Here is a 72,089-nt window from a genome sequence, read left to right as displayed (position 1 = left end):
ATTACCACCATCAAGCATGTGTCGCCAGTGCACCCGCATCAGCTCATAAATCCTACTGAGATATCGCCCTCAGGTAAGACAAACATTATTTGTACTGCAAGCGCCTTGCGAATGTTTTTAAACCATTTAGCTTAGGCGTCGCGAATAACGCTGTGCGAGTTGCGTTCGACTTCAACCCCAGCGGCCGTGGGGTAAGCGTCGGGTAGTTTCGTGACGTGGTTGTGGTTGCAGGAGGCCGGCATCACACGGCGCCGAACGGATTTAGCCGTACGCGTCAGTTCCAGAGCGGATAAATATAGCGCTGTAGCCGGAGATGCCGTGAAGCCAAGTGGCGTCGCGTCGATAACCACTGTTTACAGATCGGCGGCCGACCCTGCCGCCTCCCGCTCCGTTCACACCTATAGGTATGTCGAAACTTCACATGTGTTTAAAATTGCCCGTAACAATGAGTAGTGGCGTGAGTGTCCGTGCAGCGCCGAGTTGCGCCGTTCCACTGCTGAGGGTTCGTGTCGTAAAGAAGCAACACGATATTGTTTGACAACATGTGAACTGTTTGGTACTCCATGAACGTACTCGTTATACCAGGGCAAATGGAAATTTCTTAAAATCATGAGAAATCATTGAAATATTTTGTCTTGACGGTTTAACTGTTTACTTACATAACAAATGAATTATCATAAATAAATCTATACTTGTCATTTTTGTTTAATATAAATATTATGTTAGTTAAAGTAAATATTTTTATCTTTAGATTTAAAACTAAAAATATCATGTTATAAAAAACTATTTACTTACTTATTTCTTATTCAATAGGAGTTTGTTTTAATGTTTTTGGGTGTCCATTAATCCGCTTTTATCTTTTGTGCATCGAAGAATAACTAAACTGACCATCTGGTGACCAAGTGCGTGGAATCCCGTCAAAGAAAAAATGTATCGTCAAACATTTATACTTATTTCTGATTATTTTTTAAATATTTAACTAAAATTTCTAAGGAATAAGATGATCTTAAAAAAATACTTATGTCACATTCATTAGGGATTACCTAAACTATTACTATTAGCATTGTAGGTACCTAGATAAAGTACTTATGCAGACGTAAGTACGTTTTCATTTTAAGCCTAAGTTTCGATATACCTACCTATACTTAATGATATTAGTTTCTATTTAAATAAATTTAATGGTAGAAAAAGTACTCTATTTTTTTTTCATATGTCCCATTTTTAATACAATAAAAGAAAAACTTAATAAGTATTTTAAGTAATTTCTAAAGAAAAATACAGCCAAGCACTTAATTCAGATTCATACAAAAGATCTAAACACTCACGAAAGTGCGCTCTTTCCCTGAATTAAGCTTTATTTATTTTTTTATTTATTATATTTTTTATTTTATTAAAACAAATAATTTAACGTAGAGAGGTAACGAGAGACTTCGTTAGTCAATAGATTTATACCCAAACAATCTGATTATCATGTATATATCGGTAGTTGTAGTCACTCCATATACCTACCACCTACTGGGACTCATCCATTTGAATATAAAACCTATGAGGTAGTAGGTAATTTGTTATATACCTAAAGGTAATTGAAAATAAGGAGTTGAATACCTCACAAACCACCTAAATCAATTTAGATAATTAATTAGTAAATATTAAAACAATAGAACTAGTTTATTTACAAAAAAATGTATGCAGATGATTCCTATTTTTTTTTTTTTGTATTTCATAAGGATCTCACTAAATAATTGATATTCTTACTGATCGCAGAAACATTAAAACAAGCTCCACGCGCATTATCTGAACATTCGACGGTTAAACGTTAAACAATTTTGAATATATTATGTATTTTATGAAATAATTCATAAAACGTTGATTGATCAAACGATCACAAATTCATTTATTTATTATTATTGTCCCAGGTAGAACGGTTTGAAGACAGCGGGAGGCGAAGAGCAGGGAAGTGTTTGTAATGCCTATTGACGATAGGTAATAAGTGAAAACTAGTGAATTTCGAACACTAGTACGTATTATAAAAATTAGTCCTACCGTTTGTTTCAATATTATCACTAGATATACACACACTTAGAAAACTTAATATACTTAATATTAGGTATTAATGAATCGATAGTGCTATCATAGAACCTTATTAACTACGTGCTGTAATATTTTTTTATTACACACAATATTTAAATATCGTAATGTAATTTTGTTATAAATGTAATTATAAAGTTCAATGACAGCTCTGCCATTGCCCATCGAGTTAGTATTGATAACGATATTCTCATCGTGTATCTTATCCATTTGAGTGAAAGACTACATGAAATTAATTTTAAAATATTCATTATCTTCAATGTACATACGACTAAATATTGTTAAATACAATTAAGTTAGCGATATAGAACCTTATAGATGTAATTAAGAACTATCTTTTTCTAGTCTTTATGTTGGTAGTTAGTGGGTAATTACATTTTAAGGTAAGAATAATTACACTCGGATTACGATGTTCTTAAAGAAATTACTTTTAGTTTAAAGGAAGATCTTGAATGCTTGTAATGATTTTTTTTAACGAATTTTACTGCGACCTTCGAGGTGTATCAACACATGAAAAATGAAGGAAATTGTTTTATATACCGAATACAAACACATACTAACTTATATTATGTTAAACGTAATTACTCTGTACTCTAATTTAAAATGACGTTTATATATCGTTATTTAATAATAAAAAATAAAATGAATTCTTAACGTTTTCAGTATGATTTTTTTTGTCTCAATAACAGTACATCAAGATTTTGAAGAAATTGATAATTCACAAACGAAATAAGTTTAAGGTGATTGTGAATCTTAAACAATTTTAATAAAAGAAAAATCGCGCCGTAAAACTCTCTCGAATGACGTCTCGATGTAATAATTAATAAATAACGCATTAAGAATTTTACAATATATATTATATTCATGAAAATAATTTAAATTTATTATATTGACGTAGCTTTTTATAACAGTTACATTCCTGTTCCGTTCGTATAATTCGAAGCCAATATCGGCGGCAAATAATCTATGTAACATACATAAGTGCTATTAGCCTACTGCATCAGATCTAAAATTATCTTGAGGATGTTTTATGGCCAGTCATATTATTGTTTAAAACATCGATTCATAGACTTTGCGTAGAATATAAATGGTTAAGGACTTATACAACAGAAATAAATCGTAGTTATTTGTAATAAAATTATGAAGTAGTATTAGCTCGTATCGAAGTCGAAAACCACTTAGATTCAGAATTATATTTTTAATCCATTTTAAATGTTAAGATATATTACCTAATGCTTGTATAACGATCTCATATAAAAAAAATGCTGATATGAAAATATTTTACCTGATATATAAAGTGTTTCGCTATTATGATTCTGATAATTATGTTTTATTTATATTAAATAGAACATCTTTTATGACATAGCATTTTCTTTATTCACCTATAAATGATCTTAATGTACTTATTTCTTAATATTGCTTTGTGGTTTAGTATTTATTGATTTAGTAGACAAACATAAATAATATTATATTTACTTGTATGAAATCATAACATAAATTTATAATGTAGGTGTAATTATGTTATATTATATGACGATGATATGTTTCTCTATCAATTCTTGATTGTAAATCTAAAACAAGGTTCATGAATGTAATAATGATTTTATTATTTTCTCGAAAACATTTTGATAAGAGGCGACGAGTTGCAAAAAATCTACCCAGGAATTTAATAAATCTAATTATGTCTATTACTTTTACATAGTTTCGTAAATAACATTATATATTTATTTTCCAAATCTTTGTATACAAAAAGAAACTCAAGTTTCGTTTGTTTATATTAACTATGTATATATATACTTGCTTATAATGAAAATTTGCAGAAGATAATTTTATTTGACCTCATAGCAACATTAATTATATACAAAAACATAGTGTATAATTCATATCGATTTAATTTTACGATTCAAAACCTCTTATAAGACTTAAATTCCTTGTACGGTATATAAAATAAACGATATATAATTAAATCTTATCATAAGCTTATATGAGCTCAATTTTTCCAGTAACAATTTCTACCCAACAAACGTAAATGATAAAATTAAACTAAAAATAGTATTCATTCATATTCTATGTAAGTATGAATATATATATATATATATATATATATAGATTTTTAATTTAATTATTTCTTTTATTCTTCATTTTTAAATGAAGTTGCAATGGGATGCTTTCGAAACATCACGATGAACATAATTCCAGAAATCCGAAGCATAACACTATTCTTAAACAGTTATTTAATATATCTTACCGACTTACTTAAATTCTATACTGTACTTCTATTATAATTCTATACTGTAAGAAAATATTTAAAATGAATAAGTAGTGATGGAAATTTTAGATTATTTTAATTAATGACTTTGTGATAATTGTCTTAATTGTGTGTACATATGTATTTACATAATAAATGGTTATTTGTATTTAGCATAACCAGATGCTTTTTTATTTTCAATTAAAATACGTCCTTATTTTAAATCGAGTATTCGTTAAACAAAAAAACTCAAGTAGATGCTCTTGAGAGCTTTAACTGCAAATTGGTGAATCAATTTAAGAATTAACGATATTATCAACAGCTCATTAAAGTTAAAGTTTGTTTTTATTTTAGTATATTTTTTTTATTTAACCTTGTTTTGATAATAATACTATCATTCAAATCGAAAAAACTTTAAGGCTAGAGTTTTTTTTTTACTATTTATACTTACATCAGTAAATAATTAAAAATTTAATACCTAAATTAAACAAAACTAAATCTATTCTATTTAAGATAGTGACAATAATAAATTTTCAAAATGTAATTGAACTTAGTATTTATTATAGTTCGAATTTATGAGTGTAAAATATTTATATGTTTCTATTTTCAGATAGTTATCATCAAAATTCTTTGTGAGAGGATTACAAGGGTTGTGCAAATTATAAATAAAAGTAAGCGTATCATCATTAAAATATTAATTATAATGGAAAGAACTTTTACAATAATTCTTTGTTTCCATTAACTTCCAAAAAAAAATAAACTTAAGAAGGAGATAAAAACGCTGATTTATTTTAAGCGTACAAAAGAATTATTTATAATATAATGTCCGTCACGTCACTGCGAGGTAAAAAGTAAGCAATGTCATCATCGTAATCATTTCGATACATCGAGTACCAGTGGTACTTCAGCGTTGATTTAGACCTCGCATTCCGATGCTAACTAAAAAATACAAGTGGCGATTCAAGGAGCTGAGCTTCATCGCAACAATGCTGGGATACTTACCAATTTTTATGATCCCACAATCTGGCTTATTTGTACCATAACTCTATAGAGGTATAGGTCTCTTTAAACTGGTGGCCACGTTCGTCAAGGGGATCGTACTGTCATTTAGTGTTGGATTCTTCAGTTGACGTCCACCACCCACTATCATCAAAAGTAAAGAGTTTAAATAAAATCTCTATATTAATAGAAATTTATTTTACTGAATCTTAAAATAAAACGACAATACTGATTTTTTATGTACTTAACGAAAATTTTATCAAACAAAAAAGAGGTTACTGCAGTAATTAATTTCATTTAAGAATATTAAAATATTAAAATAAATATCAGTAAATTGGCGGAGATAAGCTACAATTATAATGCACGAAAATATAACCTATTCCTTCTTATTACAAAATGAGTATTAACGTTTATTTTAGGACAATTATTAATACTCGTGGGTCATCTGCGAAACTGCGCGTATTTCGAAAAGATTTTTAGGTATGTCGAAAATTATGACAGATTTTGTTTTATTCTTAATTTCTTTGTAAACTGCAAGTCACTCGCCCCCATTTGGCGCCAAACTTACGAAACCTTATTTAAATGAAATTTATAATATACTTGACAGTATGCATTAGTTCAATTAGAATCGGAGTTTGTCGATATCAATTTACTTTAACGTTTGTTACGTTTTCTATTTTTTTCCTTATACAGCAAATTCTTTATTAAATTGTAACAATATAATAAATTGCAGTCAAGAATCCTCACTAATTTTCTACACATCTACGGCTGGAGCTCTTCGAAATGAGTCCATAATCGATTTTTTTTATTATCGTCCTATAATCACTTCGACAAAAATCGTTTTACGCTATATAAGATAAAGATATTATTTAAAATCGTAATACATACAATTGTCAACCTTAAATAAGAATAATAACATATTAACGATATAGAAATTCACAATAATAATAAGGATTTTTTTTAAGAATATCTTTTGAAATTGAGAAATCAGTAAGCAGTTTTAATATAATCACCTATATGTTGTTATTGTGGAAGGTAAGGGGTGCTTACTTTGGCAGAGCGTGCTGCTGTATCGGTCAGTGAACCAGCTCCCTGTTTATTGTTTTTCTACAAAATCATGTTTACATTGGCATCCATATTATTTGTTTAAATGCTAAATTTCCGCCAGTTAGGTCGAATTACATCATTTTGGCAGAACTAGTCGCCTTTAAATATTAAATCGAATACTTTTTTAGTTCACTTATTTATTGCTTTGTTTTCTTTTTAAACGTTTTTTTTTTTAAATATGCGTTAACAATTAAATTTTATTTCGCATACTTTTTATGCCTTTTGATATAAAGACTAAAGTCACTAAAATAAAATATCACCTTGATATTTTAATATTAACAGGATTATAACGGACATGTTGTTGGAATCTCTTTGCAAACCATATCCATGCTATTGGGCTCGTTACCCACCTTTTATTATTGATGGTACTGTCAGAAGCCTTCTTGCAGATGTATAGAAAATGACTTATTATTCTTTTATCTGTGGAATCATTTTACGCTACGATTAAATGTTATTAAAGTTGAAAACATTTTTTTTTCTAAAATAGTCTTTAAAATTTTACGAAACTTCCGAATTTTACTTTCAAGAAAAATCGTAGGTTATAATTATAATTAATATAATCTATATAATTATATCAGACTAATAGTACTTAAATCAAAATAAATAATTAATTTTATGGTTTAAATTAATTTCATCCGTTAACACAAAATTAAACAATGACATTCGATATAATATTTGTATCATTAGTGTTATAAATATAATTTTTATAAGTGATATGAATAATAACATGAAAATATATTTACAATCTGGACTTAAACATACTTGACTCTATAAATTAACAAATCAAAATAAATAAGATATATTGTACTAATCATGATCTCTTGGAACAGAGGTGAGAATATTTCTAGAACAGCATTTCATTGTCGAACGATTGCCGATTGTCTGGACGAACAACCTTCTCGTCAACAGTTGGGTACCTAAGTATTATATGGCTCTATAAAAGCTCTATAAAAAAGGCTCTAGCTGGTACTATTTAACTATATCGTAAATTGGTATCGAATTTATTTCGTAAGGTCACTTTTTTCTTGTTTTACAATTAATAGTATGTACATACAAATATATAAATTAATGATTATTTATTTACATAAGATTTATTAACATTAAGTACTTAAATATGTACAAATATTAATTAAATTAATCAATTTTAGAAACCAATCCATCTAAACAAATTCGGTTAGTTTCTTAGCTGCATGTCTGCAAAATTCCTAGAAAAATAAATCAGTAAATGTTTGTATCAAATCCTCCGTAAACTTTAAAATTTGATGAACATTAAAGTATCGTAAAACGCTTTACTGATCGCGTGTACCGAGCCTAAAACCCACGCCATCTAACGCTCTGGTTTACGACAATGTTGATGATTATATTTTTCTCCGCTATAAACACGCCGTAAGTAGGTAACCACCGTAATTTATTGTAAAATACTAATTCAGTTTTATTTCCACTTTGTTTCTAAGCTCGAATAAACTTCAAAGTTCGTACGTTAATAAAATTGGGAGATAAAATTGAATTGTATATGAAATTGCTGTAAAAAGCTAAATCTAAACAGCGTGGATCATCACCGATATATTACAGTTTTACTATAATAAATAATTTGTGTAAACGTGACGAAATATGTAATATTTACCGTAGTATTTTAATGGTTTAACAGAATTCTAAACATCTTTTCAAAAAATATTATTTACAAAAAACATTATGTAATAAAATATCAGAATCTTAAAATTACTAAAACCAACAAAATTACGCAAAAAGACAACCAACATTCTATTCATTGTTTCAATGATGAGTTCCAAAACTAAGGGACCGAGGGAGATTGTGACAATTGTAAAGAAATTGCCTAAAACTAACCTCGAGTGAGTCAGACGGCTTTTCTTAGAGGATCGAAGGTCAATAACCACCTCATCTGTATGGATTATCTCCGTCTTAACGCGATAATTTAATCCTTTGTTTATCCAATGCCTCTAATAGTCCCGGCGCACCGGAATGGAAAGCATCTGAGCACAGTCATGTATCATACGTATAAGAAAATAATCCGCGGCGTGAATTACGACCGACAGTGCGGTGACGAGCTCCAATATTTAAGGTAAGTATCCTTTAATAAATAAATCATCGCTTTAAAAAAATAAAACTTTAAATTTACCAAATATTTTTTTTCGATATAAGCTCTCAAGATTTTATTGCAACTTCCATATCCAAGTATTAATGCATTATGGGTACATATGCTTTGATCAAAATATATATTTTTAAAAACAAATGTAATTGATTTGTTTTGACAATATATTTAGATATTCGATCATAATAAATATGATACATTACAATTAGGGAAGCCTCGTCAACATAACATCTACCAACATAATATAGTTTTTAGTATAATGTATACTACGGTTACGTTGTATGGTACGGGACTATGGTTATATATAAAAATTCATATTATTTATCTTATTAATAACATACTATATATATTACTAAAGAAGTCTGAAAAAGCTAGTATCGCTTAATTATATTTGTTCACATCCATGGCCCAGTGTATCGTGCGTGTTGAGCTTAACCGCAGGTCACGGGTTGCAAGTTTTGGTGTCTTTATTCTTAAATAAATATTTTTCTTCATTCAAATATACCAGGAAATTTATAAAAGCATTTGAATTTATTATATTGAGTATGTTAAAAAACTAGGAATTTTCCATGAAGATAATATCTAAAGCCGGGACCGACGGTATAATTCTATGCTCTCAAAAACGTCTGTTTAAATGTCTGTTTCTTTAGCCCTACATTAACCTAGGCTTAAGCGAATAAGAAAACTATAACCATCCATTTAAAGTTGATTCAACTATGAAAAGCATAATTATTGCTTTAATAACTGTTTAACTCCTTTTGAAGATTTGTTATCATATAAAACTTATTCCATCAATAAGCTCCGGAACTCCTCCTTACAGACATTAGAGAATTTCACCCGAAACATAACGGTTTCATCAGGATGTTTTTATTTAATGGCGAGCTCAATTTTTCGCACGTATACATTCGTTGGTGATTGCCCTCCCGGGTTTGCATTGGTACTTGCACTTCGATAACGATTTACATGTTCCAGTCATTGAATGAACTCGGCTAATACTTATGATAAATTGGTAACATTACATTTTTATTGAATTCTGTTTATCGTGTGTAGGTAATATTTAACAAAAATAACAATATAAATGCAATAAATAATATCTTAAAACGGTTTGTTTTAATTTACATAAAATGCTTTTGTATACATATTAAATTTGTTTAAGCGTCACACGCTAGTAAAGCCTCGTATTTTAGTAAATTTTCGCAAAACCTTAATGATACACCTAAACCATTTTTTTTACAAAAACTCTATAAAAATCTGAAAATCAGCTTGGCTTGAGTTTATCACGTTCAGACAGATAGACGGATAGACACACACGGCCGAGTTTTTCGTAATACTTTACTTACTTAATAATATGTAGGGATTGCGTCCCGATTATTCTAAATGTAATCTTATGCAAGACGATTACGGCACAACCATGCTGCTCACAGATGACGTCGTGTGTTATCCTCTTAACATAGACAATACGAAACAACAGCATATTTTAGTCAACTCGGCCAATTCTGTTCACAATTTGTAACTCTACATTGTCCATCCACCCAATGTCTGCATCTCCCAAAGTAACTCACCATACATTTTCAATGGACCAAGAACTCCGTCAGAGCTAAACGCACACCAAAGGTGGGCTGCTTGTGTAACTGCTGTTGCCTATCAGACGCTCCAAAGGAGCAGGTATAAAAATATCGATATAAAAGTAATCGCTAATTGAACATTACTAATGGTATTTTACCGGGATTTGCATGATTCTGTTAATTTTGGCTTCGATTTGTTCCTTTATCAGTAAAATACGATAGCTGTAGCTGTAAAATAGCTAAGGCAAAATGGTCTGTATTAAGACCCCCGTCTGTATTCAAATATCTATTAAAAATAATACTTAATAATAAAATTTCGATTATTAACAACTTTTTATCAACACACGAATGGAATAATTCAAATTATGTGCATTGACTTATATGTATAATACTGGAAAAGCTGTTCAAAATTAAAATAATGTCATAGTGACGGAAAAGGGAAAGAAAACGGGAGGGGAAGTTAGTTCAGTGATTAAGTCTAGACGTTCGTGCAAATGTGTCACAATAGTTTTAATCTTTTTCTGTTTGTCTCTAACAGTATTATAGTGAAATTATTTGACACGATAATGGTCTTAATTGAAATAGTGGGCAATCACTATAACAACATAATATAATCAATATTACAGGTAATGTATTAATGTACTACATACCATTTGTATTATGTAAATAGAAAAATGATAATAATAATATGTACAATCTACTGCATGATGCTCTAACTACTGAAAAATTTACAACAATTATTTGTATTTAGTTTCGTTGCGCGACGTACTAAGGCCGCAGGCTATCCCTTTAATTTCCAGCAATTTTAAAAGCACTAGAAAATCATTTCCTATAAATATTTTTGACACATTCTAAATTATAAAAATATAAAATTTTTAAACGCAATCTATTTCAAACTAGATGTTTTAAATGTAGATTTTAAAATTGAAAGAAGTAATCTAATACAAAAAGAAAAAACAATCACACCATATTTTTTTTTAAGTTATTTGAAACCATTTTTTTTTTTAAAAATTTCGAATATCGTTAGAATATGTCGGCTGATTGACTTCTATATCTAATAAGATGTAAGTCTCGATGAACATAAATGTAACGGGTCGCATTAATTTACAGTAAAATTAATTTATTTCTGCTTATAGGTAGGAACCTATATAATAACGTAATATTAAAATTTTTCAAAAGTTTATATGATATTGTACTGGTGAGAGAAGGAAGATATTATGTAGGTGATATTCGATTTATCGTCAGATTTATATATATATATATATATACACATACATATATAAACAAACTATCAAGTTATGTAATTAACATACTGTATTTTGAGGGATGTATTTCTTCCTCCATGTTTTCTTCTCTGATCAATGATAGTAAAAATGTTTCAATCTTTACACAAACATCAAAAACATTTTTACTGGAATAGCACAGTTCGCCCAGGTCTTGCAGATTTATTAATTAGTGTTGCCACAATTTTATACTTGCCGTTAAATTTGTGATACATTCTTTGCAGTTTAGGATTTTTATCAATTTGCGGAATACATACCCAGAAATGTAACCCACAATCAGTTTTGAAGCACTTGTAAAGATGTTACCGTTAAGTTTTTTGACAAAATTTCACTATTGACGCTGGCTTCGATTAAAGAGTTTAAAATTTGTTTTTCATTTTTATAAACTTGAAATTCTGCATCTTCTTTTCTGTTTATGATATTGACAGATGTTATTAAAATGGATAAAATATCCAGCGGCATGCAGTTTCCTGTAAATTCTGAAGATCTCATTTTGAAATAGATAAGTATTTTTTTACACGCTGCCTGGAATTGAATTACGTTGAGATTATTATTATTCCCGCTGTGTTTCCTAATATAGCCAAAGTAAATTTCAAGATTATCTAGGCTTAGACGTTATGTAGAAATAAACGACATTTTATTTACGTCGACCATCCATGATAAATATTTTTTAAGCTTCCGCACATAATAGCGCCAAAAAAAACAAAGTAACTTGGATTCTACAACTTTTATTTTCAAAATATTTACAACAATTCTGGTATCTCAATCGTAGTTTGATAAACCTTGTTTGTTTGATATGATTTCTTAATGCAATAATGTAGTGTTGTACTTTGCTTAACGATTCGAGAATAGTGTCTTTGTTTTTGCTTATCATTGTAACCATAAAAGTGAGGATTTGAAGTATTTAAAACATCAAAGAAGTTGTTTATCAAATTGATAAAATTAACAGTATCAGCAGTATCCAAAAATTGATGATTTTAACACTACGTCATAAATCTTAAGGGTTAATTTTCATCAATCTGTTACTAAAATATATATAAATGCCTAGGTGATAGTTTATTTGCAAATATAAGCCAAATTAAATTGTAAATAATTGTTCAAGTTACGTTACGTTACGTTTTTTTTTTCAAATGTGTTTCTTATGAGCTTTATTATGTAGCAAGAATCAACGATAACATCATAGGTAGGGTTAGGAAAATAAGTTTTCATGTTGGCTACATCAGACAGTTGCCGGTCTAGTTTCTGAACAGCAAATGTCGAGCTAACGACTCCAGCCCTGTGACTCTTTTCTAAGTAATCTTTCAAATAGCTTTACTTTCGGTGTAATGCTAACCGACAGGAAATATCCTCTTGCAGACCTGTACCAAAATTTACTATGCCAAGCTCTTTATTTTCATAAAGTTTTTTGACGAATTTACTTCATCAGGTCAAAAATCGATGGAATACGAACGAAAACAATATGGGTTTTCTGGTTTTAGCAGTTTTAGACTTAACTTCTAATCCTTTTAAAGGCCTAAAGCTTTTCAGGCCTTAATTGATCCATACTACAACTAAACAAAGTTCTAGGATGTGGTAGAGCATTATTTTAACATTTTCTTACAAATATCTAGGCAGTAAGTGCAAACTTTTAAACTCATGGAGTATGCAATTTTTTTCTTTGGTTTATTTTTTTACCACATTTATGAATACAAAAGCTTGCTTCTCATTTTCTATTAGATTTTCTATGGAACAGTCTTGAGATGTTTAATTGAACTGATAAGATTAAGATTATTTTTTAAATTTACTCTTTACGTTTTACTTTTATTATGATTTTCCTCTGTTTTTTTTTCTATGTTTTGTTTTTAATTGACTTTTTCTAGGTGAGTCAAATATAGATTCCGAATCAGATATGTGTACGTTTACTAACAATGTAGGTGAGGATGGCTTGAGCTTATCTTTTGAAGTTTTGGGATTTTCAAATGGCACAGCACACATTTTAAGGTACCGTCGTCCAGTTTTAGCTGTGCAACAATCTTGTCTACAAAAGTGGTTGGTGCAAATACACGAGTGCTCTGATGATAGCCCTGTTTCTTCACATATTTCACCTTGAACATATTTCATCCAATACTTCTTTCTCTTTCGTGCCGGTGACAAGAAAATCTAAAAAGAAGGTAAATTAGCTTTTGCTGCAACGTTTGCAGTTTACTGTATGATATTGACGTACGTTCTTATGTACTGATATATGAGTGATATTGTTATATTTTAAAGTTCATTATCATTAGATATATTTATATTTTTAAAGTATATTATATATTTTTAAAAGAAAACAATCATCTAATTAATACAGTAGGTAAGTATTATGAATATATAATAATAACAACTACAATTGTAACCATAGCAACGCAAACTGTAGGAAAAACAAAAGATGTCTGTAGTCGTTGTAAGGCCTCCTTTGACATATTACGATTCGACATTTGAAAAAGCGCACGGGAACAGAAGACGTGATGCTTACTCTACGGTAAGATCTATTCGTATCTATATATAGATCTATATGCCATTTTATGTCTCATCTTTTATAGAATGAGACTAGAAGTTAACCTTAATTCTACCCGTGCGTAGTTCCAAACACTTCCTGTCAACATACAGTCATATATATAATTATTTTAGAATATTTTGTAAATATATTGCAGTCTCAAATTTTTTATAAGACAATGTATAAATAAACCAATGATAGAAGGGGCCAAATATATCAGTTAAAATTCATATAGGTACAATGTTTTATTTCGATTTTACACACCCATATTAAATGTGAGTATATCAATATTAAAAGTATTTAGTTATTGCGACCTGTGCGATTATTGATGATTAATTATTAATTTAAAATTTTGGCGCAGCGTAGATAATTTAAAAGTAAAAAAATATTTAGCTTTAAATAAGTAACGGCTGTAAGTCCATATTATGACGCGTTTTGACGTGAAACAGGACATCACCCCTGAAAAATAAGCCGTCAAAACGACCCCACGTTCTCGCTACCCTCACCCGGATACGCCCCAGTCTTCCCCCAACCTGTCACAACTGTCATTCACTCGTATTGACTGCTTTCATGTCAAATTTCTTACTCAAATAAAACTTGACGATGTTGAATTAATTTTATTGCAGAAGCAACTACCTACTGATGTTGTTTTTGAAACCGAATTCTTAGTAAGTTTCCGACTTGCTCTGGTTACTTAGACTAACAAAAGTTAATCATTTTGAATATTAATTTATATTGTAATAACTGTTTTAATTATAGTATCTATAAGTGTCGGTTTACCAAAAACACATTGTTTTATGGTGTTTATTATTTCTATTCAACTTTTACAATTTTATTGGATTCAATAATTATAATGAATTACAATTTTGCACGAGTAAATTGCTAAAGAAGTTATAATACGTCCAATGTAAATAGTCTTGAAAAGTTTCAAGCCAGCGAGTATAAGTTTCTCGATAGATTAAAACTTTAAAAGCTTATTGGAAATCCGAGAAACTACGCTACCACCCGCAGCCGATTCGAAAAAGCAATTTGATTTGACGGTTATCTCACCTCCTACGTTTATATTGAAACTTAGATAAATATTTACTTTATCGAGTCTAATTTGGCACGGAACCGGCCACCGTACTGTGAGATGCCTTCCTTTTGGCCGACGATGCTATAAGACATAAAACAAAAGATATCTATTAAATTTTTAGATCTTCTTTGTATTTTTTCAATTGTTACAAAATCGATTTAATCAACAATTATACGTGAAATTATATAAAATTTAATTTCACGATTATATACCTACATCGATACGCATAGCCGTATTTTCATAGTAAAATTAATTAGTTAAATATATTTAATAATTATTAAAACATTATCTTAATTAAATATTATTTTATTATGATACGTGTTCGACCGCCATCGTGTCCGTCGCCAGGTTTGATTCTCGCGTCGGGTATCGCCGCACACGTTTTCGTTTAGTTTTAGTTTACGTGTTACTACTAAGCACTTGTTAAGTAAATAAATAAAGACGTTTTAAAATAAACTATTCTACTAATCCTTGACTTAGTAACGTTTACGCAACCGTGAGATCTTTGGACGACATTCGTTTTCATTTTATAACTCTACGATATTAAAATCATAGTTATAAAATATTTTAATACTTTGAATATATTGTTACTTTAAAAATGGACCAAGCTGATAACTGTTTTAGTAATACATATTGTGGTGTAGATTTAAAATTAAAGTATGTAGATTGTTTTTTATCAAGATTAACTAATAGAGCGTCACCCATGCTACATATCACTCATATAAATCTTCCATCGGGTCGGCAAAAGAAAATGGACTCGACGATGTATTGTGTGAATAGATTTATACTTCCTCGCCAATAAATCTGGATAGAACGTTAGACTACGCAATAAATTGATTTTAATAACGATTCATTCATCGAATCGGAGCCGAGCGGCACAATTAGGTGTTTCCCGGGAACGGTCGCGTCAGAGCGGTTCGGCCGCCTGCGAACTGTCATTACAAAAATAGTGGGCCCAGAAAGGGTAGGCCAAGACATGGCCCATATGGACCCAGCCACGCGGCTAGTTATTTTAATTTCTTTCTTTTCGTTGTTGAAACACTCAGCGGTTATCTGATTGTCTTATGTTCGGATATCCATCATCTGTGGATTATACGAAGAACTTCGACGTTAAGAATTGAAATATTATACTAATATTCAGTGTTATCTTTTATTATATTAAAAATGCATTTATACAAAAAAGTTTATATTAATTTTATTTATAGTTCAGCGCCAAATAATATGTGTTTTTTAAATAATATATTAAATATATAGCGATTATTATTTATTGTTACTAATTTTAACAATATATTGATCATATAAATAATGACTATATAATAAATTGAAAGTCATAAGTATTGCAATAAAATGTCACAAACGATAAAATTTTATCCGATGTGTAACAATAAATCTTTACTTCAACGTGAACACAAATTAGACAAGCGTGACAAATAGACGCGGCAGAAATAGAAACGCTGACAGTGAAACAAACGTCGATCAGCCCCGACCTAATGGTTTCACATTCCATTTTTCATGTTAATTTAAAAATAGAGGTGCTTTTATAACGATATTGTAAGCAGCGGAACGGTGAATTTATAGAACGGAAGAAAGAAGAACACAGGAAATACAGGTATGATTGCCTTAATCTTTAGGAACTTTATGATCTATCCTAATTAATAAGGAAACGTTAAACGTTTACAGCTGAAAAAACTACTTAACAATATAATATTATATGAGAAGATGAAGCGCGTTTTGGAGAAGATTCCGTGTAGTTTCACTTGCTTAAAATTTAGACTACTGACTTAACGTGACATGCTTGAATTTCATGAAAATATAGAAATGTTAAATTAGTATGATCAAATAATTTTCAATTATTTTATAAATTTATGCTTTTGAGGTAAATTAGAATCACGTCTTATTTCTTTAACAATTAATCAAATAATTTAAAAAAGTCTGTCGTCGAAAATAAGATATTGTAAAAAACGGAATAATACTTGTATGTGTTTTGAGTAGGGACCCACTTTTATTTCACATTTGCCTCTTAACGTACTAAATATACCATACTTGTATTCAAGATAAAAAACTGTACTATTATTGCAGCTTTTGTAAGCCGTGGAATATAACTTTAATTCAATTTTTACAATGAGGCAACATTTTGATGTATTGTTGGTGGTCCCCGCGATTTTCAGGTAGCTCCGTCACACACGATTTAATATGTTGTCAAATTAACAGGTAGACTGTTTACCGGTCTTTTATAAGAACTTTATTGATCAGATGATCGCAAGAGAATATAATTGTGTTTTTTTTTTATGTTAAAATAATTTGGTACAACTTTTCTTACAGTATTGCAGTACGAAATTACGAACAGCTAGTTAATAAATATTGGTGCTGACAAATATTTGTATATATTTTATGTTATTGTTGGAGAAGAAAATTAATTCTAAATTTAATTTACATTTGATTTATGCGTCGCATTTCGTGATGAGGTATCTCACTGAGCAACGTTACTTATTTCACATCGTCATCGAAAAAGTAGAATAACCGGGATGTGACTTCGGTAAATTGATTTTAGAAATGTTTGGTGAAGGGTGGGTCTGAGGTATTTAAAGAACAATTAGTCGGCTGCTTCTCAGCCCTTAAGGCAAATATTAGCCTATTCCCGCCAACCCTCTTTTGGACCAATGCCGCCCTGGGCGTTCAGTGGAAACGGTTTATAACTCGATGTTTGCCCACTCCCCTTATGTACTCACTAATGTATTACTCTCCCCTTCTACGAGCTACGGCAATTAGCTCGAACTCGTTTACGTTTCGATATTATATAAAATTCCAAAAACGTCCACAACATTGATCGACATTTATAAACGTTTGCTACGAAACTATTGTATTTATAATTTTAGTAAAAAATTAAAATAAATATTGACTCATTTTGTATGTTTCATTAAAAATTTATAAAATAAAAACGAAATCTTTTGTAATGGCGCAGTGTGTCAAAGTCTGATTTAATTACGTTAGGTAGGTAAATATAAATTAGATTCAAAATGTAGAATTAGCTGCATTAGATCAAAAAAATATCCAACATGAAAGTCCATAAGCCTACATTAACTTATTTTATACATCTCAATATATGTTGTCAATGTCAAAACAACAGTTTAAGTGGACATAAATTTCATCCAGTAATCTTAAATATCGTTATTATGAGTTAAGCGATTTACAAACGAATAAATATGAATTTGTCGTATTTTTTGGGTACTTTATTTCAGATTAACCGAAAGATAATATTATGATTTGAACGCAAATACCATCGCATAAAATTGACTGAGTTATTAAAATAAACTTTACATACGCGATGTACAAAGTTATGTAGATATGTATATATATGTTTTTCTTACCTTCGTATATGTCTACATATACATACAAACGTAAGAAAATATAATATAATATAAGCAAATATAATGTACAACTCAATTTGATGATTTTTATCGTCGTATGGATTCAATAGTAGCATGTTAGTAATAAAAGTTTGGACTGCAGTGTGTGAAAATAATTGGTTCAAAGTTAACAGATAAAAAAATAACATTTTAAAAATATTTCTGACGGTCTCAGAAACTATGTTAGAGTACAATAGTAAAAATTAATATATTTCAATATACAAAATATCGTGTCAACCTTATTAAATAGAATGTCAGGAAAGTATTGGTTAATTGATAAAACCGCAGTGTAGCGGAAGGTGGCCACCAGAGCGCGCGTCGCCGGCGGTCTCGACCATACTTACAAAAATACCGAATGTAATTAAATGTAGATAACTTGCGCTTTATAGACGGCTGCGCGCGCGCCTGTGTTTGTTTAGTTTGTTATAGACGTGTTTTTACGCAATCTGGAAGTCGTAAATCGTGTACACCAAATTATGTCGTTTACAAAAATGAAGGGCACACCTTTCTGTTTCATTATTTACACTTTTCACTATAATATTATTCAAATGTAACATTTAACTACCCGATTCATTTATAGTAGACACTATTGCCATTAGTTTTCTACAAAAGTAATGTACATTATGTACTTGTTTTGGTACCTTAAAATTTTTGTATGTTTGCCATATATACGCCAATATGGACTCTATCACATACTATTTCTCGATCTTCCGATATCTAAATATAACCCGGGCATTTATTGTACAATAATCGTGAAAGCAACTAGAATTACACTTTCTATTCATTAAAGACTTCAACACAAAACACAATTACGTTGTATGTTCATGAAAAGTAAATTGTAAAAATATCGAAAATTACGGTATGTTTCTGCGGCGCGGTAATCATAACAAACCCGCGTTCAATGGCGCCAGGGTCGAGCTTACCGCTAACGACCGATCAATTTACCGCTGCTTCAGTTTTAAGTATTAGTCCCATATAAGTAAAAATATTTAATGGGTTCAACCTACCACTGAAAAATGTATACAATAATTTTAGTTTTTTTTTAAAGGGTATTCTAATTATGTCGTCTGTGGAAATACAGAAGAGCTAAATCTTCGAAATTTTGAATTGAAGCTTAAAGTGAATTTATTGAAACTCACTTCCCAATAGCACAGTTTTGGCACTTCAGCGTTTTTTCCTTACACTTACGATACGATGAAATTTATTTTTGATCGATGGTCACGGGAACCATACACAACCGATATTAGCCAATGGCACAGAAGGTACAATAGTGATCAAGAGTTTAATTAAACTTATATATATAGTATTGGATTCATCTTCATAGATAGGACGGCAATCCAATACGACCGGAAATAATTCAGTGGACCATGGACTCTACCTACTCCTGGATGTAAATCTGCTATGCCCTGAAACTGCTAAATCCCAAACTTCCGAAAAACTTTTCATTGGTCCTCTGTATTTGCAATTCTCAGCTAGTCAGTAGACCAATGAGGCAGCTCAACATTGTAATTATAACAACGTTGATAGAATGTAGATAACAAAGTCGGTATTGAAAATGTGAAAAAAATTAAAATGAATGGATAGTTTCAAAATGCGCAACTATTGTCAGTTGGGAATCGATCTCGCAGTGGCTAATGTGGCGAATAATCCACCTCGCGCTCCGACCCGCGGGACAATACCAAGCTCAATATAATCCGCAAAAACGAACAATATCACAATTACCAACACGCCATTGTTGTCTAAGGCTAAACTTCTTTTGTGCGTCTTAAAACATTGATATCAATAGTTAAAAATGTAGCAGCAATTTTTTTCATCTTTTAAACGCCGAGGAATATAACTTTAATTCAATTTTTTAACAATGAAGTAACATTTTGATGTATTGTTGGTGGTCCCTGCGCTTTTCAGGTAGCTCTATCACACACGATTGAATATGTTGTCAAATTAACAGGTAGACTATTACATTACTCACCGGTATTATTACAAACTTTATCACCTACATGATAGTATAAATGTTTTGTTTTTTTTATTGGTTTAATATATAAGTTATTTTATTTAGACAATTTATTACATATTTCCTTAATCGTCCTCCTTTTCATACTAAGTTTTCACTCCGCAAAATAATTTGTACAAAATGGCTGAATTTGACTATGCTCTATCAAAAAACTGTTTTTGTACGTTGACATTGCTGAAGCTGGTTAGACTTTAGGGGACCAAGAAAATGTATTAAAAATTGTATAATTTTAAGTCCAGGATAGTAAGTATGTTCCTATCTATTTTCTTAGAGTGGAGACTATTATTATAAATTACAAATTATCAAAAAACTATAGGTATTAGAGAAGCCATTTTCTCCAATTTAATATTGATACTTATTATTTTTATATTACATATAACACGAATATACACATTAGAAAATATTATCGTATCTAAATGACGTGTATCGAAAAATCGAACGAACAAGTACGTAATTTTGTTTATAATATTTATTACGTTTATTTGTTTCTCGACATATTTAATTAGTATTGTTTTAAATATGTCATTTAGATGATACTAATTAATAAAAATAATAATGTCGGCCGAAAGTCTCGAATATAGACCCATACTGTACGTGTCAGCGTGGCAGAGTTGTCTAAAAAATTGCAGAAAAAATAAAAGTTGACATGTCATTTTGACACCATTCATCCCGTCCGCTTGTCCCGGATTTTTTCTCTAAAATGATAAACAAAAGTAGTTTCTAAAGATTCTATTTCAACGCTTATAGAGTTTAAAATATACTTGCAAAATGCCTTTTTTTTCTTAAATACATTTCTTAATGAATCCCTACGGACACCATTCATGTTATTTGAAAAGTAAACAATAACTTTTGTTAAATAACAAATTACTTAGTTTTTTTTGTTGCTGTGAATTTTAGTATGGATAACAATTAGGATATTTTAAATAAATTACAAAATAAGAATTAATTGTAATAATCCAATAAGGTATTTACTAAAAGGAAAACTTTCCTTGATAGTTGCGTTAGATATAATGAGATATTCTTAAGTTTGATTATAAATCAAATCAAATCAAAATATACTTTATTCAAGTAGGCTTTTATAAACACTTTTGAATCGTCATTTAACAAACTATTTAAAGTAAAGCTACCACCAGTTCGGAATGTAGATTCTACCGAGAGGAACCGGCAAGAAACTCAGTAGTTAGGTATGTCTAGGTAGACTATATCAGCGTCGAAGAACAACAATGTGGTCAACAGTTCGTCACTAATTACACGCACACTAATAATATAGTATGACGTTTGACGAATGTCAAAAGTAGCCGTCACGCACACGAAGATAATAAAGTTAGCTCTGGCGCATACAATCATTTCTTTTGTAAAACTTTATCGAGAGATATAAATAATCTAAGGTAATGTAAGGTAAGGTAAAAAACAATTAATTTAATTTTTTTAAAAACCAAAATTAATTGTTAATTAAAAAATATACAATTGTAATAATATTTTAATTAAGAAATGTTTGAAGTTTAGGTTATAAAGATAACAAGTTATCGCGGATGGTGGGTCGCGGTACATTTGTCACGGGCGCCCGCGTGGACTCACAATGCGGGGATTAGTGCAGGTTTGTTCACTTTGTTCGCTTTTCACGGTTTGTTCAGAGCGCATGCAACGGAGGATCAGCGCTCACGCATCGGCGGCGCCGCGTTATCGCGCCACGCCACGGCCCGCAACCCCTTTCAATTTGATCCTCGATGCGGTTTTAATTCGAAACTGTCTGCGGATCAGCATATTTTGCGTCGTGGCCTTTGTGATGATGATGTTCAATTGAGTCCGCTGTTGATAAACGAGAATCATCCCCTCGAGCGTTTCGATTGAGGTGTAACTACTTAACTAGATTCTAATTTCGTTAGTAAGTTTTTTATAAATATATATATTAAATGAACAATTAATATTATTATATTCATAATTTAGAAAGTTATAATGAAAGTAAATTGTATTTGTACAATGTAATGAAAATATTCATATGTACTAATATATCGAATAACTTTTAATTTTTCTTTATGAATATAATTATGATTTAATAAGAATACTGTAGTATTATTTGTTTTTCGTTTTGCTACTAAATTGAACTGAAGTGTTATATATGAAATGGAAAAAAATACTCTATTAAAACGGACATCCGTATTGGATTTAAGAACCCGCCAATTTTCACACACTATAACGCTTCAGGCGGATACGTGAGATCAAATCTAACGACTTGGCGATCTGTCTGTCATCTTTTTTGATCAGATCAAACGGTTATAGCGGGTCATCAATTGTGACGTCTGAATTGATGACACCTGACTCAATACGCTATTGAATTATTACAGGATTACCACGAAATAGTTTTGCAAATAGCTTTTTTTAGAGGTTGTTCATTTATTTGAGAGTTTAGATATAGCATATAACCATAACCGTACTGCAGATTATAGTATTATAATGTTAAAAGCCTATTACATGTATATGTACCTACTAAGCTTTTAACATAACATTAGAGTAATATATTATAATAATTGAAATTTTCTTCAACTAATGGGGATATATTACGTATATATATAAGGTACAAGTTTGTTCAAAATCATTTGTCATTGATTTGTCAAATAAAATATTAATATTATTTAGGGTTGTCAGAATCACGAGAATTAACTATTTCTTTATAAACTCAAAGCATATTTGTTTCTAGAATCTGATTCTTTTTATAATAAATATTAAAGTGAATGGTTGCACTCCGCTACTCCTCTTGCAATTTTAGAAAAACGTTGAGTTGACATCTTAAGTTTCTTTAAAGCGTTCACATTAATAACTTCAAAGGCATTGTAATTAATTGAGCAATTCAGAAGAAAAAGGAGCTAACACTCAGACTCCTTCACGGGCTAACGGTTAACTGATATTATCGCGCATTTGCGCACACTTGCATTTTGCTCATTCAATTATATAAAGTGTTTTAACGACTTATGCGAAAACAATTCGAATTATAATATAATATTGTTTTATCAAAAGCATTCATACATTTATAAATTCAGTATATAATTATACTAGTGACATTTACATAGTGACATACCTACTTGATTGATGAAAATCTTATACTTATCTAAATTCCTTCTAGTCATAAACAGGGGTATAAGTTATAAGAAATGTTGTTTCCGAAGCAAATAGAGATATCTACGTTATTAAAATTTAACAAATATGTAGTCACTTTTTAATGCAAACCGAAATAAACAAAATTCATAAAACTAATATAGTCGTCTATATAAAATATAGGTATATAAAAAAAATGTTGCTAATGAAAGAAAATCTAGTACCTACAATATATTTTAAACACTTATTACTTATAGAAATTCTCGATCCATTTAATCGATTCGCCGTCGGCTTGAAGCAAACAGCTGCAATTTGGATTTAGCCTCCACGCCTAATTTCGGTCGGTAGACTTATTTTAACATTAAATACACACACACAAATATCCCCTGCGTAAACACATCTCCCCTAATATAGGTATCGGGTAAAAGAAGAGCTTATCTGTCTGAGTGTTTATTGAAATAACTGCGCTATTCGCAAAGTCATTGGTTAATTTTAATTATTTTTTTAACGAATATATTATTTATTAGTCCACATTTTATTTGATTGAACTTGTTTTTTACAACTTGTATAGTTTCTTTGAAAGTAATGAAGAATATTCCTTGATATAAGTCCGACTAGAATATAAAGTATCATGTAAATATTAACATTATATATAAATAATATGAGTAATGTAATAAGTTTATTATACAATTGCTATAAACAAAATTACTATTTATAATTATTTGCTTCGTAACCCGACGATTCCTTGACCAGTCATACCCATTTCAAAAGCAGCGCATTAAGGCCGATATAGAATTCCTAATACCGTTAAAGGCAAAAATTGATATTTCATATCTTGTGTTAGATCAGTGCAGCCACATCGGAGCAATGTGGCGAGCACATGGAGGACAGGACGTAATCCAATGTACAACAATTTTTAACCTCAGCCCGAACAAGTGTCCGCTGGCCACGTCACGTCATCAATCCGTAGCCCTAACTATAACCAAAATACTTTAGTATGAACCAAATGGTCACGTATTAATACCTAAATGAAAATTGTACATTATTTTTTGTTTATAAATTTCGTAACATTTTGAATTCAAGGTATTTATTTATACTTTGTTATTCAATGTTAAGTATACAGTATGAACGTGGAACTATAATAAGTAAAAAAAAGTCATACATCCCCCGCAGTTTCAATATCATAATTTTAGACAGTTAAAATTTTTTTCATACCTTTTTCATCTAATAATCAATATATGTATTACAGTCATTTATATTGTCCGTAGCTAAGCTAAGCTAAGCACATTGCATACAATTAGGACATAGTAAGTACTAATGCGTTGACTCGCATATTTTTGAAAACAAGAAGGATAAAATAATTAAAAGCGGAACCTCACAGCGAGAAACTTAAGAAGGATTTCCTAGACGGTATGTATAATATACAAGACAAACACAGCGGTGTCGAGTCACTCTCGGGTTCTGACACCACTTTATTTGTCTAACTACTTTCAGAAATAAATAATATTTTTATTTATTAATATTTCTTAATAAAGCTATACCTAATGTTGTTTATTCTTAAATAATGTTTCTTCTTACGCTAAATAATGTTTTGCTTTTAGTTAACGGTATGATACACTTTCTGCAGCCACGAAAACTTTTCTGTTTTATAAAAACATATAAAAATGTAGTGAAAATTAAATTTTAAGTAATACCATTATTAGGTACAGAGTAATATTTGTATCTGTAGTCAAATTGTTCAGAGTTTTCGATAAATACTTTAATACAAATAATAATTTGTAAAGAAAAAGATTAGCTTTACAATATACAGATAGGTGCTGTAAGATCGTAGCTATGTAAATCATCTTCAATTGAATAATGCGAAAAGTAATGTCTATACTTTTATTTATGAATTAAATTTTTTTTAAATTGTATTTTAGTTACTCTGAAAACGGATCGAGGTAAATATATAAAGATATATTTTTATACTAACAAAATATGTATTTTGTCTCTAGTTTTTACTTTATAGTCTATTGTAAAGAAATCAATTTGCGATAATACGAGAGCGATCTTTGGTTCTAATTGTAGGTACAACAGTATGTATGATATCTTGAACATAATTTTTTTTCAATAAAAATTATAGAAATAATCTTCTTCCAATAAGGTCTTGCATTAATGGTACTTAAAGTATAACTTATAAATTAGGTACTCATTGCTGTATAGTTCATTACATATGATTAAACCCCTGTTAAGGCAAAAACTTTAATTCCTAAAATGTTTTAGAACATTAACTTGAATATTTATATCTTAACCAGTTTTTAAATAGTGTTGTCCAATGGTTGCGGTAATCTATGTTATAAATATGTATAAGGAAAAAATGTATGATGATTTCTACTCCCATAAACAAAAAAGCTTAATTTAAATTATAATTCATTACAAAAAATAAAATCGTTTGACAAGCAAAGGTTTTGTTAGTTGTTAAATCAGCTGTACCTACGTGGGTATGTCAACGTTACATAATATGTTCGGAGTTCCTAAATGTTAGGAGTCTCTAAGCGCTTGAACCGATTACGATGAATTTTTTTGTTTGTATTCAAATCGGTTCTTGGGTGGTTAAATATGAAAATGACAGTCGTAGCTTCCATCGGGAAGTTGATAAAATTCTCGTTTCACCCGGACGAAGTCGGGACGACTACGGGACGCCTTAATCACTTTCGGTATAGTTCAAAATCAAAGTTATATATCAAACAAACCTATACCTGATTAATACATCAATTAAACCAACATGATCACAGTTATAATTAACGCAGACACCATTTCAATAACAGTTAAAGGTGATGGCGCCAATTCTCAAATCGCAATTTTTCAAAATGGATCGAACTTTCGGAGACTTAAACGACTGTTCCTCAAAGTTTTTATGAAAATAAAAACAACCGGTTACTATGCTTTACAAATCCATGGCATTATTTTTTATAACCACTGAGCATACGTCTTGAAATGTATATAGGTATCAGATATTTTTAATATATGTACATTCAAAATAATAAATTTGGGTCATCTACAGAAAATTTGCATATAATCAATATTTTATTGAAAGGCCTTTGGTACAAATTTATAATTTATTTTACACACACACCATTCAAATATAAAAAATCGTTTTTATGAGATAAGACGTAGCTCTAGAATTTCGCTCTCAAACATGAAATTGTCTCTCCTCGAGAGTCATTAGTATCCTGTATATATTTTTAATCATGTACTACGTTTGCGTAATCACTGTTAACTAATCACTTCTTTTATGTAAAAATGACGTTCCCATTGAAATTGTGTTCAACAAAATTTTATGAATGGAGGGCGTGCTTAATTTCGAGACACAACGATTAAATCTTCGAGCAATCTGATGCGCAAACATTGTCACTCCGCATTCCCGTCATCTCCGAGCCACCACGTAGGCGTCGATGAGGCCCACACCGATTTCAATGGGCCTCGAACAATGCTCGTCACTTGTCGCCTACCAAATCTGGTCAGTTTTGACATGTCGTCATGTTTTTATTAACGCCCGTTGTCAATAGTTCCACGGTGATTTCACGGCCGAGGGACTGCCCAATTTGCGACAATAGAGCGTACTTCTAATTCCTATTGTAGTGGTTACGAATTTACGAGTCAGTGTTATTGCGACGTACCTCACAATGAGGATTAAGATTAATTTTTTCAAATGACTTTAGTGTTCCGGTGATAGGAAAGACGTTGTTCTCCCTTATCCGATACGACTTCCTCTAGTGGTACTTTTCTAGATAGTAAAGTATGTCACAGTGTTGTTAACTATGTCTATCAAGTTAAGATCTTTAAAGAGTGCTAACAAGTATACAATGTACGACTTCGAATGTATTATAATACAAATATTTAATTATCTTTTCATAATATAGACGTCTTCTCTTATAAACATAAGTAGTTTTTTTAATATATTTTTAATTTTAACCTTATCTAGACAAATATAACATAGATAACGTATTATTTTTGATGCGTACGGGTACTTAATACTGTAATTAATACATATATTTGTTCCCATTCACAATTCCATTAACACATAAGGAATAGCTCTTTCTGAGGCGCGCTCTACTTGAGTTTTTAATTTCCAATGTTTACACAGCCGATAGGATGATGACTTAACGTTTCGTGACAGTTTCTGATCTACAAAACGGCCAATAAAAGCTCCTATTGTTGTGCTTTATAAAATATAAAAAAAAAACATTTATTTGTTTAGGAACCTCAAAACTATTTTAAGATCACGTTGCAAATTCTTCTTTTATTACTATAGGCATAAGATCGAAAATTACAAAATAAAGTGCAAAAAGTAGCGATTTATGAATTGAATGTGAATGACGTGAAGTACAACAGCCATGTTGTTGGGAGACCCCCCGGGATGTGATGATACAAATCGAATTAGAGGTATTATCAAGCGTAAAATATAATTGATTATGATTTTATACATCTACCTACTTACCCATAATTTCAGTATAGGTATGTAGTTACTTTATAAAACACATTATTAATATTCAATGTATTTTTGTAATAATTAACTTGAATTACGTTTTATAAAATAATATGTATTTTATAAATTGAAGTATAGATTACATACCTATACATAGTGTATGAGTTTTATCGGTAGGTATATAAGTATGGTATAAGGTCGGCAGCCAGGGGTTGACGCATGCGTCTTTCGAGTAACATTATTGAACGCTTTCGCTTCCCTTCTCTTGTTCTTTAGATTGCATTATGGATGTACTACCTACACAAAGATATAATTCGTATATGCAAGGCGATATGCGATAATAATATGAACATTACGATCTCTATATATGTATTGTTCGCTTTTTTATAATAAATCAAAATAAAGTTCAAGCTACAACTATGAGGACTTAATTTAATTTTCATGTTAAATTATCAAAGCGTTATTACGTATAAATTATAAAAATATTCAGTGAGAATCTTTAATATTCTGCAATCCATTTTGTAATGCATAATCGTTACATATATTTCAAAGGTACCTTAACATATTATCTTAGTATATATCCACACTAAGTCGTGTTGAGGGTAATTTCATACAATAACAGTGCAGGCTCACCTACCGTCAAACGTGCTTTGTCATGAAGAGAATTCGTGCGAGTGTCCGCTCGTCACTAGTCAACGCGATGTACAATTAAAGAGTAAATGTAAAGTAAATACTACACATTTATTGTCGATTTAATCCATGACATTCGAAATAGAGTACCCACAGAATATAGGCAAAGTAATTTGAATCATTTGTAACATATTATAAGGGCGTTTTTTGAAAGACAGCATTGTCGCTGCGTCACTCGTTACGGCCCACGTTAAAATATAAAACCTGCGGCTTGAGAACGTCGATGCTAAATATTTTTTATTGGAAGAGTGACTATTTAAACATTTCGGAAATGATCTAGTACTACATATATTTCAATATACAAATGTTTTTAAACATTCATATTAGATACATGAGTAATTATAATAATTATTACATGGTTAGGTACTGAAGTATCGTGTGTGGCCGAAATACGGCCAATTTTGTTGCCGTACCTTCAGACCAACATAAGTATAATTCCACTCGGGTTATATGAAGAAAGAAAATTTTAAACGTAGCATGTATTACTTTTTGCATAAACAACCTAGACCATAAGTAGATGTATATATGTATACACTTCTTACCTATTTTTTAAAACTTCTTGTTTTTTTGACTACGTGCCTAATTGTTACACTTACTTTCTATCACGAAATGACTGTTTCACGTAAAAGGAACATCTCAATAAAAGGCGGAAAATTGAATATTGAATTTAATCGGACTGCAAAGTATTGAGCATAATTAGATATCGATTCAGCGTTAAGTGGATTCCTTGAGGCGGTGCAGAGTTGAGCCACAGATGACCGCGGGCTTGAGAACCCTCAGAATATTAATAATGCGATATTCAATAAACGTTCAAACTTCACCTCGCCTTTGTTAAGATTATACTATGCTTACAAAGCAGATTAATTGTATAAATAATATTGATAACAGATTGCTTTGGAAATTTTAAGTAGCGTCTATGTTACATCCGCTATCGTTACTGTCTTTAGAGGTTTTATTCAATATTAATCTTACACGTTTCAGCATTTATGAACAACATTAATAACTTTATAATATGTGAATTTTATTATCTCTTTTGAGATCTGAAATTACCATACAATTGAAATTCTGTTAGTGCATTCGAAGGCTATTTTTTTTATACAGGCAGCTTAAAAATCTTAACTCGAAATAGTCGACAGAGAATTGTTGGTCTACAAGCTTGTAAGCAGCCATCTTAAAAATGGGTAAATTTTGTTTTTCCGCGACCGTTCCATTCTCCGACATGATACGAGAATTCCGATTATATACGTTTTTGTTGCTTATTATGTTGAACAATTTAAGACATACAACATGTTCACCTATCTTGAATCATTGTTGAGATATCGAATGGAAAAATAATTTATATATATTTTTTGTATCTACTATAATTAAAAGCCCGTATAATGTGTGACGGAAGAATATAGATGGTGTAGAAATATATGAATCTTTGTAGGAGAATGCTTGTAGGTTATTTCATGAGACTGCTATAATTTAAAAAAAAAAAAGTAGGTAACAATAGTCTTACTTAAAGAAAAGTAATTAAAGATTACATATTTTAGCTCGAATTTAAAATAATTTTATTGAATTAAATTAATACATTTCAGACACATTTTGTTTACTGAAATCCCTATCAAAATTAAGCAAATCGTTATTATGAGATAAATGTTAGTAGAGCGACGCGCGTGCAGCCGTAGTACGTTAATTTATTTGTTTAAAGTTAACTCAGCTGAAGTGTTCGAAGGTTGGAGGAAACAAAAGCACTCAAACGGCTTCATGCCATTTCGCCTGCGTACAAGCGACTCACTAAAAACGGAACGCGGGGATACATCGGTTTACTTTTGGTTAAGAATTTGTTATTGTAAGCCATATGGGCGCAGGGCGGCGGCGCAGCGCGGGATTTTTTCTGTTACGACGAATTTACAGCCATGGTTAAACAATAGGACACATGCTTACGTGGCGGTCCATCTGTGACGTGCAAGACCTTCGGAGCTATTGTTAGGTCATGTTTGACCCGAAGCACTCTCTGCACTCTACAGATGGTTATGATATTTTAATAGACGATATAGGATGCCGTATCGACTTTGTATACTTATAATATTCATTGGAATAGTAAAGTAACGTATATTTATTATAAGTACATTTTAACAAAAGTATATTCACAAGTGAAATAAAACACTGCTTTTTAATTTTTGGTATCTCTTATATTATGCATATATTTTTGATTAACATTAGTAATTTTATTTTTAAGATAGGATAGTGTTTAAATAAATTCTTATTTGAATTGTGAGCAATTATTCATCTTCTTATCTCTGCTCAGCTCATAACTGTTTTAGATGGAAGTCTGTTCCATTTAATTACATTTTTGTTTACAATATTCTATTTATTTTTTATAAAAAGTCACTTTAAATTAAATTTGACACTGAATCGCGATAGAAATTTATATTTTGCTACGTATATGTTCTTTTGGATATACTAATGTCACTAATGTCTGGTTTATTGTTTTATTATCCTAAGAAATCAAGTAGAGACGTAGGAATAGGTTGACAAAACATTCCCTGAATTAACTTTCATAATAAATAATATAAGACTGTTAAGTCCTTGTATAACACCAAGGCGTACTATAGTTATATTAGTTGAATATTTTTATGTGATTGTGCGCTTGAATCGCGGATACACGATAATTATGCAACTAATGCAACCAACTTTGATGAAGTTTTTTTTTTATATTATATACTAACGCTCCGTCCCAGTACTAATGTATTTAATATCTGTATATGTATGTATGTATGTGTGTTAATTTCAGAAAATAATATGTTTAATTATGGTATGTAATAATAAAACAGGAGTCAAGCTCTCTGTTGCAATAAATGATCTATCTTCTAATATCTCTGAAATTACTTGTTCAAATTGCAAAATATAAAATATTATTATTTTTACAAAAAATGTTTAATTTTCATTATAAATGCGAAAGTAACTCTGTCCGTTACCTCCTCACGCTTAAACTGCTGAACCGATTTAGATGAAATTTGGTATGGAGGTAGTTTGAGTCCCGGGGAAGGACATAGGATACTTTTATAATACTCTCTTTGATGGAGTTAAATGGGGGTGACAGTTTGTGTGCTATAGGTAAAGTTATATAAATTTCATGCGAGTAAAGCCGCAGGTTCAGCTAGTACGGTTTGATGTTAATATATTTTTTAAAGTAACTATTGTATGAAAACTAAACTGAACTTAAGTGTATATAAAAATTCAATATATCTTTATTTAACAAATTATACGTCTTAATGTTCTAATATCTATAAGTCTACTTAAGATGTCTGAGAGTGAATGAAAGTGATTGAGACGTGCAGACGCGAATGTGCATTTTGTGTCATTAAAATAATGTGATTAAATTACTTGTTTGTAATTGTCGAGTTGAGTTAAATATATATATTTTTTTATGAATTATAGTGACGAAACATAAATATACCATCAAACACTATGTCTTATACGTACACATTCAGAAGTTTTCATTCTGTCCCATACGTCCTCGTATACTTTAGATAGATGTCATGTAGTGTCATGTAGAACTTTATGAAACCGCATAAGTTTTCTACAATATGCTTTATGACCCGGTTTCGTTATTTGAATCTCATATTGTCTGTGAGCTTATATTTATATTGCAATGTTTGTTGTTAGTTTAGTTTCGGCAAATCTTGCAATGACCCCTCGCTCTATGATGGATAACAAAGTGGCTCCACAATACATCACGGAGCAAGAAATGGAGATAGACCTCGTCGGCTGAGTGCCAAAAGTGCTCTAGGGCTGGACGGAATTCCATGTTCTGCAAGACGCACTGGGACTGTTTTTCCAGCGGGCAGTGTCTCTCCAGCAAAAGTCATGAAAGGCAAGATTATCCTGCTGCCGAAGGAGGGTCGTCCACTAGACGAGCAAACTCTTCGAGCAAATCCTCACTGGCCATCTCATTCAGCACCGAGGGGAATGGGCCCTGAAGACTCCGACTCCATGGCAGTGACCAGAAGGGATGTGGTTCTGGCGGTACCACTAGACACCGCAACCGCCTTTAACTGTCTTCCCTGGAGTGCCTTCCTACCTTAGGGGGCTGTTGGGGCTCACCTTCAGGGCTGGTGGTTCCGTGTGAGGAAGCTGCAGCGTTTCACAGGGGTCATTTCCCAGCCCAATCCCCTGGAACGTGTCGGCGTTAACTGGCTTCTTCGAGCACACGTCTGTTTAGAGTCTGCATCTCAAAAACGCAGGCTCTCTTGTTCCATGGACCCGTCGGCTTTTTTTATCAACATCCAGGGAGCGGTGATAAAAGTAAAGGCCCGGATGAGTTATCTAGGCCTGATGGTGGGAAGATGGAGCTGCAAACAATATTTTGTCCAACTGGGCCCAAAGCTCTTAAACGCTGCTGCTGCCTTGTGCCGACTTATACCCAACGTGGGAGAGTCGGAACCTTGCACACAAGTCACATCTGTATCTCTGTGTGCAATTCAGACATACATTATTTGTAAAAATATGAAGCTATTATTTATTCTCTCTTACGTTACTTTATTTCTTCGGATATGCATATAAAAATGTATACTCACCTCAGTACGCGATTGTGAGATACCACAAAGGGAAACGCCTCGTTGACTATAATAAATAATCAATATTAACATTTTATGAATATTCTTAACAAAATAATGTATCCCTACAAAAAAAATTAAAAAATTTACGACTGACATATGATGTAAATTCTTAAAAATAGCAGACTGTACATATTTTTCAAGTTTAGGGGAAATGTACAAAAGAGCAAAATACTTAAAAATCGTTACCTTCAAAATATTATATTTTATTTGCAGCGTTTTTTTAAATCTATATCTATATATAAAAGCGAAATACCACTCACTGATTAATCACGAAATCTCAGAAACTATAATACATACAAACCAAATTTCAAGTTTGTTTGTCAAACACAAACTTTTAAGCCCCCTTTTTACATCCTTAAAGGTAAAAGGGGGTTTTAAAAGTTAAAGGAACCTACTTGCCAAATTTCAAACAAGTAGGTTCCTCATAGGGTGTAGACATCGGATTTTACGAAAATCCACCTTTGAGGGGGTAAAAAAGTTTGTGTTTTATAAATTTGGCGTGAGTAACGCCGCAGGTTCAGCTAGTCTTACATGAAGTGATATAGTAAAAGGTACTCTGATCATTTTTAATAATTTATGTTAAATATATGTCGCAGCGTCAGATAATTAAATATTTTGATTGTAATCTCTTAGTTTTGAGATTTGTTTCTGGATGGCCAGTGAGGTCAATTGCTCTTTGTCACGTTAGAAAAACATAAAATGTAAGTTGTCAAGAAAAATAAGATAGATGTTGTCGCGGCCAATGAAATATTTTAAAAATCAACATACGATAATCCAGCTATCGATTTGTTGTATTATTTGTGAATATGTATGACGAAGTTGGTGACCTCGAACCAAACAATCTTGCCGGCTCTCCATCATATATATATTTATATATATCTTACAATTGATCTCATATTACGAAAATACGAAAACTTTAGTAGTGATTGCCAATTTATATAGTCACTACTTAAAAAGTACTTTATGCGTGCACCTATGCACCTATGATGTAAAAAAATACATATATAGGTAGGAAAAAAACATTACAAATACAAATTTTATTCTTGTTTTAGCATCAGCATATTATTTCTACCATTAAACTAATAAATGTCCGAATCAAATCCCACTCCGTCCATCCGTTCCGGATATCGTTTGATTGAAGCTTTGTTACGCATACCTCGATGAACTCTTCCCTTTCTTATATTCCCATTTCTTAGCTGTGCAGGCGTTATATTGAGTAAGGAATTATTCAAGCCTTTTAGATATGAAGGTTTCTTTGTGCTACGCGTACTAGCTTTGGCCTCCCACTCCTCTAAGGTCTCCACTAGAACTACCACCTCCATAGATATTTTTTGGATTTCTTTCATATTTACTATAAGCTGTATAAAAAAAGATGTCTATTAATTATAATATATCTTTTACAAAAAAAAAAATATTAAACTGTAGTTTATTCAGGTGGTTTTTTCTTTGTCGTGATGATGCACTGATTTTCGGAGAATTGGGAAAACATGCTTTCTAATAATAACTAGAGTGCTAAGAACAAACAAGGTATTAAATAATTGTTTATTATATATGTGTTTCGAGCGTCAAAGGAGATCACAGACCAACCAAATCGGCATATATTTTTAACATTTTACAAGTATATTACGAAGTGATTTCTGAGTTCTTACAAAGGGCCCACTGCTGAGCAAATTCACGTAATTTAAGATAAGGGAGCTGACTAGTTATAGCAGGGGTAAGTAGAATTGGACGAGACCTCACCCTGTGAGCAATCATGTCGGCTTTGTGTGGAGAGACGTAGTCTCCTTCCGTAAGACCCTGTGATTCAGAACAGGATCGAGAACGGGAAAGAAGAATCAAGCTCGGTTGAGACGACGAAGGGATCACTTGGGCCGCCCCAGCTCCAACCTGGGGTTGGAGCTGGGGTCCAACCCTGGGTTAAAAGATGGATTGTAACCTTGGGAACGTAGACGCTTGAGGTGGGGACATTGCGTTTACTCTTTCAGTTCCGAGGAGGAGGCACGTGCTGCCGTATACACTAGCGAGGAGTATGGGGGGTGAGATCACCGTCGCTCCCTGAAGTGAGTTGGAGAGCTGGAGCTCGACGGAACACAGTTTACCGGGTACCTTTCTGAACGTTTCCACTGCTTGAAAAAGTGGTAAGCAGTAACGCTCCAATGCCTTTTTCCACGAGGACCATAGAATTTCGATTTTTTTTAACCTGAACCCTATATTATGCGCTACTTTACATTAACCAAGCAATTATGCCGATGAACAAAAAAAATAAAATCGAATTTTTCTTCTTCCAAAATTTGACCTCTTGCAAAAACTTTTCACTAAAATAACAGATATACTGCAAAAGCAAGCTTTGAAAAAGGAATATGAACCGATCGTAGGTAAAAATATAAAGGAAAGTGGAAAATGCTACATGTGAAAACCTTTAAAAATATTTTTTTTTTAAATGCTAATCAAATAGTCTAATCTTTTACGATTAAAAAAAGTTGTTTATTCAAAAAATATGTGTTACCACGCTTACCACTGCTTGCCTAATGTATGTAATTATCGCTGAGGATAACCATTTTTTCGACAAATTTAGTTCAAATGGTCTAAACAAAGAGTTAATCCTTATTAAAAGTAATACCACATTCATTTTAAATTGCATATACTTATGAATTTGAAAACAAAAAGCTGGATGGCCTACCCAGGATTAGCCGGCAAGACTCAGTAAAATATTTTTTTTAGTAGCCGTGCACTCTGTGGACACATTCGTTAAGGTTTCAAAACTCAAAATTTTAGTTCTAGTAGTAATTAGTCCCATAGTACTTCGCAAAAATAATATCCGTATAGATATTTCGATTATTAAAAGTTTGAGGCAGTAGGAGACGGCAATCTTCCCTAGGGAGGCCTGGATTTTAATAAAACGAAAAGTAATTCTAATTTATCATCCTCCTGCCCTTTTCCCGATTTTATTTGGAGTCGGCGGTTTGTCTTTTTCACAAGTAACATTCTTTCTAACCATATAATTATCCATCCATCCTTTCTTTAGTCGTCCCCTACCTCAACATCCCACCACATCCATGCTCAAGACCTTCCTCACAACCCATGTTGTGTTACCATTAACATGCCCATAACAAAAAGAATTTCTTGACAAACAAAAAATTCCATCAAGCTATAATATTCATTATTCACAAGAAAACTATAAATAAAAGAATCAGTAGAATTGTTCCTAATTAGTATCGATCCATTCAGGCACGAAGGCGCGTTCCGTCATGTTAAATTATCGGCCTTTTAACATAATAAACTTAACAAATATAATCTTATTTATATTTTTTGCTGTCTTTACTCTTAGTCATCACGCGAACACTAAGAGGTAAGCACAGCGTTACTCATACTAATCAACGCCGATAATAATTTAACATGGTGGGGCGCGCCTTCGTGTGTGAATCGATCTTTATTATTAACCTTATTGTGGGTATGGATATGGTGCTTTTCGTTTGATAGTATGTACACTCTAGTCATTCTTGCAAATTTACTCCTTATGGTGTATATTAATCGACCGATATCATAGGTAGGAAAATGTTTGTAATAATCCTTCATATAGTCGACTCTCTGAACGTTTCGTATTATGCTTAACACCAGATCTCTATTCATGTGGATAAGTTTCATTTTCATTCTTGTAATTGAGTCACCTACGTATACTGTATCGCTTTTATGAAAAAAATCTACAATAAAAAAAAACAATATTATTGTATGTTCGTTTTACTAATCTTCTACGTTTCAGGAAGGCCTTAAAAATATTAAAATATTTTACCCACACAATAGTCCCAGAATAACAAAATTCAATGCAGAAGACATATTTTAAAATTTTATTGTGTCTAATTTTAGGAACCAAATGAAAATGTTTAATCTGTTTACAGTTCAAATTCTCAATAATTAAGTATATAATTTTTTTATTGCAGTTTAATTTTAAACGCGATAAATTTTAATTAAGAATATGCTAATATGCTCTGTGTTTTCACATGGATTTTAACTACTTATCAAAATAATTAAAAAAAATTCACAATTTTTTCTAATATCGTAAACATTAACTTTTGACTTTATTTGTAAACGTAGGTTTCTATATTTTAGGTTAATTTAATATCTGTGTATTATACATACAGCTTTGATCAAAATCTGAGTCAGGTTGAAGTAAAAATTATGTAACGTAGAAAGAGAAAATACTTAAAAAGGTATATATCGTATTCATAATTGATCATTATTCTTTAGTTAGACTTAGGTATAAGGTATCTATAACTTGGTTAAATAAATGTAGCTACAATAAATTAACTTTCTATAAATATGAAATTAATCGTAGTAAGTAGGTAATAAGTATAATATTTATTTACGAAAAGGAACAGGAATTATAGCGATCATATTCACGTTTCGAAATTTTAAATATGAAAGCCTAAGAGTATCCTGTGTGATAAAGTGTACTTAATATACATCGTTATATACGTTCAACTTGCAGGTAAATGAGTCATCTACCCAGATACGTATATAGCGTACCCCGAAATTGAATTGTTGAAAACCATTGTGGTTAGAGACTAGGGGTTGTTACAAAAGTCGAGTGGGGCGGGAAGTAGAATTAGCCAGCGCCGCCCCTTTTGTGTTCCTCTATCCCTCTCTTGCATGCTAGTATTGATTTTAGACTTCCACTTCCATTCACACGACAAGAGAATTGCTCTCTAGAGCGGTAGTAAGTAAAAATCTTTTACGACTTAGACTCAGTTAACTAAGACAGGTAACTATTACGATGATAATATATAGATATGAATGTGTATTCATAGAATAAATTTAATTCAATTGAAAGTAGACGTAATTATAACTCTTATAGGTATCCTATCCGCTATGCCAAAAAACATTTTATTCTTCAACAGACCATTTTAAGTTCAATTCGACTGTGAAAATAATCTCGATGAAAATTGTTAGTTAATATATATCTTTATTCGTATATAACATTATAATGATTATGATGCCAAAAAGCGTTAATATGTTTGAAGGCAAACTAAAAGTTACTTGCATCCGTTTCAACCCCTGCACACCAGGGTAAAATTTTAATAGATCAATTTAAATTCATAAATTCAGCGAGCGCTTTTCACCGGCTCCTAAAATTCAATGACGGTCCGTGTTCATGTGATACCCGCCTATAAAGAGCCGTCGCCATTTACATTTTAATTAAAGCCTAAGGGGATGCACCGGATAATTTCCAAATGGATTAATTGTGTTCCCGGTGGCACCGGACGTGACAGGGTGATAAAATTTACAGAATGTACTTATTATCTCACCCGTTTAGTCTTTGTTGAGTTACAGTGATAAAGATGTTTTGTGTTATGAACAAAGGAATAATTCTTGGCGATATTTTTATCATAGATGTTTTTGTAGGCTACTTTTTCTATTATCCATATTTTATATTATATTATTGTCATTTAGGTCCATGTCGTGGGGTTAAGCTGGGGTTTTACTGGGATTTGACAGTCCTGGAGCTTGAATTCTATATAATCACAAGCATTCTATATTTTAAAGCAGGCAAAACAGTTTCTATGAAATCCATCATGCGCCCTGCATGACGCGTAAACGGACTAATGGACAACATATCGTGAACGAAAGTTGAATTTATGAAATAATATCTTACATTATAGTTACTTCCTTAAAGTTGCAATTTAAGTAAAATGTTAATTTTTGTAGATGTTACAGACTTGATGTTAATAATGTTTATCTTCATTAAGGGAAATTTCTCGAAATTCTGTATGAAACTCAGAAAATAATATACTGTGTCATTCTGTATTCCGTTTCCTTCAAAATAAATTAATTTGCGAGACGGGCTAAGATAGTGCATATATATATATTTATGCAAAACAGTTGACATTATTGCGATAATTGACAGGAAAAATCGTGTCGCAAGAGAGCTTCGATGGAGGAAAATAAATTATTTTATTTTATTTTTTATCAGTTCTGATATTTATAATAGATTTTATTATAAAGAGAATACTGACATGGAATCTACTCCTCGGGTTAGTAACATTCTATTATTTATTAAATGTATTAATAAGAATTGTCATGCTTAATTATAAGTATATACCTATGTATAACTTCATGAACAAATGAAGGATATTGTGTTAATAAGTATATTATTTTATATTACCAGCCCAAAATTCAAGGGCAAGGCCATGGATATAGGTGTATTATTTTAAATTATGATTTGAGTAGAATTGATACCGCAGATAAACACCGTTGAGATCTAAGTTTCTCTCTTTATATCTACGTGCTTAAAACTTATTTGTTGCCTCATCATAATTTTACTATAACTATATATTCACATATATAGCTAGATAATAATCATAAATCTTACATAATAATACGACAAACTATTCCAACGAATTTTAAACTACCTGACTACATCCGGCGTCGGCGACAGCCTGTCTGTCGTGATACTCGAAAAAATCATCTGTAGAGCATCCCAAAGCATTGAGCAAACTACTAATGTCAATTTTAAAACAATACACACTTATAAAATGATAGTAAACATAGGAATATCAACTTTATTTTTAAAAGCGTAACAAATATGAATGGGTCTCTATGTCGCTACGCACGTCGTAATTTATGGATAAAAGGCACGTCATGGGCGGACAGTAGCGTTTCGAATGTCACACTACATTAATTATGTCTCATCAAGTTTTTATAAATTCTCATTAGACTTTTTTTTGCTATTTTAGACCTTGTGTCAATAGGAAAAAGAATGTTCGTTGTTATCAATTCTTATGAGCTGTTGAAATCTTTCATCGTGCGTTCCATTCCTATTACTTATGTTCCGCAAGCTTAGTAATAAATGGCCCATTTGATCCCGGGAAAAGAAATCGAATGGCCGGAACTGTTAAATGTTTATAATCTGTGTCAACAAACATTAAGTCGATTTTTTTATTTTAAAATCTCCGTCAACTTACCGACCTAGTGCAAAGTTTTCGCTTTTATTACTTTCTTGACACAAATAGATATTTAAAATAGATATACTTATTAAAAATAAATATTCATGTCACTTAAGTATCAATACATACATTTTATATACTTATAATATAAAACTCAATTTTTTCTATTGATAAAGTTTATTATTAATACCTATTAATTTATCCTATACCTAATTTCAAGAGTCAATTTCAAGTATGATGGATTATCTGAAAACATGAAACTCAAGAAGAATAATTATAGTGAGTGAACGATCAAGATCCAGCAAAGGACAAGGGCTTATGATTCGTAATAACCCGACCCAACATCACAGGTGTTTTAAACTGTAATATTTTTAAGAAATTTAGTTTTACCTCATAGTATATTTTAAATTTATGATATTAAATTGATAATTATCTATCTCGATGCGGCACTGTATTAATAAATCGCACCGCTCACCTCTGGACTTCGCCTTGATACATTTGTAATATCAACCTCCACAAAGTCTTCGACATCGATTTGATCGCGAAACATCTCAAAATACTTTCCACGGCGGCGTCCTTTGAGAGAGTTAAACAGCATAGCAACCCGTTGATAGCGCGAGCATGCCAATAGGGAGGGAGGTGCCCTCAGTGGTAATCTGCCAAATAGACTCAGGCGTCCTATGCACGTCCTGAACGACGAAGACGATAGCTTCACTATCGCAAAACGGGTTGTTATAAATGGGTTGTAGGGAAAAATACACTACACAACTCACACTCACAGCGTTTCCGCCGGCGGAAATGAGGACCCATGTTAGTGACGTCATGAAGGCCGTGACATCAGATTCAATCAGTGTTCAATTCAAGTGTTCACACCCCAACGACTACGTTCTGAGCCGAGGTGCGATTTCATAGGAGACACCCTCAGGACGAACGTCACTCTGGAGCTCGAAAGGATTCAATTTCAAGGCTGAGTCTTGCACTCGCCACAACGTCTGGTGACGTTGTAAAGGCCAGTAGGGCCAACAGCAATACATCATTCAGTGAAAAAAAAACCTCTGGAAACCTTTTTTAGAGTAGCAGTAGTATTCATAGCTGTATTAGAGTGCATAATTAATAACCTCACTTAACATATCCTATTTTATTTCAATATGTTTTCGCACACATTTGTGCTTAATGTCTCCGGCGTAGCAAATCACTGTTTCAAATTGACATAAGATAAAATTAAATCCATATTTTTTTACTTGTAACTCAAATTCAAGTAGAAGTTATACTAGGTATCCTGCGTTATATATTATAATAATTTAATTAAATTGAACAAAACTATGTATGCAAATCATTACTATGTTTCGTTTAGTAATTGATCTGAGATAGTTCTATTGCAATTTTGCAGGTACTACCGAATGCTAGTCCACATATTCGTGCATTTACACATGCTCTCTCTGGTACCATCTTCTGTTACTGGTAGGAGCACGAGAACTGGCAGGATAATAAGTATATTTTTATGCTCATATCATTGAACTGACATGTATTTTCATTTTATTAATATGTGATGCCTAATAAATATATATTAAGTACCATATAATAATGACGTACAGTGTATTTAAGGTACCTATTGGTACATACATTTCTCTAATTGGTCTCTTTCGGGTGGTACTTTTTTTTATTTGGAATTCGTAGGTTGACTAGCAATTTTTCATAATAACTCTTGTTATTATTGTGTTCTTACACGTATTCATCAAATCATTTTTAAAGGTGACAAACTAGATTTTCTACTTATTATATCATAAATATTGAACATTTTATGGATTAAAATTTCAAACAATATTTTCTTGTTTGCTACTTTCTACACGTGATTTTTCATAATTAGATTATGGTTTTTAATAATTATTTTTACTATATGAATTATTTTCTCAAAAAAAGTGATTAGCTGCTGTATCTACCATTTATATTAATTGTAGCTTTATTCGATTTTAATAATTTATATAAATTTGGAGAATCATATTTCGAATGTCAAAAGATTTAATTCAATTTAAATTATTATTATACTCTATTTCACAAAAAAGAAAGTTATATGAAAACAGCATAAATAAACAAAATAAAAAAGTAAATTCCATAATTTCCCATTTACTACCTAATACAGGTTTATAAAAGGATGGTAGTATCGTCTGACGCTGTAGAGGTAGAGTGAGGTTATATGTTTTTTTCAAGAACCATGATACGTTCTATAGCAAGCCAGTTTTCGATCGTTATCATTGTAGAATCACTGGAACAACTTACCGAAATGCTGTATAGTCTAAGCAAATCTTTCAAAAAAAAAAACAAAAGTTATGTTCAATAGGAACCGTGCCGGGAGTATACATAATAACTGAGTCAAAACGTACAGCTCAGTAGGAACAAATTTTAAAAGGAGGTGACTAAAAAAATATTTTGGCTCTTTATGTCGCTTACACCACGATGACGACAAACATTTTCAACCATTTTACAAAAACTTGTAACACTAGGTTTCCGTCTCCACAATTTCACATTATTTTTCCTTTGACAAAGCTTTTTCTTCTGTAATAAAATACCTGAAATACTTTATTAATGAAAACTTTGATTAATTAGGCGTTTTACTCTATAAAGGATTATATAGATGATAAAAAAGTGTGGAGTTAGTTGTATTCCGTTAATTTCCATGTGTGATCAGTATCAAATCAATACATTAAATTGTTGCATTTAATATGTTATTATCTATGTTACTAGTTATCATCAGAATCTACATTCTGAAAGTGTGGTAGTTTTAAATTAATCCTGTAATATGATTCGAATATACTCGCAAGAGCTTACTTGCACTATAACTTATATTTTGATTTGATTCGATTTGAATAACTGCCATTTCATACTTTATGTAGGTACGTTGCCGAAACAGATAACTGGAAAACTACTGACACTTCCACATTTCCACTGTCGCTTAGCGGGCTGTGGAATCAATTATTATGTTAAGAGTGTCTTAAAAGGATACAACTAAAAATGTGATGATGCTGAGAAAAACCGAAGGACCAAGACGAGTCCTAAAGCAAAGAGCGTAGATCGACAAACGCAGTGTAGTGCACTCTATAGCTAGTTGGAACGATGACTTGAAGGAGCGACCTTAGCTCATTGTTGATTAAGTGATAGTGTATTTGGCTGCTTTCTGCCTCTGGTAAACCTCTCACTATATATATTTTTTTGCTATGTATCACGATAATTAGACAAGAAAGAGCTAATTTCAGTCACATATTTTTTTACTTTGTCATGCGACATCTCAAGTAGGTAATTTTATATTTTTGCTTTACTATGCACCACAATATAAAAAAACAGCCTTCTGAAATGTCACATAATTAAAATTCTAAACCAAAAGGAACCTTGCGGCCAATATAGAATATTAATAAAAAAATATAAATGACGAATTATTTCACATCACTATAATAGTTTTTATTCAAAGGACACCAATAACTGTAAACTTAATCTATATAGTTCAATACATGGGTATTTTCGATATATTATATACCAAAAATCTTGAATACGTGATTAAGGAACACGCAAAAATTAAATGGTGCCATCTTATAACTATTCTAGAGTTTTAGACTGTAAAAATGCACTCCATCATAAAAAAGCAACTATTCGGTCCTTATAAACACAATAATTTTTTTAAAAAATTATAATGTTTTTGGAATAATAATAATAATATTGTATTTTCATATTAGTGTACATATAATATGCCTTTACATTCAATTCTAAGTTCTTTTTTTTTAATATATGACGAACATTCATGCAAACCTTATAAGTATAATCATCTTAGATAATGAGTAAGCGCTGTAATAAATATAATTTATTTTAAACAGAAGCATAAATCGGTATTTCCAACAAAATGGCGACTTGTGGTAACGGCGATCACCCTGATCCCTTGGAGGTCGTAAAAGTCGTCCCGAAGGAATATTTAGCAGATCTCTAAGCATTATGACCACCTTACTGCGATCGCCAAGCCCTCTGCCAAGGTTGTCGATTATGGCTTATGAAAAACGCAAAAAGCTAAGGCCCCTAATTCTTGGCAGCCCTGCTATTTCTAACCTGCAGTAACGTCGGTACAGGAGGTGCTTAGAATCCCCGGCAGAAACCATTTTACAAACACCGACGAACTTGGCAGTGGCAACTTTTAACAATCGCACACTGCCGTCGCCGAAGAAAAGATCATCGAACTGGAGAAAGCACTAAACAGATCACACTGGGACATGAAGCTGGGCAAACGAATCGTTTGTAAGCTGAAGGTAGGGAAATTTGGAGTTGGAGACCGAAATTCTCAGGGCCAGATGTCAGCTGACTTCACGGTGTTTGTCAAAAAGGCTATAATCCCATATACCACATACGCAATTATACAGAAGGCCGAGGAATACAACTAACCACTATGCTTAGCGTTCGTAGACTATGAGAAAGTTTATTATTCGATTGAAACCTGGGCCATGCTGAAGTCTCTTCAAAGGTGCCAAATTGACTACCGGCATCAAAATTCGAAACCAATCCAACTCAAGAGAGACGTAAGACAAGGAGAAGTTATATTTTCGAAATTGTTCACTGCTGCTTTGGAGAATGTCTTCAAGATTCTGGACTGAAAAGGATTTGGCATCAATATCAACGGTCTATGTACTTGACACAGCATTCGGCACCATGCTCGGTGAGCTCAGCAGTCTCTCAATGAGTAGGTGTAAAAGTAGTACTAGCGACTCGTAGAACTGACTACCGTTGAGGCAGAAAAGTTCTCGAGTGGCTACCACGAAACGATCTTTGAAGGAAGCCTTTGCATGCTGTAAACGTCTTCTGGCTTAAATGGTGATGATAAACAAATTTGTTGAACTTTCTAACAAATATTTATCTACAATTCTCCTTCAAAATTTTTTTAAATGCTATATTTGACTAATTGAACAAAAGCCTTTAGGTGAATATTCATATTTCTAATTATACATAATAATCTATATTTTTATGTGACAGTCCTGGATTAAAGGCTCTACTGATTTTAGGACAGATTACTTTATAATCTATAGTTTTATCCGTTTTATCTAATCTGTACCTGCTGGAATTGTATCGCTTGTCGTCAACATTACGCATGTCACAAAATTTAAAATTTACTTTCTTAAAACTTTAGAATACTTTAATTGAACGTAAATATAATTAAATTATAAATTAATTACTTAATACAAAAAAATGTATACTTTAGTGTATGAATGTTAATTATTTCTTATGAATTGGAAATGTATGTTCTTTTCAAAAACATACTACAAACGAGTTTGTTTACACTCTCCATGTAACCGTTGTCAACTGAATAAATTATTTTATAATTTAAGCGTGCTAAAGCTCATAGCTTGTTTGTGTAAACGAAATATTCATTGTTAGGTGACTAGATAATTTTTTTTTATATCAAATTGTAAAAGTCTTTTTTAAAGTTACTGCAAAAACTACAAAATGAGGACTATTCCGAAATGGGTAAATAAAATTCACGAAGCCGATAAAATTGAATTTTCAAGGTACTTTTCATTTAAATATAATTTATTCTTAGCTTTAAATATGATCCCATATATTATTAAACTATATTACTTAATGCTGAAATTAAGAAAAAAAAATTGTCTATTTAAAAGCTTACACTTATTCAAGATACCAAATCTATTAAAATAACTAAGGCACAAAATAAATGTGCTACTTAATAAATAAAAGGAAGTATCAATTTAACTGTGTAATTATTTCAGTTAAAAAAAATAATAAAATAATCAATCTTTTTAGTGTTCATGCGATATGCTTTAGTCCAGATGGGACTCAATTAATTGTTGGAGCAGGAGAGAAGGTAATGGTGTACGATCCTAGAGACGGAGCCCTCGTTCAACTTTTACAAGCTCATAAAGGAGCCGTTCATGCAGTTGCATACTGTAACGATGGTAAGAAATTTGCTAGTGGGAGTGCTGACAAAAACGTTATAATATGGACATCTAAAATGGAGGGTGTTCTTAAATATTCGTAAGTAATGTTTAGATATTTATTATTATGTATACTTACATCACTAAATGGAATTGATACAGCAATTATATATTTCATATGCTGTTTGTATATTTTTGATATTATCATAGTACTATATCTTATGATGTATTACTTTATGGTAACGTTGCAGACATATAAACTGTATTCATATTAGAAAAACTGTTAGACCTCGAGATTCTGTTTGAGATATATTTTAACATATACAATGATATTGATTATTTTTATAAAAACACTGACAAATATTCTTTATATATATTTGTGAAGTAAAAAAAAAACAAATGTTTCTGTATCTGCAATGTTAATTCATGTTTCTAGGAGCCTGATGAAAGCTCAAAAATAAAATTGGAAAAACGGTAGTTCTTGATTTAATATAAATAGATGATAAAATAGTATCCTTCGTTTTGTAAGAGCCAAATACAGTGATATGTACATAGAACATTAATCATTCTAACAAATGAGCTTTTCATACACTTGAATTCAATAATGAAAAGTAACCTATTCACCATTAAAAGCATTTTCAAGTTGGGTTGTCTTTAAGCAGGTGCTTGGCCATCATTAATCCTGGATATCATCAGTTCAACGGGAAGATGATATTTCAAACCAAATGAAAGCATTATTTTTAAAGTTTAATGTTTCAATTTTTTTACAGGCACAATGAAGCAATTCAATGCTTAGCTTATAATCCAGTGACATATCATTTGGCATCATGTGCATTATCAGATTTTGCATTTTGGTCAGCTGATGTAAAAGCAGTTCAAAAATATAGAGTCAATGGTCGTATTACAAGCTGTGCGTGGTCTCCAACAGGACAACATTTAGCTATAGGATTAGCGAATGGAGGAGTATCCTTACGCAACAAGGTAGCCATCTTAAGTATTTCATTATTTATTTACATTACTTATTAGTAGGGCTACGTGCAAGCCCATCTGGAGATGTACCACCCTCTCATCATAAATTTACTACCTAATAGCAAAGTTTTGTTGTGTTCTGGTTAGAAGGGCGAGTGAGCAGTGTAAATACTGGCATGAAATCCTAGTTCCGTAAGATTGGGATTCCCTAGGATAGGTTGAAGGTAGATTGCGAATATGGGGAATGGGAATTATTGCTTTCATTGCATATATCTATCAAGAGTGTGTTATCATTAGTTGAATCCATTCCCAGTCCACCAATGTATAAAAAAAATTATATAATACTCAATTACTATATTTATTACAGTTAGGTGAAGAAATACAGAAAATAATACGAGATGCTGCAGTCTGGGCTGTCACTTTCTTAAAACAAACTCTCTTAGTCACTGACTGGAATGACACTTTATCTTTTTATGATATTCAAGGTCAACAAGTTTTAAAAGAAAGAAATATAGGTATATTTATATTTCATAAAAGGTTTTGTCATTTATCATTTGTAATGGTAAAGTATGATAACATCCTATAATGCTTCCAGAGCTATCAGCGTTATCAATAACAACACTTGGTGCTTTAGTTTTGGTGGGTGGCATTGGAGGTTGGTCAGTGCTAACTTCTGAAGGGGTTTTAATAGTCTCTACACCTGTTGAATGGGTGTGGTCTGTAGCACCCTCAAATTCTCAAAACTCTATGGTATTTATAGCTTTCTATACATAACATTATTTTAAAAAATTATATTTTATTTATTTTCATTAAAATAAAGATTAAATAGTGGATTAAAATTGATCATGAATGTATTAATAATTTTATTAAATAATGACAAACATTTATTTAATTTTATAGGCAGTAGCTTGTCAAGATGGAACGTTGTGGTGTTATCAAGTAGCATATAGTACAGTACATGGGTTGTACCGTGAACGGTATGCCTACAGAGAGAACATGACAGACATAATCATACAACACTTAACCTCTGGAAATAAAGTTCGGATTAAGTGTCATGATAGAGTGCAGAAAATAGCCATCTATAAACATCGTTTAGCAGTAAGACTTGTCATATTCTTAGCTTTAATTTAAATTACAAGATGTACAGCATAGAACTATTCTTACGGTTTAATAGTATACTGTTATAATGTTTCAAGGGAGAAGATATTAATAATTACCTAATAAAGGTTACATTTAATTGAAAGTATATATATATTTAGTTGTCTGTATAATATAAGTATAAATATTTTAAAATTGATTTATCCATTTTATTTATTATCTAAATGTTAAATTTTTAACCATTCTTTTTTATTCATAAAAGTAATACTACAAGTAAATGATAAAATTCATATTATAGTATATAGTTTTTATAAAATTGTTTTATTCAAAGGTGCAATTACCAGAGCGAGTAGTTGTGTATGAACAAGGAGACTTGGAAGGTATGCTCTACAGAGTTAAGGAAAAACTCATACAAAGGAATGAGTGCTCACTATTGGTTGCTACCAGTGAGGCTTTACTTATATGCCAGGTAATAATTGCTTAGTTTTCTGTTAATGGTATAAGTAAATTTATATCCCTGGAAGTCTGTAAAATTGTATTCTTCAGTACGTTTAAGTTACTTTCTTTTAGTTAATTGATAAATCAAATGTATATATCTATTTATATATTTATATGTAGTGTTATTCATATATTGCGTCTCACACTAGTTACTTTCACACCAAAGAGGAAAATTTAATTCCTGTCATTTTTTCGTAAACCTCAAACGTCTCCTTTATTTAGAGCCATTTTTTTATTATCATCAGAGTTTATTCAGAATTCATTTCCGTCAATATTTTTAACGTTAATTTCAATAATTTAATCATTTATTTTATTTATGCTTGCTATTACTTTGGTTCTCTATTTATTTAAACCTCAGCTTGAGTTATTGTAAAAAGATTTTATGATAATATTTGAATCTGTTACATAAGTAGTTAATTTTATATTATAATATAAAATATCTGAAACATTTTTTTCTACCTTTTTTCAGGATACAAAGCTTTCGATGATTGGTTCAAAGCTACCCAAGTCATGGACAGTTCCGGCTCCTATTCGTTATGTCAAAGTAACAACTTTACAACTAGAAGAGGTTTTACTATTAGGATTGTTTAACGGGCAAGTAAGTGGACAGAGAATTACGTTACAATTTTTATTTTTATTACAGAATAAATATTGATTTGAAGCAATATGTAAGGACATAATGTCTAATACTTAAAGTTAGGCCAGTACAGTATATAGGCTCTCTTTACTATCACATTGCTGACCGCCTACCTTTTTAATTTGTTTTGTTACAGTTAATTTGCTGAAAAATACGAATTTAACACACATTACAGGTTGACCACCCTTGTGGTCGAGTAGTGTGTACACCGGTTTTCATGGGTATGCCACTCTGAGGTCTCGGGTTCGATTCCCGGCCGAGTCGATGTAAAAAAAGTTCATTAGTTTTCTATGTTGTCTTGGGTCCGGGTGTTTGTGGTACCGTCGTTACTTCTGATTTTCCATAACACAAGTTCTTTAGCTACTGACATTGGGATCAGAGTGATGTATGTGATGTTGTCCAATTTATAGTTACTAGTTTTAGAAGTTTGTGAAATGACTTGAGCATCAGTTTGAACGCTCAAATACCCATAAGCATCATAAGTTTTGCTGTTTTATTATATCTTATGTCTATATATTGCCCAGACGACTGATATAATCGACTTCCATTTAAATTTAAGTATATGAAGATAGGAATCGATATTATTCGCCGATCAGAATTGATATTTAGGCATATTTTTTCGTGTTCATGGGAGTATAAAATTAAATCTCTTCTTTTGTATTTCATTTTATAACTCCGGTGTATAGTGGATCACTCGTTCAGTCCAAATACAAATGAATGGCCCGTCAATTCATGCCAATAATCTTTGTGGGTTGTTACTTAAAATTTTCAAATCACATGGTGTAATCCTCTCATAGAATTTTACGTTGACGCTTAATTTTAACTAGGCGATGTAGTTGGCATAAGAAATGTTCTGGTAGTGTTGAACTTCAACTGAATTATTTTTAATTTAAAATAATAATGGAGATTTAGAGGCTGAGAATATAAAAATTATCAAGTTAGTTCGAAGCCTGTATAAGTTATGTCATACGCACGAAGTCTTCGTCAACTTATATTGGACTTTGCGCAAGTTTGAATAGAATACTTCAATCGAATACACACCGATTTATTTTAATGCACGTATGCACGTTTTATTAGTAAGTATATAGTACTAATAAAACTTTATTTTTAAAACTATTAGATATTCCATATAAAACCGAATTTTACTACGAAACATAAGTCTTCTCTTATATTTTAATGAAGTTCAAATAAATAAAAAATGAATAAGTGTTCAGACACATGTATTATTGAAAGAAAAACAAAAATATTTTGATATATTTGTTTATATTTTACTAACTTTAATGGCTAGAATGTAATTTTATAACTTAAATGTAACTTAAGTGATTAATCCTGTCCATTTCCAGATATGGCAAGTGGAACCAGCTAGCGGGGTAGCTAAGGTAATCCTGCAAAGTCCCGGCAACGTCCGCTGCCTGGACGTGAACGCATCGCGCAGTCGTCTAGCGGTTGTCGACGAGGCGTCTGTTTGTCGCGTGTACAGCTTGACGAATGGCGAACTTCTTTATACGGTACTATTCTTCTCGATATCCGCCTCTATTTAGTATTGAAACTAATTACTCTTATTAATTAACCTTGTTCTCGTTTATCTTATAAATAACTAGTCGTTTCATATGAGAAGACAATGTAAAATTTAAATTACTCTTAGGGTTTTTGTTATTAACGAACTAATATCTTCATAAGGATCTGATAGAAGGAAGATCTAGAATCTACGTCTGGTCGTTGTATTTACTCATAATGGAATTATTTAAATTGCTAAAAATTGACACCGAAGAATGACATTGTTAAATGAGTTTTCGGATTAAGTTAAAAATCAATACATTTAAGCGCTTTCGTGCACTCGATATAACAAACACTGCATTCAAATGACGACAAAAGCAAAAAGAATTTACGAAACATATAAGAGTAAATTTTAATATATACATAGTTTATATTGTATTGTATATGTGTAGAAGGCTTTCACGATATTTTAAAGACGTAATAGAAATATTTGAATATCATTATATATAACCTTGTACAAAGAGCACATTTATTAGTAGGATAGGTAGTGATTCATTTTACACTAAACATACATTTTCCCGAAATATGCTTGTACGCGCGTCCCAGTCTGAACAAAGGTGATGCAACACTGCGATGACGTCACTAACCCATCCTGTACACCCTTCACTCCAACTGCTAGCACTCAGTGTTTCCAGACCAAAACCTAAAATAAACAGTCGTAGAAATTACCCTTAGTATGATTCAGCTAGTAGTAGACGTAAAAGGTCGTGCTGTAAATCGTGATCATCCAGTCATTCTTTCGTAAGACATCTACATATTATGTGTCTGACACACAAACTGAAAATTCTTAGTTTCGACGGAGATCGAATATTGGACCGTAGCCCTTGTTTCCTTAGCAGAAATAGCATCTTGAGTAGAGTTGCCTGTATTCAATATGCTATGCGTCTCTAAAATTCCTTTTTTTAAATTCTGAATTATCGAAGTCATATTTGGATATATTATATTAATAAAATAACTTAATTTCAAAGTTTTTTTTTTCAATATTTTTTATAATAATATAAACAACCACTTCTGCCAATGAAATCGCTCTAACCGCAATACGCATATCGCATCTATTAAGCAGGTTCAGCTTTCTTTAATAATATTGTTCAGAAAATCGCCCGTATTTAACTCACTATCATATTTAGCACACTTCGTTTACTTTTCGTTTTATCTCGCTCATACTCGTTGTGGTTACTACTTTGGTGAATTTTTATGGTTTTCCTTTATAAGAAACACAAAACTACTGCTTAATGAAGGCCTTCATTTACTTCTTCTTCTTGATCGTGTAAGTCTTGGAATCATCATAGTATTGTTGAGGTAAATTTTTTCGAAGTTGAATATAATATTTGCTTTTAATTTCACTACCAAAAATGACAATTCACTGACAATGTCCGAAAGAAAAACACATGCAACAGAAACGAAAATAGAGAGAAAGATAACTATTATTATTTAATTGTCTATGGTCATATGTCTTCAAGCAGTGTGTGATTTTCATAAACACGAGTATTTACGTGTTTATGAAAATCACACACTGCGGGCTAGTCTCCGTTGAGAAAAGCTGCCGTGGATGAAATCGGTCATAAAGACACTGTAGGTGTTGATCAAGACACCAATGTATTTAACTTATACTATTTCAGACATTTGAAAGAAACCATTTAAATGTAAACATATCATTTTAAATACTCCTTATGTTGTACTCCGTTAACCAGAGAGCTGGTTAATTTTTCTTCCAGAGAATCGATATTGCGATTGAACGAAAAATTGCCTTGTCCTTGTTTCTATTATTATTTCAATATATTAGCTATTTTTGTAAAAATTCATATGTATGTTTAATTATTAAAAATTATATATATTGTCATGAAACTGAAATATTAATTTAGATTTATTTATAGGAAGAAAATGTAACAGCGGTATCTTGGAATTCGTGGTGTGATGAACTTCTTTGTCTCTCGGGCGGTGGACTTTTGTCTATAAAAGCAGCTCACTTCGCCGCCGCCACTCAACCTTTAACCGGCTCTGTTGTAGGATTCCAGGTATTGTGACAACATTACCATAATAGTGTTTTGAATTTTCTTAATCTTATATAAATATATATAAATACATCTATGCAAAATTAGATTTATGGAGCTTATTTTTTTTTTTAAATATATACTAATTCTGAGAGTTTAATTCTAGGGAGGCCGAGTATTTTGCTTACAAGCGAACTCTATGCAAACTGTAAATGTACCGCTTTCTCATGCCGTGCACCAATATATACAACAAAAATTGTTCAAGTAAGTAACTAGATAAAGGTTAATATCCTAGTTTAATAGCCAAAAAGTTAAATAAATCCATTTGGCAATAAATTTAAAATTAGAACGTGATAGATATCTATAATATTTCTTCGTATAAATATAATTTTTCTCAAATTTAGTTTTAGATAAACATTTAACTTTTTTTTCCATATCGATCAGTGATGCGTATGCAGTAGCTTGCTTGGGTGTAACGGCCTTAGATTGGGAGCGACTCGGCACTGCAGCTTTGGAGGAGTTGTCCTTCGAAGTGGCGCGTAAAGCGTTCCAGCGCAGCGAGAACATTACTTACCTCACACTCATTGATCAATTGCAGGTAACATAACATACAATCCAATAACTTGTTTTCTGGCATGATAATTGTTATTGTATTAATTATCATCATTATTATGAGATACCCTCACATCTTAAATAATCGTAGTGTTCTGAGTTCTGAGAGTTTAATGGTGGTCACTATTTCAATTTTTAGACTACAGATAAACACGACACCAATCTTTTTTGCCACATAATTTTATTTTCAGTAAAATTACGAATTCAAGTACGAATTTTCACTACATGGTGACGTTATATCAATGCACGTTTATAATTTATTTTATAGAATTTTGATTACGATATTGTATCCTTATAGGAGCGCATCGAAAACGGGGAGAAGCATGCTGTTATAGCGGGCGAGGTGGTCGCGCACCTCGGACGATACACAGAGGCTGCACGCATATTCCACAGTGCGGCGAGGGACGACCGTGCATTAGCCCTCTATCTCGATTTACGCATGTTTAATAAAGCGCAGGTAAAAATACTGCTATTTATCTGTGCACTAATTTCTTCGGTAAATTGAATTACTTTTTAATATTTATTTTAAACGTTTCTTTTAACTTGATACATAAATATTTTGATAGGTTTATTTATCGTTAATTAATTATTTCATAACTACGATTGAAGTCCTTACAGCGCATTTGTAATTCAAATTAAATTTAATAAAAATAAAACATTATATGTTGATGCAATTATAGCTTTTCTTTTGTAAAAGTCATTTAAGTATGAATATACGTTTTATTATTTACAAATGCAGATTTTTTGGTAGATGTACTTAATAAATGCAAATTTATAATTAGCAAGGCAATTAATGTTATCTTTACAGGAGTACGTGAGTGAGGGTGATGGGTTAACGAATCTTGCGCGTCAACGTGCGGAGTGGGCGCGCCGAGTGAACGAGCCGCGCGCCGCAGCTGAGATGTACCTCGCGGCGGGCGACGTCCAGAAGGCGGCGAAGCTGCTCGCTGAAAGTGGACGACGGGATATGTGAGTTAGATACAAGAAGTGTAATATAATTATTAGTAATTAACAACATGGACGACTTTAATTTGTCGTATCTGAACACTACCACTTTCTCGGATTCGCTTATTATAAACTTATACATCGGGTGGCCGTTGATTAGGAAACAAACGCGAATAATCTTGCATTGGTTAGGTATGCATATGGTAAGTTTTGTTCGAATACGAGTTTCCACCAGCGTCCTTTGTAGTCGTTTTATTTCGATTTCTTTGAAATAAGTTCCTAGTTGTTATACATTTTTGAAAAGCTAAGAAAACGGTTATATTTTTAAAATCTGCAGGACAAGTTTCATAACGATTTTTTTAGTTTTTAAGGCATTTTTGTGGAAAAAAAATCAAAAAAATATTGAAATAATATCTTTTTCCGTCTCGAATTTTTAAATTTGGACGCATAATTACTATTTTAATATTGGCAAATATTCAGTGTTTAATCGTTTTTATAAATCAGAAGAAAAAAATAGATTTTATTTGATACTTTATTTAAATAAATTTTTGAAGTTGCATTTTTGACTTATATTGAAAAAAACTAAAAAATGTGATAATTCAAAAATGGTTAACTTTTGCATCATGCATGCATTGCATGCATGGGGGTTTAAATTATCGCAAATAGTCACCCCTATCACCTCCTAACGGGAATACGTCGAATTACCAATAACCCTGTATAGTACTGAAGAATTGTAAATACCGTTAGATTGTAATCTATCTCGTGAGATTGTATACTGCCGAAATATTGTGAAAGGTGATTAAGTAACACAAAATAAAACGTCAAATATGACTATAGTTTATGATATTTCGGTTAGGTTAGCTTAGAGTTTTTATAATTTAACTTTAATAAGCTTCGGTAGATTATAATCTACCGAAAAGTAATGCGTTAAATTGCTTACAATTTATGTAACGGTTCACAATCTTTCTACAGTTAACAATTTTGTGAGATAGAATATAATCTAACAATAATGACAATTTTGCGGTGACATATATATATTTTAAATTATTAATTATTATAATTTCACTCATATTTGCATAACATGAATTGCAAGATCATATTTTTACCAACATTATAAGCAATAACTTGTGTTTATTATTATTATTATTAAGCATTTTTCTTTCATATCAATTTTTTTTTTTTAATTTATGGCTATATTAACAATTTTGTTTCCTATCATAATAATACAGAATTAATATTCGTCTATTTGTTTTCGATTAATAGGTTAATAGAGCTTGCGAGAAAGATGGATAAGGGTTCAAGCGAATCTCTCCGTCATGTAGCTGAAGCCTTAGTCGCTGTTGGGGAATATGGTACTGCCGGTGATGTTTACCAGAGACTTGGAGATTTTAAGTGAGTTTGAAAAATCATCTATCTTTGTTAATCAATAGAAAGTTATTCATTTTAATTATATGTGTAAGCCTATTTAGTAAATGTTTATTCGATACAATAATCAAAATTTACATAAGTGTAACTCAATATACATGACAAAAAAATATTTCCTCAGTATCATTAAAAAAATGTTCTCGGCCGAAACGTTGCTCACGACTTTGACTTTTAAATTTTACTCATTACATTCTCCTTCAGGAAAGTCGCTCAACTGGCCGTTATAGCAGGCGAGTGGTCCCGAGCATTCAACCTCGCTCGTGAACACGCCGACTGCAAACAAGACGTGTACTTGCCGTACGCTCATCGTATGGCTCAAGAGAAAAAATTCGTTGAAGCACAGAAAGGTACTTTGAGTAATATTACTTTTTTAAAAAATTGTTGCCTGCGCAACGGGCTTACACAAATCTCTACGCTTTGTGAGAGCCCGTCTGGGTAGGTACCACCAACTTTTTAGATATTCCACCGTCAGACAGTGTACCCTGTATTGTTGTATTCCTAATGAAGGGTGAGTGAGCCAGTGTAACTACAAGTACAAGGAACTTAACATCTTAGTTGGTGCATTGGCGATGTAAGGAATGATTAATATTTCTTACAGCACTAACAATATGTAACGCTCACTTTACCACACTTAAAGAGCATGGAAGATCGGTTTTGAATAGTGGAACAATGGATATAGGAGTTACTAGATCAATGCAAAGCTTTACTTGTGCGCCGACTTATAAAGAAACAGAAGGGCATGAACGTTAGCCCTATACGGCCATGTAAATAAGTGTTCGGTTAGTAGTGATGCAACTGTTTTCGAAATGGAACGTTGAGTATTCTTCAATAATAATTTTAGGATGGATGACCACTCGTAGTAAATGTTAAAATATCAAGGCGAAGGCAAATATAAAAATATCTTGAACTTTATTCAAAAAGTCATAAAAGTAAAACCTTCTTCAAGAACGCACTAATCGGCAACAGCGCTCTGTTCAATTATCTATCTATAAGGTGTTTAATTAGAGGTGATATTTTCCTTTCCAGCGTATCATATGGCAGGCGAAACAGCAACTGCCATGCGCGTCTTTAATGTACTAGTGGGGAACGCTGTAACTGAAGAACGGTTTAGCGACGCGGGCTACTTGCACCACTTACTCGCATCTCAGTGTCTCGACTCGGCTGCGACAGCGGAAGGGTATTCCATAACTATTAAATCATATGAATTCTAATCGATACGATAAAACACTACATTGTATCTCTCATTATTCCTGTAAACATATTTAACGTATCAGTGTAGTTCTAGATACCAAACCAGAATGTTGTATATATCTTTGAAAGTACTCAATTCTTGTCAAAACGCATATTTTACTTAAAATGTCAGGATTATATTCATACAAAGTTTAATTGATATCATGTGATAGGCAAACAGGCAATATTTTATTAATATTCTTGGTTCTTATGTCATGTTATTATTTTTTATGTTTAAACATTTATCAATATGTTATCAGGGATCGCGATAAACTGCTGCACCAGTACAAGCAATACGACCGCCTGGCTCGTATCTATCATGCCTACGACGCCGTGCATCGCTGCGTGCACGAACCGTTCTCCCTGTCGCAACCGGAGACGTTACTCAATGCCGCACGTTACGTCCTAGCGCTGCTCGACGGGGACCCACCTTCTGGTGTCTCTATGTTGTATCCTTTATCATATTACTGTCTTGCAACGTGATGATCATGTTTTAATATCCGATTAAGATAATTATGAATGAAGAAATAATAGTTTAACTAATAATTTATAATAGGTTAAATTGCCCATAAGTACAGTATCATACTTATTTCGTAATTTATATGTTTTGTAATGTAGAAACAGTTTCGGTTGTAGCTTCTCACTTGGCCGTAACGTTATATAAACCATATAAAAACAGATATGTATATATTGATTATGCGATTATTCCGCATCTTTATAAAATGATGCATAAAAAAGTTTTTAGTTTATTCACACACGGTTATCTTCTGTTACCTACATAGGTTACAGGAGTTTTCGAACGAAAATAGGCATTGCAAACTGTTAAGATTCCTTAAAAAAAAGAGAGAGTTAGTTCACCCCACTACTCACAAGCGATGGGATTTTCAACTATTTTTGCATACTAATATTTGGAAATAATTATCCTCCACTAATATCAGTTGCTTATATCTGTGTTTGGCTAAACAAGCTAAAGTCCTCAATGCCAATACGCTGGCTCGGCAAATGTTAGATAAAATTTTAGGTCTGCAAGTGCCACCCAAATTCCAGGTAAAATATTTTCATATTAATATATTATATGTCCAGCTAATAGCGAGCATGCGCTGCAATGTCCTTATTTTCTGTAAGCAATTATGTGAATAGTCTGTCACGACATCCTTTGTACGTTGACAGTATTATGTGAAAACGATAATGCTCACTACACAAACAACAAATCTTGTCTGAGGGTTTTTTGGTCTCCGTGTTGCCCATAGATTGGCATGGCATAATAAATATTAACCGCAATATATTAAATTTCCAATACAGCACCAACCTTAAGAACTTAGATGTTATGTCCCTTGAGCCTGTTTTACTAACGTTCGAGAAATGTCATTTTAGATATACTTTGACAGAGTTCCGGTCTATTCTCTTAGCTTGGAGTAAGGAACTATGATATATTCGGTACTAGCGACCCGCCCGGGCTTCGCTTGGGTGCAATGCAACTAAATATACTATAGAATGTCTATACAGTTCAGGGCCATATTGGTCTATATTAAATGCGTAATGTATTTAAGCTACTTAAATAAGCCAATATTTCTCACAAAAAGTGAAGGATCAAAAAATCGTTATTGTGGGTCAACCTTAAGATATAGTCATATACCATTTCCGACTTTTTTGTAGACCTTTTTAAAGTGTAAATTACTGTACTACATCGTTTTGATCTATCTCGCAGGGTTCAGCCAGCGTTTACAATGTAAGCGCAAAAATTGTGTTTATTTATGACATCACATTAGACACTTTAAAATGATTAGTGTTTCTTTACTATATTATGCATGTATAATAAATATAAACCTTCCCATTACATGAATATATTATGTTATCTATTAAAAAAACGCATTAAAATCCGTTTCGTAATTAAAAAGATTAAAGCAGACGTAGGCTTGGTTTTATGCTATGTCGTTAAGATATTTTTGAACAATTCCTCGGAATTATGAGTTAAATAACAAGAGTTCGTGTTTGTTTAAAATAATTTCAAGCAATCTTATCAACGACAATTTATTATATCCCATTTAATATTTACTGTGAAATCCGGAGCACATAAACTGAAAATTATTTAAAAAATATATTATATGTAATGTATAAATCCTATTAATAGGCAACCACAAAAAAGGCGGTATAAATTAAGCCAGTATATATTAAAATCCGATTTTTTAGATTATTTATCATTACTGCATATTTTACTATCACGTTTACGTATATCGATATTTATAAATCCGAACAGTTCTTGCTTTGTACCGCCATCTGTGTTACATTTTCTGTATCTCTGAACGTTTCTCTATTTAATTATCTACCAAATTATTCGGTAGATGGCGCAAATCCAGCAGTATTTAATTCGAACGATTTAGAAAAGATGGCGATACTCAATAATTTGCTTAATAAAAAATAAACGTATCAATTTCAATATACAGTTATTTGCTTAAGGTCAAAGATAGGACGATTAAGGATTTACAAGGGAGAGCATACAATTCGTTACATTATTTCTAATTAATAAAATGGGATTGAATTAGGGGGGGAGGAGGTGGTGATTGACAAAGACCCCCCCCCCCCTCCCCCGCCAGACGTATTGATAATTTAAAAACCTTCACGTCTTAACTACTACAAAAATCCTCTCTCATTAGTTATTTATGGTTGTTAGGAAGGTGTGGAATTGTTGATGCTAAAGAGCGGTGGCGTTACTGATACCAGCGGGGAGGAAGACGTTGTCCCGTTGTGCTGGCGATGTCGTCGGCACGTACCGCCACTCGCAAATCAGTGTCCACGATGTAGACACAATTTAGCTTACTCTTTAGCTACACACGGTAAGTTCATAAAGCGAACCAATTAACCAATTCGTTGCCGGTTCAAATTGACAAAATATTAAACATTAATCTTTTAGAGGTTCTACCGCTGGTTCAATTCGAGCCCACAGAGGGCATCACCGAAACGGAGGCGATGGACCTCATCGAACGCATGCCCATACCAGAAGTCGAGAAAAACCAAACAGAAGGTGCCGATATTCTACGGATAGATCACGACATCGACTATTCGGACCCGTTCCTGGATAAAGTAGAGGAGGTTAGTCGTTTTTCTAAGAAACGTGTAGTTGAAATAACCAATGAACTTATGATATTAAAGTGAATAATACGAATAAAATTAATTATACTCATGCGCATCACAAACACGAAAAATATTAGCAAATTAAAGAAGTGTAAAGATTTCCTTATATGTTGGATGTTTTGGGGTAAAATAAGTAAAGTAGTAGAGATAGTAGAGGTGACCGATCCAAATGGACTTGCACAAAACCTATGACTAGTATTTTATGTGTAAATAAAAAAAAAACAGAAATGTTAGAGAATTTGTATTTATTTAATTTAGACTGAATTCACACTATTTTATATTAATCATAGATCAAGAAATGATATAAAAATATAATATATATAAATTAAGAATCACACTTACATTCTTAACAGTTTATTTATGTTCGACATTTAGATATCCATTCTTTTGTTTACCTTGAAAACTAGTTACGATGAGATGGACTTACTGACTGAACTTGTAAATATTTCGACGCGTAAAAACACGTATAAAAGAAATCCTCGACACTATATATTTATAATAAGATATTTAAATAACAAGTCTTGTTTCAATTATAAGAAGATATTTGAATTTGTTAAAAAAATCCTTAAGGCGGCATACGGTAAGATGTAACGATCACATACGGCCGGGTAGACAGCTTCTATCGATACTGACGGTATTATTTATATAGTTAAAACTTGTTATAAGAGTAAGTTACAACTCATTATTTTAAAAAAAAACAATAGTTTTTTTTTGTTAAATTATACTTACACGACTGTAATATAAACGATAATTATAACAATTTACATTGGAATACATCCAGGATAGATATATTCACTCACAAATGCAAACCCGTCCACGTTAAATCAATTTATTTGTAATAAATTAAACAAATACAATCTCATTTGTATTTTATTTTTTTGCTGTCTTTACCCTTAATCGTCTTACGAAAACATCGTGTAACCACGAACGTCACTCACTCATACTAATGCGCGCCGATACTAAATTCAAGTAGAGGGGCGCGCCTTCAAGAGTGAACTCCAAATCTTAAATTATATATGAATAAAACATAATTATGATAACTAGTATCGCCTGGTATCGTAATTCGTAACACCTTTTAAATGGCATCATTTTCTTTTCCAATTAGTTAGTATACGTATATGTAGATATTCAATTTATTTAACGGTTTCGGAATCAAATTACCATATCAATCGTCGATTCCTTTTTCATACATATTAAACATTATTTTGACAGGAAGATGAAGGTATTGTAGAATGTAGTCGGCTCGCGCTTCTTCAACTCAACCCAGCCTGCACGGTGGTGGTGAGACGCGCACCGCTACCACCCCTCTACTACCGCAACATGCTGCCCGAGCTGCCGGTCACCACCTGTCCCTCCTGTCATAACGTATGTATAATAACCACACGTGTTTCTTTTATCTTCTTTTACATATCTAATTACATACATGATACGGACAATTATTGACAATTATAACGCCAGATTGGGACGCAAAAGTTTACAATCCTTTTTGTCCTGTTTAATCAACGTAAATTTCTATAGATTATTTTATAATTACCTCTTCCGTAAGTTTATTTATAAGCCTTAATATTTGAATGAAAAGGGAAATTAAAAATGAACTTACACAAACACAATGATTTATTACACGTACACATATGTAAAACACCACGTACACCCACATAAAAAACTATACTGTGAGCGAATAAAACGAGAATTTCTAATGAAAGATAAAAATAGTCTAATGAAAGAGGATTTAATAGGATACATTCAGTCGTCATCAAGGTGCAATTATGGAAAAATATAATATTTACGTAAAATAATTGAATATAAAATAATTTGAACTTTGGTTTTACGGTCGGTCTATTGAAATAGATAAAACAGAACATTTGCGTTACATTAGAATAAAAAAAAACGTGTTTCCAGTGACGACAGCAATCATGCGAGAAGTATCGTACAATTACAATAATTTCATGTCAACGTTCGATGTACAATTACGTTAGCAACATTGCACATTGTACGAATATATTTAAACCTATACTAGCAACGCGACCCGGTTTCGCACGCGTTCAGTGATGGTCTACATTAAACTTTTATAATGATGGACAAAAATATATAAAAAAAAAATTTAGTGGTGTGTAGTTTCAAAAATGTCTGTATGTCTGTTTTCCTCGTAATTTAATGGCCTACAACTTTTGAAAAAAAAACAAAACAATTTCCTGTAAGTAATGAATATATAACCAAAATTAAGGACAATAATATATTTTTCTTTCTAGGTTTGACCTTGAAAATAAAATATTCACTTATTTAAATATATTAGGGTTCAGCGAGTCAAAATACATTTGCATTCAAACTTATAAGAAAATTAGCTAATTATTTCGGAATGATATCCTTTTTATAGGCCAGGTGTGTCGCTGGCGTACGAAAAACATTTTACCAAAGCTTCATCATAAACAGATCAATAATTTAGAAACGCATAGAGGACAATCATACAAACATTCATTTTAATTTACTAATAAAAGGGAGATTAGTACATTACAAGCGAATAGGTTGGAACGAAAAAAAAGCAACTTGATACAAAATTAGGTTTGCTGATATGGGCACTTAGTGTCGTTGATTGTATGTCATAGAATAAACAAATTTGTGCAAATTTCATCTTATTTTGATTTAATAAACATTTTTAAATCCCAACTTTTTAATGAGGTGATGAGATTCTAAGAAAGTTCATATAATTAAAACCGGTTCAAGTGCGACGCGAATTCGTGGAGAAAGTTCAGTACTTTTAATATTAAGTGCGAGTTTAAAGGTTTGATGTTCCATTTTCTTTTTAAATCATTAGTGCTAATTTATTGGGGAAAGAAATGAAGGAGTATCTGGTCTAGTCCGGGACTGATGCTGGACTGATCCTATACGTTTTCAAAAATACTTAATTCTAAATAAATTAATCTTTCATACAATTTCAATTTTGTTTATTTACTTACGGTAAAATTACGCTTATGATACGAGCTGTCTTTGAGGTACGTAGCTCATACTGTGAGTTCACGTTTACTGTGTTTCTTTTATTCTCGAATGAACCGTGGTTAAGTATCACATTTTCATGAAATTAAAATATTATAGATGTATTATTTTAAATTACCGATTAAGATTTTTCTTCAATTCTTGTATTAAAATAAACTACATACATATAACATATACTTTTAAGCCATCCCGGGCCGTTACGTACAAATAAAAAAGGCTTATAATAAATTAAAAATGAACCGTATATAATCATTTGAAGAGTAGAAAAAATAATTTACAAAAGACAATGTAAAAGCTATTTCAAAGTAGTCTATTTATAAATCTTTGTTGGAAACATATTGGCACGTACTGTTGACACCTTTGAAGGCAGAATAATACCTGTCCACGTTTCTGTTGTGTTGTTTTAATAATAAGCTGCGTACCATATTTTGACACGGTAACCTACTTCGTAAAGTTAAATTAATACCATATAGACTTATTTAATATTATGAAATGCTTACATAATTGATTATCATAATTTTTATTTATGAATCAGTTCATGGACTGTTCGTGTAATATTTTAGAAAACGAATAGATTTGATTTGAACGATTTTATATACAAGCAAAGTTCAAACATGGCAACTCGGTCGTACTAAATGACCTTAAACGACAATAGTAGATTTAGGACTTAAAAGGCAAATTCGCAAAACGTAACAACTGCGAGAGATGGAGTATTTAATGTGAGTACTGTGATGAAAAGTCGTTTTTAAAGTTATTCTGAGGTAATAACTAAGCACCAGGAACTTACAGTGGAAAGCATAAGAAAAATCAATGCAACTTAAGTGGGAGAGCACTTTCCTGTCAGAGATCAATAACAGAATGTTAAGGTCCTCTGGCCGTCAACTGACATGGATTAGTAAAATTTTTTGCCTTCATCGAAATTTTGATAATAATACCAGGTGTGTTAAGGATATATTATATCGGATCTGAAAATGGATGTAAATGAATATGTATATTTATAATATTTTTTCGGATTCAGATACGCAATTATTTAGGATTATCCGGATAATTTCATTTACCGACATAATATATATGCTTAGCAATTAGAAAAAGGGAAATACAAATAATTTCACGATTACGGTAACGATTTTACCTTATTATTTGATCTTAATGACACTATGCAAAATTTTAATAAAGTATTTTTTTATCGGATTCGTTTACGGTTTTTGACAAATTTTTATTTCGGATATTCGATTGTTTCGGTTACGGTCACAGAGCTCTATAACATCCCTGGATTATACGTAGATAACCGTATTCTTCACTAACGAATCTCACTGTTGTTTTAAAGCAAAAGAGGAACGGTCATAGAGTAAAGAGATGACGCCAAGTGTAACGTTGTTGGAAGTAAACTTTAAAGTGGGAGACGGTAATCGTATGGGCAGACATTTGCATAGAATCACGCTCGGAGCTCCACATAGTATCGTAGACAATGAGTTTCTAACTACGACACAGTACATACTAGACATTTTAGAACTATTTTAGAACAATATTGCATTTTAAGCAGATTATTTTTATATATATTACATACACAGCAGTGATATTTGATTTTAAGTAAAATATTAAAGGTACCGAGAGTCGAGAGAATTGGCCAACACATTCGCTTGCCTTTACACCTTATAGCACGTTGCCTTAAACTCTTAAGACAAGTTAAACATAAGAGAATTCCAACGGACATAAGTACGAAAATAGAATGAAATGTCATTTTCGTACTTATGTCATTTTAAGCACCTATTTGTCCTAACGAAAGAAATTATTGCAATTTAAACAAAAGAAAAATATAATATTTATGTTCAAATATTTTTTTCATAAATTTGTTTTGTTTTTTTTTTAAAGCTAATATTTACGTACTGTATTTCGTTTTTTTTTTAAAATGTTCTTGTTGAATCAAGCTCGGCAAATATCAAGGCAAAAGTACAGTTTAAATAAATAAACGCCTTTTTGTTCTTTTTGTTGAAATAAATGCATGTAACTAGTACTGAAATTTTGATCGAACGTTCGATGTGTTTGATATCTACATTTTTATTATTTATCATTTATTACGATAAACACGATCAATTTTGACGTATTTTTTTTCACTACATAGTATAAAACGAAGTCGATAACCACTGTATTTTTGTCCCTGTGTATTCTTAGTTCTTTAAAACTGCACAACGGGTTTTGATTCAGTTTTTTTGAAAAGATAGAATGATTTAAAGGAATGTTTATATGTATAATACATGCATAATATAGTAGAGAAAAACTAATCATTTTAGAGGTTTCTAATGTGAAGATTCCACTAACCCGCATTGGAGCGGCATGGTGGAATATACTCCTTCTCCTCAAAAGGAGAGGAGGCCTTAGCTCACCAGTGGAAAATTTACAGGCTGTTAATGTAGTGTAAAATGTGATGTAAATAAACACATTTTTTGCGCTTACATTGCAAATGTTGGTTGAACCCTACGAGATAGTAGAGCGAGCAGTATTGTACACCTTATAAAGGTCTACAAAAAATTAGCAATGGAATTTGTTTTGATTTTGAATCTATTAGGTATAACACACAATAACCATTTCTTATCCTTTACTTTTTACGACAAATAATATCTTATTTAGGAAGCAATTTTAAGCAATACAGCATTAATCCATATCCAATTAAGTACCTAAAATGCAAAGTGCATTTAATATAGATCAATATTATTGAAGATATATAAATAAATTTTATAATATATATTTTTGAAGATATTACAGAATTAAAACGCAGGATATAGCGGTTTGTATTGTATATATCAAATGTCAAAAGCTGTGAGCATTGAATATAAAGACAATCTTTAGTATATTTATGTATTTCACCCGTGCAAAGCCGGGGCGAATCGCTAGTGAAATATAAAAAAAATCATATCGACATTTATATTTGATGCCGATAGTAATAATTTTAAAAGTAAGTTTTTATTTTATTTTCCTGAGCGTATATCGAAAACTTCGATCATCTTGTGACATTGATAAAGTAATTGTAAAATATATCAATTATAAAGGCTAATTGAATTACATTTAAGCGAATTTGTGACCTTATAGAATGACTGTTTAAAAGTGTTCCCTCGTTGTACAAATACTACATTGAATTTGAAATAAATTTGATTGAATGAAATAATTGTGTTATAAAACGTAACAGAAATCATTAAAATAACATATGTTACATAAATACTTATAAGTTACACGTAATTAACTTTAAATATTAAGTTACCTAATAGGTGTAACATTTTTCAGTTCATGATACGTCTAAAATCGAAATAACTTTCACAAATCTTTTTATACAGTTAAGCTTATCGTCACTTATTAAGATCATACTAGTTTTCGACGCGTTTTAGGGATTGCTTGTCAGGTATTTTTAACACGGCTTATATATTATTCTGATGTAGATACTATATTATTGTAATGTATCATTAAAATCTATTAATTTGTATTTGCGTGAATGAGCAACAAACATCCATACATACAAACTTTCGCGTTCATAATATTAATTTTGTATAACGTTAAACAGAAATTAACTATATATTTTTTAGTGTCTAATTTTCACTGTGAGAGCCGAGATGGGCAAGTGATTAGAACGCGTGCATCTTAACCGATGATTTCGGGTTCAAACCCAGGCAGGCACCACTGAATTTTCATGTGCTTAATTTGTGTTTATAATTCATCTCGTGCTCAGCGATGAAGGAAAACATCGTGAGAAAACCTGCATGTGTCTAATTTCAACGAAATTCTGTCACATGTATAATTTTGATAACCAAAATGAATAATTATAAACAAAGAACACCTTCGTGATATTATTATCAGTGTGTAGGAAACACACACAGACATCCGACTACAACACATACCACTACATACATACTTCGTACATTTATCATGAAACTCGTATCAATCCTTTTCATAGAAAAAAGTCGTAGTATCTTTTGCGCTAATAGATTATCCGAAAGATTCAGTTAAAATCCTTTCTAATCATCCATGAAACAAATTTAAATCCACACAACGGTATCCTTTTCAGTCAATGTAATAAAGCAATAACCATGAATAAACTCTTTTATGAATGCAATTGACATTGTAATTACGGGCGCGTCGAACGTAACAATACCTATTGAATTTGCAGTTGTTCTATATGGAGGACTACGAAATACAAGTAGTTACGAAGGGTCACTGTCCATTCTGTAGACAACCGTCACAAGAAATAAGGGACTTCGAGGACAGTAGAGAAGGCTCGTTGACGAACGACATCGAATCGCCGACGCCTCGCAGCCCCAGCAATGGAGACGTCACGTGGCAATAATACGAATAATCGATTATCGCAACTTAGAATATTTTATAATGTCTATCTCTAAGTTATGATTTATCGTTGATTTCAAGTTTGTTAATGCGTAAGGATAAATAATATTTTAGTGTTGTATTTTTTCAGCACAATAAATAAAAGTAAGTACCTGGTAGTTATACAGCAGCCTCATTGCAAACTTAGTGCATTTTTCTGAATAATTTCGTTCGTTATTACATTATATATTAATTTCCGCAAAGTTTCACCTGCCCTCTATTTATGTCCGTGGAGTAGTTTATAATATAGTCAGTTTATTACTTGAGCCAACGGACATCAAGGATTTCGTGTTGACAGATTTTATATTCAAGGGGTTCAGTACAAAAAGCATTGATGTATTGATAATGTCTGACTGTATTTTGACTTAAAAAAATTAAGTAGTTTTTTTTATTAATAAGCAACATCATCACTGTTATATGATTTAGCTGTTAAACATGTGATTATGATGATGAAGTCGTGACTGATTACCGCTTTGGCCAATCTCAAAGGAGACCAGCTCACTACGCAGGACATATTATAGTAAACAAGTGTGTGTACACACACAGGTGAACCGTCCCTTCCCCCACTCTCACTATCCGATGAGACAACAAAGCCGATACGAAGGGGAAGAATTTAGGCGCAGGAACAACGGCTTTACGTGCTCTACGAGGCAAGGGACTGTACAAGAAATGTGTATATACACTTTGAACTTCCAGGCTCCGGGCAGTTAACGACTATCTTTCAATAGAAAACCCTATATCTTTCTAATAGCCCGACCTGGGATTTGAACCCAGGTATCCTCCGGATATTCGACCTCAAGCTACTACACCGACGAGACAGTTATTATACATATAACATTCATGTACATATATTTATTATTTTAAATTTTATAATGAAATACTGTCAGTAATGAGTACCCTTGACATTTGAGTGGTAGGTACACTGGTTGCAAATAATATTAAGTCTGTCTTATAATAAAATATAAATGTAGATATGTCTGTTTATCAATATTATTTTCAATAGTTAGACGTTACCGTTTTATCGTGTATCGTTTTATGGGTAAATGAGTCCGTCTTAGTCTACACTTTATATATATATTTTATTTATATATATTATATTATATCTTAGCGTTTATTAAATACCATATAACATATTTTTCTTTCTTATACAAATATGAAATAACAATGAAATATTAAATATTTTAAATACTTCAGAGTCACGAATATGTGTTTAGATATGTAATAATGTTAACTGCGATTTAAATAATTGTCATCAGTCATGTCAAGCGTTAGTCTCGCTTCCTTTGCCTTAATGAAGATAGTGTTTGTTATTATATGTTCCTTCGCGCTAATTAAGATAGTACTCGCTATAATTATGATACACCAATTGCAATTTCAATTAGGTAAATACTAATTAAACTACAACTATATTATTAATGTAAGGTCAAACTTAATTATCATTATGTGTACGATAACGATAAAATTTATTTGATAATGTTTAGTTATTTTTTGTATCTTTGCATCGATCACGAGTATTGTAGAGATTATTTGTGTCGGAAAATATATTTATTAATTAAAGATAAAAAAATATACTTTAAGTTGGAATAGGGCGAGTAATGGGCATTCACTTAGGTACCTAATTCCCTCAGGTAGGTCGGAAAGCGTCTACTGTGTTTGTTCATCCTGTTCAGTATTGAGATTCAAGCTTGAATTCAAGATTTCCCGAAGCCTTTGACTGCCAATCGGCAGAGCACCACAGGTCGAGTGCTGATTTCAATTACAGTGCCTTATTTGAAGCCCGATAGAACACTACAGCAATCTGTAGTGTTCTATCAGCTGATGGTTAATTATCTTCTCCAGGAGTCCAGAAAATAGCGACAGTTCATCGAAAACGCCAGTTCACGGATACTAGGTTTTGCAAATTGGTTTTTGTAATTTTCCACGTTTCGCCCTCGTTTAGGATTCACGTTGTATCGAAATATATTTATTACGAGTTGACAGTTTCCGCGATTGTCATATTCAAAGTTTTTCGAAAATTTTATTTGACGATTCTCAAAGCTACGTCCTCTTCTGTTCTACCGCTATCTGCTCTACAAGCAGGAGTGTGTTGTACTGCGCACCAGGTTGTCTCTCTCTTGACGCTAAAAGGCACAGATTTTAAATCACGCTTCGGATGCTTTTGTATGCAAGTTATTCAGCATCGATCGCGTGTTTACATTTGTATAGCTAGATATATAGGACGGGCTTTATTCGATTCGGGTATACTTCCAAGTATACAATCAAGGTGGGCGACGACGACGTGACTGGCGTGAACTGGATCTGTGACGTAATAGAACACAAATGTTATTAGTACCAAAGCCAAACTCCGGCGTCAGTGGCGGAAATTGCGTTTTAAGGCTGAATGCAAGAAATGATAAGTGCGCTAAACGAAAAAGCCGAAAGCTGTGTTTAGAATGAAAACTAGAATTGCATTGTTTTTTTTATTTCAATGTATAGATTATATACAAACAATCGCAATATAGAGACCACTGGCTACAACATTTGAGTGAGTTAAAATTTGCTTGAAATAGGTCAATCATGTTCATCGGTCTGGTAAAAAAGTATTTAATTTAAATAACAAGGGCATATATAAATATTTTCGAATAACCCGTGCAACTGCATTGGTTATTAAAAAACTAACTATAATAAATAATATTTCATATAGGATAAATAATTTTTCACATAGGAATATAATGCATTCGCATTCTTTCGAACTTAATTATAAACACAGATTAACACAAACTGCTGTTCATGAAGCACTCTAAGCTCACAAAAATATTTTTCTCATGGTTAAAAAATAACGGCAGATAAACAGGTGGGAGGTGTGCTGATAACTTGTCATCTCAAGTATACACATTGAAAATGCAACGCACGTTACATCAGGTTAACTCACTTACACCTACGGTGGCTCTCGGCCTTACCGAAACACAACACCGTTCGCTATAAATTGCAATATAATGTCGAGGGCGGGTCAACTTTGATCAACGTTAATTTGAAAATATTTAATTTTTGTATTATTCATACCAAGTGTCCATACTAAAACACCAAAATAATCTAATTAAATTTTATTGCTTATAGGCGGGTAAGCGTTTGATAATTTAGCTAAACATCAACGTTGACATAAAAAATGTTGTAATATTTCATTATAATAAAAATATTTCAGGTAATTTTACAACAAAATCCCGTATTAAGCGTGTAGAGTAATCACATCATTGTTAAAATAACACATGTGTGTGTATTTTAATTCTATATAGACCGACAATGTATACATGTTTTCGTGACCGTTCATGTACGTCAATTAAACCTCATATCGCTGTAATATGCAGCTTTGGTTTTGACGCAGATGTATTTGATTCACGTTAATTAATTTCTGGAATTCGGTCGAACCTTTTTTTCCAAGTATGTATTAATTTATAATGTAGCGCGAAACAAGATTATATCGATTTAATATAAAAATATTTAATCTTTACAAAATATCTTTGTAAAAAATAATACATTTCAAGCAATGGATTAAAATTTTACGATGAATTATTATATATCATTCTAGAAGAATTTAATGAACAGCCAATATATCGTATTCATTTGTATATTATAATATAAAGTACAAACATTACAATCGTACTAATTGTAAGATTTGTACGATTGTACATCACAGTAATATTTATATTAAAACTGCAGGCAAATCGGAAATAGAATAACCTAGATAAATAATTCAAAGTTATTCAAGTATTATTGTATTTGTAAAGAAATATATATCTCGAAGTGACGGAACTGTTTGTTTGACTATAGTTACCGATGTAAAAGAAAGAACACCTTGATCGTGTTTTTCATAAAGCAAAGATACATTCGAAATTTTATGGTTTGAACGACAATATGTCGACAGATGTTACAATGGTAGCCCAATATGGCGACAGCTGCATTGTGAACATTAAAAAATATACCATATGATTATCTAATCGAAATTAAGTTTAAGCTTTCTATCGCTATCTCACCTATTTATTTAATAAAACTAAATATAAATAATTGACGTCTGAATTTTGTTGAAAGAGACAAAAACTTTGTTTGTACTTGTCTATCTTAACAATTCGTCAAAACAAAACAAAAGAAAATTAATAAATTGTATATTACTATTTCAATGAAACATATTCAATGCCTGTACAGTAATTAATGTTTATCAAAAACATTTTTTTTTTTAACTGAAAGATTTAAATTAACTTAACTTTAGAGATACCTAGAGTAAAATATCAAAGAGTGTACTAATTAAATTTACTATTTAATTAATTAACATCTGACTAAAAATAATTTGTTAAGTCTTGGTTTCGATTGTATAAATGTATTATTTAGAAAAATACTGCTTTGTCCACAAACGTTGTTTTGGAGGTGATTATTTAAACGATGCCGTCTTCTCCTCTCGAATCTCAAATCAGCGAAGACAGAAAGAGAGATATCATTCTTTTACTAAAATCCTTTGAAACAACGTTTATAAGGCTGGT

At 31.7% G+C, this 72,089-nt stretch overlaps 2 protein-coding genes across 2 annotated transcripts in view; both read left to right on the top strand.

The window, feature by feature from the left end:
• LOC125076102 (fork head domain-containing protein crocodile-like) overlaps nucleotides 1-358 on the top strand; it is a 1,310-nt gene extending 952 nt beyond the window's left edge. Inside the window, exons 1-2 of the mRNA XM_047688061.1 lie at nucleotides 1-73; nucleotides 232-358. The exon at nucleotides 1-73 is cut by the window's left edge and continues 952 nt beyond it. Coding sequence (XP_047544017.1) covers nucleotides 1-59 — 59 coding nt within the window. The 3' untranslated portion in view covers nucleotides 60-73; nucleotides 232-358. The remainder of the gene's footprint in view (nucleotides 74-231) is intronic.
• A 45,321-nt stretch (nucleotides 359-45,679) lies between these two features.
• Nucleotides 45,680-68,386, top strand: LOC125075967 (intraflagellar transport protein 122 homolog). Its single transcript, XM_047687856.1, has 23 exons — nucleotides 45,680-45,741; nucleotides 45,995-46,225; nucleotides 46,896-47,106; nucleotides 47,462-47,609; nucleotides 47,690-47,844; nucleotides 47,995-48,192; nucleotides 48,524-48,661; nucleotides 49,160-49,288; nucleotides 50,671-50,835; nucleotides 52,759-52,899; nucleotides 53,042-53,139; nucleotides 53,320-53,473; nucleotides 53,786-53,944; nucleotides 54,296-54,456; nucleotides 55,696-55,824; nucleotides 56,059-56,204; nucleotides 56,884-57,034; nucleotides 57,348-57,536; nucleotides 58,026-58,134; nucleotides 59,759-59,921; nucleotides 59,999-60,177; nucleotides 61,432-61,584; nucleotides 67,367-68,386. The coding sequence occupies exons 1-23, from the start codon at nucleotides 45,680-45,682 to the stop codon at nucleotides 67,541-67,543; spliced, it is 3,546 nt and encodes a 1,181-aa protein (XP_047543812.1). The 3' UTR covers nucleotides 67,544-68,386.
• Nucleotides 68,387-72,089: the final 3,703 nt, after the last annotated feature.

This window comes from Vanessa atalanta, chromosome Z (genome assembly GCF_905147765.1).
Source record: "Vanessa atalanta chromosome Z, ilVanAtal1.2, whole genome shotgun sequence".
Lineage (NCBI taxonomy): Eukaryota > Metazoa > Arthropoda > Insecta > Lepidoptera > Nymphalidae > Vanessa > Vanessa atalanta.
This window is presented reverse-complemented; position numbering and strand designations above follow the sequence as displayed.

Bases quoted from the DNA above. Each gene is read 5' to 3' on its own strand.
- LOC125075967 (XM_047687856.1), top strand. From the start codon at position 45,680: ATGAGGACTATTCCGAAATGGGTAAATAAAATTCACGAAGCCGATAAA. The intron at 48,193-48,523 runs GTAAGACTTGTC...TTTTATTCAAAG, and splicing joins TCTATAAACATCGTTTAGCA to GTGCAATTACCAGAGCGAGT. The intron at 48,662-49,159 runs GTAATAATTGCT...ACCTTTTTTCAG, and splicing joins AGGCTTTACTTATATGCCAG to GATACAAAGCTTTCGATGAT.